Source organism: Corvus moneduloides, chromosome 10 (assembly GCF_009650955.1).
Source record: "Corvus moneduloides isolate bCorMon1 chromosome 10, bCorMon1.pri, whole genome shotgun sequence".
NCBI lineage: Eukaryota > Metazoa > Chordata > Aves > Passeriformes > Corvidae > Corvus > Corvus moneduloides.
In genome coordinates, this window is record NC_045485.1 from 25,727,090 (window position 1) to 25,799,178 (window position 72,089).

A 72,089-nucleotide genomic window follows, 5' to 3' on the forward strand; every position below is an offset into this window, starting at 1 on the left:
AAAGGGATGCAAATCCAGTGGTTGGAACCTGGCAGAGCTTCCCTGTCCACTCTTGTGCATTCCCACACCATCACTTCTCTTCCCATACACAATAAAACAGCCAGGATTTTAATAAAATGTCAGGCCAGTAATAAAAGACCATTTTTATTTGACCTTTCAGGAGAAGGTAACCGAGTTTGTAGTGAAATGAATCTGCAGGTTGAGTAGAGCTGGGCAAGAAATGGATTTATTGCAGTGATATTTGGGATATTTTTCCTCCCAAATTAGGATTAAAAGTAAAAGTTGTCCATTTCTCAAAAGGTGATTATCAATGAACAAATTTACAGCAGCTTGGTAAAATATTTTCTTCCTTTATCTCCAAAACCGATTCAGTGTTGAGCAGTCTGAAGGAAAGACTAAAGTTTGAAGGAAACTAACGTTTGAAGGAAAAACAAAAGTTTTCCTTTAAGACACATCAAAAGAATCCCAGGATCATTGAGGCTGGGAAAGCTCTCCAAGGTCACCGAGTCCAAGCAGTGCCCGATGCCCACCTTGTCCCCAGCCCAGAGCACTGAGTGCCACCTCCAGCCCTTCCTTGGACACCTCCAGGGATGGGCACTCCAAACCTCCCTGGGCAGCCCCTGCCAAGGCCTGAGCACCCTTCCCACAGGGAAATTCCTGCTGATGTCCACCCTGAGCCTCCCCTGGAATTACAAAGACCAAGTGACACTTTATTGTGCCATAAATCAAGTCTCTCCTGATGGGAGAAAATTTGCTGAAAGTCCTTGCAAGGCGTTTAAAAGACAAAACGAGACGTCTTCTGTAGTTTCAATGCTTCCAGATAGTTGTTTATTAAGTCTTATCAGAGGAACTGAGCCACTAGCGTGACCCAGGTACAGCATAGAAGGAGGAAAAGAAGGAGTGAGAGCCATTATCAAGATTTACACGGCCTTTTAAAAGCATTTTAACCAATAGTTACTAAAAACGTACATTATTTTCACTTTCTTACCAATTATTCAGTAACACGACCAGGAACTGCGGAATTTTCTATCCAATCAATCCAAACTACTTTTGCTGCAAAATATGGAGTGGTAGAAGAAGGAGAAGAATGTTTAGAGAACAACAATCCTCCATTTTGATATTTCTTACTCTTATCTATTTACTATAAAGAGAAGCCTAAAACCTCTAAATTTTTCACCCTGTGACAATCTTACCTAGTAGTCTATAACCTAATTCACACCACTGTATTTTCTAGCTGTTGTCTGACTGTTGGTAATTTTTTCCAAGGTTTAAAGCTATACCAGTGGTGTCCAGGGGGGTAAGAACCCTTAAAAACAGGCAGAGAAATATTCTCAGCACTCTGGGTTCCTACAACCAAGGCTACTTTTTTCCCTTGTGTTGTTGATAGATAAGGAAGAGCCGCCACTGTCATGGTAAGACCAAGAGCAGCCCAGGAGCTTGTTTGAACTTTTAAACCACAATTCCATGTTTTCCCATTGGATGAGGGCATTCATAGCCTTGGTGGGTCTGGATGCCAGAGGATCCATAGAGTGCAGCTCCTCCCAACAGCTGACAGATGTGACAAGAGGGCTCCCAAACACCACACAAAAGCCGCACGTGAGCTGGCTCTGATGCTTTGGCCTTCCAGATCTACAACCCTAAGCCAAGAAATGGGTAAAGGCCTCATTGGATCCTGAAATATTCCCCATTTTCATGGTAATTTCTGAGTCAGAGATTTGAAATGTTAACCAAGTCACAGTATTTATATAATTTCTAGCGGGCTGTAGCATTGTGTGCAACAGCAGCAGCGATTTGCAAGGTCACAATATGATTCTTTTAAATATTTCTAATTCCAAAACCTGTTTAAATTGTCTGCTTTAAAACTGTAATTAAAGCTTTCAGGGAAATCCTTTCTTACTCCTTTTATGTTACCCAAGTCCTCCTCTCACTCCTCAGTTGCCTACACCAGATCCCACATAGGAACCTGAAATATGGATTTGTCTCCTACACCTGCCATGGAATATGGGCCTGGTAATTGAATTAAAGTTCTCCAAAATAAATTGATTTAGTGCAGCAGATGGCCAGCGTGAATTTCAGCTTGCTGTGTGGCAGCCAAGTTGATTTAAATCAACTCGAGGAGAGGTAGGCTTTAATCAGGTCAGCTGACAGCTATTAGAGCAAACCTGATTGAAATTCAGAAATTTGGGGAAAATAAATTCACCACCAACCCGACACTGCCCTCCCACAGGGACCCAATGGATAAAACTTTTAAAACATTCAAATGATTCTGGTTTGGGTAATAAGATTTAGTAGAGCATGGCTGGCTTTTATTTTGCTGTTTAGCCTCCTCTGTGCCTTTTTAGTGGAAAAGGTGCCACATAAAACCAAGCACCATGGAACATGAGAAGAGGGAAAAGGTTCAATTCTTGGCCGCCTTCAATCAATTTTTAAAACCGTTCAAACGAGACATAAAATACTACGAAGTCAAAATAGCTGCATTTTATACTCAGCTTGCACAGTTGTAAACAAAAATAAAGCTGAAAGGGGAGAATTCGTGCAGCAAATATTTCCTTTTTCCCAGTCTTGACATTAACCATTCCTTCCATAACAAATCTCTTTGCTAAGCATAGAGATAAGATACAGGTGAGTTTTCTGTGCCACCTGGGATGCCTCATTAGTGGTTTTTGATAATTATATTCTCCATGGCTCTGGAACAGCTGGGCTTTATCTTCCAAGTAGGAATGAAATCTCCATCCTGCTTTCTCTCTTATTTTGAGCATCTTGTACACAAAGCTGGTTCAGAAATAGATTTTCCAGCTTGTTGGCCAGCTCCAAATCTTTATTATTTATTTTCACCTCAAAATCGTGATGAAAGGAGCACTTCAGAAGTATTTTGGGGAAATACATATTCAAGAATGAGACTGACTAGGAAATAATGGATTTTTTCAACCAAATGGGATGTTTAAACATTTTCCATATTAAAGAAGAACAGCCTGAGACACAACTCCACCTCCCCACCAGCCATTTCTCAATGTGGCAGGGAAGGTGTGCACAGATAAATGAAGCTGAAAACCAGGAATCATTAAAAGCCACCAGGAACTGACAAACTGTGGATCCAATTGAACCAACCTTGTTCTAGTCCCAAACAAGAAAGAAAACACCTTCAGCATTTCTTTAATCCAGTGGCAGGATTATTTTTAAAACTCTTTTTTTACCTGCCTTTCTGTTCCATAAATCACAGAACATCTCAGGTTGGAATGGACACGTGGGATCATCAAGTTCCACTTCCATGCATTTGTATATGGGATATTCTGTGTGGTTTTCCTGTAGGATGTCGTTAGAAAATCAAGTGAGGTTGGAATAGATTCCTTCATTAGTGCTGGAGGGGAGTCTGCCATTTCTCTGGAGGCAGATTAGGCTAAAAAAAAAGTTGCTTACATTTGATTTGGCTCATTCTTGCATGCCCTTATTAAAAATACCTTCCCAGGATCAGTTTCTGTTGCGGGCTGCCATCAAACCACGCTTCCCAACCTCCCTGTCTAGACAGAAAAGAGGAAAAAATATGAAATTGTGGGGTGTGGGATTGATCAGGAGGAGATTTTTCTCTTTTTTTTTATTATCAGCACCCAGCAAGGACCTGTGTGTGCTCCTTGTGCACTTCAAAGTCATCTCACCTCAATCTTTGCACAGATTGACATTGCTGGACTTGGATGAACCACAAAATTCGGGATGGAAGCAGAGGGTGCATCTGTGGATGCAGGTGCTGAGGTCAGACTCTGCACCAAACACCCAAAAAAACCCTGAGCATGGAGCATCCAAAACCCACGGCAGCAGCAGTTGGCAAATCTGAGTCATCCTACAAATGCACAACATCAAAAATGTCAGAGGCTCGTTGGAAACCCCAGCGCTTTTCCCTCACGTCCCTCGAGTCAAGAGTTGCTGTTGTGTGCCCAGAGTTGGGATGGAAGGAGAGAGAATCCAATACACTCTTTTATATTTCATCTCTTTACTTCTCTTTCCCCATTTAGCTGCTCTCCCACTCGTGATTCACAACATTCCAGCCACTTGGAAGTCAAAGGGAGCCGAAAGCCGCGGCACAAAACAACATCTTGCAGAATCAAATGTTTCAAGTGGGTCTTAATCATCAGCTTACATTGAACTTCAGACTATTCATATGCAGAAAAGATTGCAAAATCCGAGCTTTAGATGGCATTGCTTCATTAATGGCATGAGCAGCCACAATTATCGGGCTGTTGTTTCCAACAACGAGCTTAGAAATACAGGGAAATGGCCACAATATCTTTATTTATTGGGTTGGATCTTTGAAATGTCATCTCTGAGGCAACTTTTTTTTGAGGCAGCTCAAAAATCTGTTCTCGAGTTTTTGGGGAAGAAAAATAAAAGACACACCAGATAAATCGAGCTATTTTTGTACTGACATGGATGACAAATACGTATCCAGAAACATTCAGCAAGTGGGTTATTCTTATGTTTCCCTAATTCAATAAGGCTAAATAAGGTGAATAAGAATAAAGTGAGTGAAGAGATTATCTGTTACAATTGATATCTCTGTGTGAATGGGATTTCCAAGCCCTAGAAAGTCCAATTTCAGGTTGACAGTGCTGTAATAATGAGAAATTCCTTCTGGGATGTTTGTTCTGAACCATTTTCCGTCCTGGAATACAACAGGCAGCCACTCGTCCTGTCAAGGCTGCTAATTAAATCCAGTGATATCCATCCTCCATAATGCACCATTTCCATGGTGAGTTTACTTAGGAAAAGGTCCTGAGAACTGGCAGAGAATAAATCTGCTCAGACATAGCTGTGCTGAATAGTCCATGTGTGCCACCCCAAAATCACAGAATCACAGAATCATTCAGGTTGAAAAAGCTCTCTAAAGTCATCAAGTCCAACCATCGACCTTAGGTTTTCACATCAGAAGCTGAAAACTCTTAAAACAATCCCAAAACTCCAAACCAGGGGCCTCCTGCATGGGAGTCTCTGGTTCTGCAGAGTTTCTTTGGCAGCTCCAGGAATTCCTAGACCTCCTGAAAATTCCGTTGCTTACAGGGTGGTTTCGGTGTCGAGGATTTGCATACATCTGCAAATATAAATAAACCACTTATATAAAGAAACGAGCTTGGCAAGAGTGTATCAGCTGTTCTGTTCCACCCAAAATGGTTGCTCATTTTTCCGTGGCTTTTAAAAAAAACCCAGCCCTTCCATTTTTCCTGGAAAGTTGTCATTCCCACATATCCCCATGCAGGGAATCATCCTTCCTAATGGGCCTCTACTGTGAGGCCTTCCAGGTGCTTTACAAAGAACACAGGGGAAATATTTTGCCCCAGCTCTGGTTTTTCATATATTTAATATTCATACTGAAAGGGGGAAACTCATCTTTCTCATTTTTGCTTTTCAGGCCCTTCTTGTAAAAAAAGAAAGAAGATTTTAATTTATTAAATGGTTTAAAAATTAATTGTATCAAACAAATAAAGTATCATAGGATGGATTTCCCTGTCCCCACCACAAAAAGTTCCTCAAATGGATTTCTCTGTCCCCACCACTCTAAAAAGTTCCTCAGATGGATTTCTCTGTCCCCACCACCCTAAAAAAGTTCCTCAAATATTCTGTTTTGCCTATGATTAGGAACTTCTACATTTTACAAATATTTCTTTCTACTGAAGCAATTTTTTTCTCTTAATCAAAGCAATTTCAAGGTAGAAGTAAGAGGAAATCTCACCTTTGCATCGTGTTGTGAATCCATAAAATCATTCTTCTTATCCTTCAACTCCATCATCCACTGGCTGGAAAAAAAAAAATGAAAGTTAAGAGGGAAAGATTCTTCCACCACAAAATCCTTAAACAAAAAATCCTTAAAAATACACAAGTAATCCAACAAACTAAAGAAATCAATGGGATTTGGGGGTCTAGAAATGATCAAATAGAGGCAAAATTTAGTCAAGCAGAAACAAAAGCAAGCAGGAGGATATCAGTGCCCAAACTTAATTGCTTAAATTCCTTAAATTTCTGGAGTGAAAGGTAATATATTAAGGAAGCTAATTAGATATTGATTTAAATAAATGCAGACTCCTGGTGGCTAAGCAGTAGTCATTAAGGGTTCTTGTATAAATTAAAGGCTACGAGGAAAAAACCCAAATATTTTTGTAGCCCTGGTTGTAAGAAAGGCAAAAATTAAAATCTCATTCAGCCAGAAGTTGCATTATTTGAAAACACACTCCTGTTATTGCACCCAGACCCTCACGGAATTCAGTGGGAAAGAACTGGCTGAAAACACGGAGCATGGGGTTGTAAACATCCAGGCTGCAGTCTAATTATCAGTTACAGGATTTCATGGCATCAAATCCACCAAATTTAAGCATTTACGGTTCCCTGAAACAATAGCAACAGAATTAAAGAGCACTGAAAGAGTGAAGTTTCCTGGGAATGAGAGGAAAGATCGTGTATTTCTGTTTGCTGGAAAGCAGGAATATCACTGGCAGAGGGATCCAGCTCCTACCCATCCCTGGGAGTTAGCCCTGAGCTGGGTGGGACGTTGGGCTCCCCAGCCTGAACTTTTCTTGGGAAGGATCCTATCTTTCCAGAGGGAAAACTTTCCAAGAAACTCAATAAAAAAGGAGAGGTGAACCCCTACTATAAAAATAAGTAAACACACAAATAAATGAATATTTGATTATATAAATAAATATTCAATTACATAAATAAACACAAATTAAAATGAAGCTAACTACCATTTTAAAATTAAATAAAGAGATAATATAGAGCAAATATTTTGCAAACCCCTTTCTTTTCCCTCCTTCTCTGTCCTTTCTCAGTCCCCAGAGTCCAACACTCTCTCTGACAGCTCCACATCTTGTGCTTTCCCTCTAATGTGTGGTTTGACTGTGCCCTGTGTTTTGGATGCTCCCTTGATGGCAGGTTGCTTCAATATTCTAACAAGCCCACTGTAAAAAAGAAATAAAAATAAGCATTACACTTTCTTTGTCAAGGAATCATTTTAGGGATGTATTCAGTTGTGAAGGGGGAGTTATTGTAAATCACTATCACCAACCAAGAGGAATTGCTCCCAACAATTCCCAGTGACAGTCCCAAAGAGACAACTACTGCTCACGCCAATCATTTTTCTTTGCAGAATTTTCTGGACTAGAGCCTTGAAATTGTTGTTTCCATTACTGAGAGGTGTTTGGAACCTCCTCCTTGATTGAGTTTATTTTTTGTGCTGCCTGAACACAAAATATAGAAATTTAAATTGAGTTTATACAGAAATTGGACAACACCATCAGGCAGCAGGTGGTTTGGGTTGCTCCTTTCAGCTCTCCATAGCAATCTTCAATTTCATATTTTTGATTGATTGTTTCTAAAATCAATTCTAAATTTCCTATTGGTTTGAAAATTTGCAGATATTCCATTTTTTTCCCCTTTTTCAGTGCATGTGGGTCACCAAATTACATGGAATTGTAAATGTGGTGTAACACTAGAGAATCACAGGATGGTTTAGATTGGAAGGGACTTTTAAAGGTCATTTAGTGCCACAAGGAGGGACCAGGACCTGTCCTGCTAATTCCAGGCTCAGAGAAGCCTTTGGATTGACTTCCAGGAGTCATTAGTGGTGCTCTTCCCTGATTTAAGGCTCCCCACAGACCTTAGCCAATGTTTTGGTCCTTACTGACACCGCTCTGTGAACTACGACTCATTAAATTAGACGGGAGTTTGGGGGAGATTAATTACCTTGTGAGGTGCTTGACATTCCCCATCTGGAGCAGAGCTCCCGGCTGTCACCTGCTGGGGGAGGAACCATTCCATCCACGGAAAGGCACTTCATTCCATGAACACTTCATTCCCAGATTTAGTTGCTCCTCCAAGGGCTCAATGACGCCTCCTGGATTGCATCCTGTGCAGCCCCCTGAAGGACAAGGGGATGAACTATTCCATCCATGGAAAACCATTTCCAGAACACATCGTTCCCAGATTTAGCTGCTCCCACAAGGACTAAATGATGCCCCCGGATTGCATCCCATGCACGCCCACGTTTCACTGAAGGACAGGGAACGGCAGGACGGCCGTGACATGGAGCTGTGGCTGCATCTGAGCAGCATTTCAACTCTGTTGTTTCCTCTCTCAATGTTACAAATAAATCCTAAAAAACCCAATTAAAATGTTCTAGAACTCCCTACAAACACCTGGGAACGACAGCCAAGAACTCCTTGTTGATGTCATCAACGAGCATCGCATTAACACTGTGAAATCAGAAAATATAAAATACAGATTGATCCTTTTTGTCTATAATCTTTAAAAGAACAAATAAAATGTAACAAAGAGAAACCCACAACGCCAATATTATTCTCTGGTCTAGGCAATGTGTTAATAAATTGACCTGATTATACTCACATTCCACGTTAGAAGAACAATTGGATTTTCTCCTGCTGGATTTTTCCAGAAACAGATATTTCCGGGCCATCAGAAATGTTGTGAATGTTTCTCCTGTGCCACAGATTGGGATTTTATTTCTTGGTGCCTTCATCTAACCCAATAACTTGTGCTGAAATTAGATCAGGAATTTTAGGAAGAGATTCAATCTTATTTTAAGACTCCTCATTGATGCTGCATGAACCACATCCATTATTAATCTGTTCCAGTGCTTAATTACCCTTGTTAAGAATACAATTAAGAAATTGTCTGCTTTTTGGTTGACCTTTTTCTGTGTCCAATTTTTCTTCCATTTCTGTCAAAATTTTCTGATAATGTTTCTCCCAGATTGTCTCATACATAGCCCTGCTCACACAGAAATATATTTAAAATACAAGCTCTCCTCTACCTTGTCTAGAGTAAAAGTGGTCTATGTATAGAAGAAATAAAAAAATTAAAAAATTTAGAAAGGAAGAACAGAAAGGACAAAGAAACATAAAATAAATTATTCTTTAAAAGTGGGTGATTTATTTAAATGAAACTGAGTGGCTCATCTTGCACCAGGGCTATTTTTAGACAGAAGTTCAGCATTTAAGGTTCAAATCCAAGGTTTGCTGATGCCCAGAATTTATTGTTGCAGCTCTGCTGCTAAATCCATCATCCCTTGGATATGATGCTATGAATAAAGGGGCTGGAGTGTGTTCAGGGAAGGGAGTGGGGTTGGGAAGGCTCTGGAGCCCCAGGAGGGGCTGAGGGAGCTGGGGAAGGGGCTCAGCCTGGAGCAAAGGAGGCTCAGGGGGGACCTTGTGGCTCTGCACAAGTCCCTGACAGGAGGGGGCAGCCGGGGGGGTCGGGCTCTGCTCCCAGGGAACAGGGACAGGAGAGAGGGAACGGCCTCAGGCTGGGCCAGGGCAGGCTCAGGGTGGACATCAGCAGGAATTTCCCCATGGAAAGGGTGCTCACTCCAGGATGCTTGGCAGGAGCTGCCCAGGGAGGTTTGGAGTGCCCATCCCTGGAGGTGCCCAAGGAAGGGCTGGAGGTGGCACTCAGTGCTCTGGGCAGGGGACAAGGTGGGCATCAGTCATTCGATGACCTTGGAGATCTTTTCCACCCTCAGCGATCCTGGGATTCTCTGATCCCATCAGTGCCTGTGGGGCCATCCACAGCTCTTTGGGATCCCTCCAGCATCCCTTCAACCAGGAGCAGAGCCCTGAGGAACTGCTGCGGATTCAGGTGAGGGGTGGGCAGGGCTGCTCCTGCCGGGGCTGTGTCATTATTTGTGGGTTATTGATCCCTCCCCACACACACATTTACTCCAGCACAGATAAATACACACAAACAACCCCAAACCTTTCTGACACCACACGGGTGACAGCCAGAGCACAATTTGTTGTGTGTATTTGTATCTCCCTGACTCCCACACAGAGTTTCCATGGGAAAACTGCAGAATGCCTCCACATGAGAATTTTTTAGTGCAGCTCCTAAACCCATCATCTCCCCAAAATGTCCTTTTATAGCCTTGTCAATCAGTGTATAATTAGCTGCGTGTACATGCAGAACAGATGGGAATTTTGGAAATGTTGCTTTTACTAAATGCATGCGAGGAGTTAAAAAAAAAAAAAAGAAGAGGAACCATGACTTAGGGATTTAATATATTTGTATTCCTAATGTGAGGTTGAATTAAATTCAGTTCTATAAATACAGCCAGTAAAATGTGAGGCAAAAATGCCAAGAATTATTAATTACGAACAACAACAACAAAGTTCCCTGGTATTCAGAGGAGAAAGTAAGAAAATACCATATTTCACTGTGAAAAATAAACATCAGGTTTCTGCTGATGACTTCAGATGGCCTCTTTAAGGAGGATTTTCCCAAGTTTTAGGGACATGAAATTCTGTCATTTTGGGCTAAGAATTTCAGTATCCCCTTCATGATCTCACCACAGTTCACCAGCACTCAGCTACTTAAGATTTCTGATTGAATTTATAGAATATATATGTAATTCTAGACTTATGCACCAGAATATCTCGCTTAATAACTATTTACTCTTTTCTTTCTTTTCAAGTGTTGTTCTAGAAATGTATTTTCTCCCAGTTGAAGTCCTGGTTGAGACTGAGTCTCCTGGAAAATTAAGGACATAAAAGAACACAGAAATGTGACTTTTTTTTCCTTCTCCCTGCACACTTTCCAGACACTGCACTGGTTTTTGACAGCTCAGTTTAGAACAGGAAGAGAAAACAGAATGCCAAATTAAAAAGGAATAAAATGAATAAAAATCTTTGGATGAAAATGGGACCACTATTCACTATTTTTGAAAAACATCCTTTCAGTCCCTGTAAAATGAAAATTCCTTACAAACTTACCTGGAGTTGCTAAAATAGGGCAGACAATTACAACAAGAGTTGCTGGCAGTGGGATTTTTTGCTCTACCACTGCCTACAAAGGTTGACACTCCCAGATGAGGTGCTGAAATTCAGGTTCCCGAGCCTGTATGAAAGTGTGCCATGAGCTGGACCAAGAATTGTGCAGCTTTTCTTGCCCTGTGCAGGAACTCTGCGTCACGAAGCACTTTAAAACACAGTGGCTGGAACTCAAATTGGAGATTTTCTTTCACAACAGAGCCAATTTCTGGGCATGATGTTTTGGATTTTACTATTTCAGTGGATACCCACCTCCCTCCCAACCAACTGCAGTGGAAACACCAAAATCAGGCCCTTTTTAGTCTGAATTACCAAAATAATAAGTGGTTGTAATATGATTAGTGCCTGAATTAGGTTTATTACGTTCAAGAAGGAAATGAAGGGCAAAGAATCCAGGTTTTTTTGCCATGGGTATTGGAATAAACACAATAAGATCTCCCAAAATAATGCACTGAAGTGCTAGAATATCACACTGATGAGCACTCAACTTTTCCTCCTTGGGGTACAAACTATAAATTAATTATGCCTTGGAAGGCAGCTTGGCTGCAGGGGCTGGGGGGATGAGGGGAAATAGATGGAAAAGACTTTCTTGGCTGCTGGGAATATCCAAGGATGACAGAGGGATCGTTTTTACTTCCAATATAAACAAGTAGCCCAGAGTGAAAAAAACCCAAAAAGATAATTAAGACAAGTTATCAGGAAAACTGGACCTCCTGGCTTATCACATCTAATGATTTGTTATTCTGGGCATATTTCTCAGGTTTTTCCCTCAGAAAGGCATCAAGGCCCATCAGCCTAATTGTGAAAAATCGTTAGGCTTGGATTTTAGCACATTTAGGTAATTCCTAAAGATAGAGAGCAGAATCTGTTTCCTTCCAAGCAATATCTTGTTGTTGAAATAAATTGGATCAGATGCATACAATATAACCATGAACTTATCTGGGGAGTTGAACACAATGGAATGTGAAGGACACGGGAACTTTCCAAGTCAATAACGCTGCCAAAGCCTGCGTATCTCAAAACTTCAGGTAGTGCCATGACAAGCAGAATGGAGAGATAATATCCAATAAATAGAGGGAGAGAGAAAGGATCTGTCAATTGGAAACAACCAAAAATGCAACGTTAAAGCTCTTGAGTCTATTTTCAGAAATGACAGAAATTTATGCTTTAAATCCCAACTTTTGATTTATCGCTTTAGACGACAGCTCAACTTTTATCTCAGCGAATCACAGAATCCCAGAATGGTTTGGTTGGAAAGGACCTTAAAGATCATTTTGTTCCATCCCCTGCCGTGGGCAGGGACACCTCCCACTGTCCCAGGCTGCTCCAGCCCCAATGTCCAACCTGGCCTTGGGCACTGCCAGGGATCCAGGGGCAGCCCCAGCTGCTCTGGGCACCCTGTGCCAGGGCCTGCCCACCCTCCCAGGGAACAATTCCTTCCCAATATCCCATCCAGCCCTGCCCTCTGGCAGTGAGAAGCCATTCCCTGGGTCCTGTTGATCCGAGGCTTTGTATAAAATCCATGAGAAAGTAAAATCTGATGTTTCTACTCACAGGGACGCACCTTCAGAATAAAACTCAAGTTCCATTTCTGCACAAACTCAGCTGTGATTTCCTACATGGAAAAATGAGATCAGCAGGTAAATCCTGGTTGGAAAGCAAAGTCTATATTCCATCAGCAGACACCCTCATCAAATTCAATTGTATTTATATTTCTTTGAATTACTGAAACTCAACAACATGTGCTTTAAATAACAACTGAGAGATTAATCTTTGTAATATGTTAAACAAGAACTTTCAAATGAATCTAGCATTTGTTTTCCTGAAGAGATGGCAGCAATATGGAGCTTAAGATTTTGATTCATAAAATTATCATATCTTTATAGAGACGGAGGGAAAAAATTAAACTTTCTGTATGACTTTCTCTGTACATATTTAATTTGGCTAAGTCAACAGGCTTTCCTCTACTTGTTCACATTTTTTTGTATTTAAACAGAACAAAGCAAAGAAAAAAAAACCCCTATCCAAAGTGAGCAGAAATGTTATTTTGTGTCTAACGAAAAATATGGGATTATGAGGGAAATGCACTTGTGAAATGTAATTAAAGTTTACACCACTCATCTCCGGAATTCAGGTGCCTATTTAAAATGGAATATTTATGTCTGCATTACGGGCTGTTATTGTATCTGTAAGGACAAATGTTAATTATGGAGGCATTACCAAGACAGCCACAGAATTATTATCACGAGTTGCTTGGAGTTCTTTCCACTCTTGAATTCTGGGAAGGGATTGGAGTGAGACTGGAACAACAAAGCAGAGACGAACTAAGGCTCTTCACATCCCTGCAAAGCTTTGCTGAGGTGCTGGAGAAGCCTGGGAGGAAATACCCAACTCCAACGCTCCGCCTACGGCATCTGGTCCTGCCCTGCAGGGGCTTCACGTGGGGTCCTCATTTCAGTCCCATCGTCACACATCTCTCCCCTCCCACTGCTGGGATGCTGTGCCAGCTTGTCAGGCTGGGATCCCCTCAAGCCTGCAGTGGAGCAGGAGTGGGGACATTTCAGTGCTGTTAAAGAGCACTTGGCGTTCCAGATGAGATTGAACATTAACAGTGATCCAGCCTGGCACATCCCATATTGCACAGCCAGATCTGCCTAGTCCAAACAATAAGACCACGTGGCAATAATCTACTCCTGGAGTTTAACAAGCAGCCAGTTCTATGCAGTCAGCAGAAAAATTATCTCCACTCTTTCCCTCCTCCAACTTGTGAACGCAACTTCGGATTGAAAATCAATGGCAGCATCGTGCCCTTTGGCTTCTGAGGGTTAATAGTTGGCTTCTGATAATTAAACATTGTTTTCTGATGGTTAAAAGTTGTCTTCAGGTTGTACCCAACAGAATCCACGTCTCCTGCCTTTTTTTCCCAGGAACAGAATGTGTATCCAGTTCTGCTGCATGTCAGGCACACTGACAGCAGCTGAACACTCTTAAAAGCAGTGTTTTAGTGTAATTATGCTCATTTGTACCATGAAGAAATGCAGTTTTCTTGTTAGCATTAAGTTTTGTTTATAAAATTTGGCTTTTCACTCACCAGGTAAAATGACACTATAAAAACTGTGTACGTGCACATGAAATCAGATTTAAAAAACAACATGGCAGAAGAGTGAAAAAGAAATACTAAAGACTGTTTTGATACAAACACCCTTATTTTTACATGGAATATTTACTCATCCAAAACACACAGAGAGTGCTTTGCACAACTCAGTGGAGGATCAGCACCAAACATTATTTCAGCTCAGAGCACTCCTCCAAAATGAACAAAGTTCCTTTTAATCCGTCAGCTTTTATTTTTGTTAATGTGCTCTGGAAACACCTTTAACTGAATGGTTGAGCATGGAAAATTAAATGTTCTCCAGATACACAAGGTTTCTTGGTCTCCATCTGAAGTCTGCAACAGCTGTGGAAAGGCAGAGGCACCTCTGGCTTGGGCTCCTCGATGGACGCGGAGATTTTCTGTTGGTATCGGACCAAGCCCAGCAGGTACAGCGCTGCAAAGAGTTTCCTACACTTCTTTAAAAATAAAAAGGGGAAGCAAAGTGCCAAAATATTCCTGTCATATTTTTCTGGACATGACCCAGCACAGAAAGTGGAGTTCTCTGTTATACTCAGCACGTGCCATCTTCTACCAAGGAAAACTGATTTTTGTCCATGCCCTTCTTTTGGCTCTATGAACACCAACTCACACAGATGTTCAGAGAGGTTCCAGACCTGCAGGTATCCCTGCACAATGAGGCATTTAATCCTTTCAAACAGCACCCACAGTTTGAAAGAATCATTCCCCATTCATTTTGGGTCCTTTGTGTGCTGAAGTCCTACGAAGAGGTGCAGTAATTCCCGAGGAGGTGAGGAGGAGATGGGACGTTGTGTTTCTGATGGGAAACCTTCAGGCTATCAAAGTGCTCCATGAAATCACCAGGGATGAAATCCATATTTCCCCACTGAGTTAAACACGACTCGACAATGCCAATGAACTTTTAGAGAACTGACAGACAAATTACAGCGTGCGTGTGCTAAGCCACAGTGAAACCTTCACTCCTAAAGCCATCCTGTCAGGAGCTGTAAACACTGCGGAATAACACCGAGGATTTTCCTCCTCCCTCCCACAGCCCGTCCTTCCTGCACACAGACTGCTCCAAGACCCTGCAGATGATGCAGTGAACTGCAAATTAAAGTCGTTCTGACCTGGAAGAAAGTGAGGAATATCAAGGTGTTTCTGGTCACAGTCAAGAAAGGTTTGTTGTAGTCTCTGAAGATCTCCACTAAGAGTCTGTTCCCTCCCACGCTGTCCCAAGTTACGTCCTCCACGTGTTCTATGTGTGAGGATTTGGTTTGTAGAGTTCTGTGCATTTGATTATTTATTGCTTTTAGCGCTTGTTCCCTGAAAGTTCTGGAAATTCTCTAAATTCTTTGTTCTGGAAAACAAAGTTCTGGAAGCAAGGGCAGCCCACAATCTGCATAGTCATACACACATCAAGGGAATTTCTCCATGGAAAAAAAGTTGTCAGACATTGGAATGGGCTTTCCAAGGAGGTGTGGAGTGCCCATCCCTGGAGGTGTCCAAGGAAGGCCTGGACGTGGCACTCGGTGCTCTGGGCTGGTGACAAGGTGGGGATTGGTCACAGGCTGGACTCGATGAACTCAGAGGGCTTTTCCAACCTGAACAATTCTAGGATTTTGGATGAAGGACACTGGGATGGGATGCAGGACTACAACAGGATTTGGTTGTATCCCGCTGAAGCTTCAGGGCTGGGTTTTGCTGCTTCCTTCCACCCCTTTTACCACACAGTCCAACACTCTCCCTGTGGGAGGAGGAAATGAGGATCTCCAAAAAAATGACTGATCTCCAAAACACCTTTTAAGATCTGTATCACCCATTCTCCTGCTAAATTCATCCTCCCTGCCCAGTCCCTGTCCCCATTTGCCACCCTATCATTGCTCATTTCACCTCCTGCTGAAAACACCCTGATCTCGAGCAGGAACACTCGACAGGTTGGAATTCCCAGCTTGGAGCCAGCTCCAAGAGAACTCACTTCAGCCAACACTGCAAAATGAACATGAACAATACTTGCCCACTTTTTTTTCAAATATATTCCTACTTCAAACCAGCTACATGCAGAACATCTGATTCTGCAATCATTATTCATGTCGCAGAATGTTTTATTCGCATGCCGAGCTCCTGTCAGACCCAATAAGACAATTCCAAGGAAAAAAATGCCTTTTTGGGGGAACAAAGAGCAGGCAACTGGGCTCACAGTACCTCATGCAATGTTTGTCCTGGCTGGGTGACACAGCAACACTGGGATTTGGCTGGGAAAAATCAAAAATTGGTTTGGTTTTTTTTGGAAAAGTTTCACAGACTCATTGTTTCTCCAGGAAAGTGAGAAATCCTGCTGGGAAAAACAACAATCACCTAAAGTGCAAGGAAAATGTGATGATTTTCTGAACAAAAAAAGGGATTTATTTTCAGATCAAATTTTTTGCTGTTGTTGCTGTACTTTTGGTGGCAAGAAAGCTTTATTTAGTCACCAACCCAATTTCAAGGGTGTTTTTAAAAAGAGCTCTGGTTTGGCTTTCCCCATCTTGCCTTTTTCCTCCTTTCTCCATATGCTGATCTGACATTCCAATCCATCACGGAGCAGGGCTGTCAGATCCTCCCTCTGGAGTTCTTACTAAACACTCCTGAAAACCACTGTACAGCTCTATCGATCTTACAACAAATAATTTAAAAAAAAAAAAAGGAATTGCAACCAGGCCAACAAGATTCCAGGGGAGACCTTGCAAGCTTTTCTCTTTAATATTCCCATAATCCAGGTCATTAACAGCACTGATATCGATGTGAGGTCAGCTGAAATTTTGGCCTGACAGAGGAGAAGTGAAACATCTGCAGGGAAAACGTTGTGCTGGAGGTGGGAATGGATGGGTGCAATTCCACGGCCTGTGTTCTGCAGGAGATCAGACAAGATGATCACAGCAGTGCCATCTGGCCTTCAAAATCTACGAATCTGCACTGAAATTCTCACTTGAACTTAGGCGACCTCTCTCCAAGCCCATCTGTAGGTTGAATATTGCCATTAAAATGCAAGCCAAGCACACTTCACCAGCCACAGTCAGCTTCATTTTATGTAGCCACTCATGCTGGATTTTGGCAATGAAAAACCCAAGAAAACACTAGAAAAAAAATCCAAGAGTTTCTACCTATAAAGGCAAACAGCAGAAAAAGAACGAATTAACAGCCCCTAAAGCCACCAGAACATTTCAGGGACTGCCACCCTGAGGAAACACTGCCACTGAGTTCTGCAGAACAACCTGGATAAGCCAGTGCTGATGTTTGCATGGAAAATATCCCAGGAATTAGTGTGGCTGAGGTGGTAGAGGAAGACTTGCCCAGAAAGTGGTGGTTGGGACCACAGTGAGTTCAGGAGGGGAAATCACACAGGCTTTAAGCCAGAAAGGTGTAAAGGAACACACAAGGGTAAAAATCTTACACTTCAAGTTGCAGAGGTGTCTTCTTTTCTCTCACAACTGTTCACCCAAGGCCTGGCTTAAAATCAGGAATTGAAGAGCCAGCAGAATGGGGTTTTTCAAGAGCTGGAGTAGCAGTGTAAGATGGAAATCCTCCTCCAAAGCTGGGCAGCTTCCTGGTGTAGGCTCCACTGTCCTGGGGCCAACCAGACTTCCAAGAACTTCTTCTACCCTGTTTTATTCCTAATAACCCACAACTACCCTGCAAAAATTTTGGAACAAATATTCTTGCTGGTTCTACAGGAACAGCGGGAGCCTGATCCTGAATTTATTGTTGTTTATTTTTCATTTAGAAATAACTAAGAGAGAAGGGAAGGAAAAAAGGGAAAACAGAGTATCAGCAGGAACTTTTATTCCTGAGGGTCGGGTTTGTTGGGGGAAGGGTGGTTTTCAGTTTATTTGGTTTTTATAAATATATATTTTGGATCCAATGTTCTTCACTCAGCTGGATTTTGGTCCCCATGAAAACATTTAGTGTAGGATCAAATGTGGGCTATTTCTAGCGAGTTACTCGGGGAAATATATTCAGGAAGAGACTGGATCCTGCTGATGGAAAACAAATACAAACAAAGAGACAGGCCAGGAAGGAGATCTGAAGAGAAGGAAGTAATTAAAGGAGCATTTGGGGCACTGTTATTATTCCACTGTGTCCATACCCTTCTCCCTTACTCTCAGCACTGTGTGCTTTAATTGTCCCCTGAAGAAACAGTTCTGTGGATAAACCCACAGGGAGCAAAGGCTCTGTCAGGGACAACCAAATTAATTTCTCTGTTGGAAGCATGAATGTGACTTCAAACCCCAGAACAACATATTTTTAGCAGTTTGGACCATCTTTTTTTACAGCAACTCTTGTCCTTTTTCCTTTGGAGGCCAAGCCCTGGTAGCAAACACCTATTTAGAGACACCCCAGTAATAATGATTGGGAGAGCTGGCTGCAACATTCCCTCAGTTTTACCAAATCAGGATAAATCCCATTAGAACAATGCTTTGGAGGTGGTCTAACCAGCATGAAAAAGAGGAAATTTCTGCTTTAGGACTGCTCGTTCAAATCATTCCGTTCCGTTGTGCAAAGGGATAACGAGGCAGACTTTGCAGCAGGAAGGTCCACTGAGGGCTGTTAGAGGCTGTGATGTAGCTGCCACTTCCCAGAAAATCCCTGAACAGCAGATTATTGGAAGCTGGGAGAGGATATCCAGAGGAATTCTCCCTCAGTGTTTGCCCAGTTTTTATATCCTGGCCCTGGACATCTGCTCTTGGCCACTGCCAGAGGCAGGACATGATGGGCAGATGGTCTCAGGGCTGTTCTCCCACTGTGCTCTGAGTGCTGCAATGGGGCCCGAGAGGTCTCACTGCTGCTTTGGCTCATTTGGAGAAAAAAGCTTGGAAAACGCTGGGACAAACATTAAAATCCCCCCCAGTGTTGTATATAAATATGTGTTCAGCAAAGAAACCCGCTGCCAACTCCCTCCTCCCACAGCTGAATACAGAAAAGCAGCAAGGAGGCAAAGGAGCTCTCACATCTTCTGCCTCACTGCCCCAGAGCAAGGATGCTCTCCTTAAATCAGGCAAACTTGCTCTTTTTCCAAAAAAAATCCCTTGTAAACCCCTCACTTCTTACAGAAAGAGCTTTAATTCCCATGCAGAGGGCAAGGCCTGGCTCTGTCCTATGGAGAAGGGTCCCCATCCCAAACATTCCTGTGTCACACGCCAGCTGAGCTCCCCAGAGACGTTATAGATCCCTTTCCTACGACCTCAAAAGCCTCCAAGTTGGTAAATGTCTAAATATTCACTGGCAGGAAACACCAGGAAGAGATGTGAAGTATCCTTAGTGATACTGACATCAGAAAAGAGCTGAAACCACCTTTCTTGTCAGAAGAAATACCTGCACCTCCCTCTCTCTCTAGGATTCTCTCCCATAAAAGACCCTTTCCCAAAAATATTAGTGAGAAAACACAGCAAGGCAAGTCCAGCTGCCCTGGCATCTGAATCTATTTTCCTCTCAGTTCTATACATTTCTTAATTATGAAAACTACCTCTTTTGTCCTGGATATATGGGACTAATTAACATTTTCAGCAGCATTTTAGATGCATCACACTGATTCCCCAAAGACCCTACATTTGTACCACACATTTTTCACAAGCTGTTTTGTGCATGTTCTGTTTATTCTACTTTAAACTGTATTGTTCCAGAAAAAAAATTGTATATAATCCCTCAAAAAATGAGGGGAAAACTAATCCTTCACGCCCTCAGCTTCTGCTGAATTGTCCAGTGCAATTTGGGAAGTCAGAGAGCAAAGTTTGGCTCTGCCTGTCACCCCCATGTCTAAAAAAGCTCTTATGTTTAAAACAATATCAGCGACTTCAGGGCACTCAGGAAACTCACAATTCCTGACAAAAGTTTCAGTTTAGCTGGCACAAAGCTATTAACTGTGCTGAAAAGAGTGACAGTAATTGCAACTGGCTAAGGGTTGATAAGGAAACTCGGTCTGCTAATTTGAAAGAAAATTTACAGACTGGCAAAGCCGTGTCAGACAAGGGAACCAAAGATAGCTGCACTTGGTGGGTTTTAATTCAAGGCAAAAAAAAAAAAAAAAAGAAAGAATGAATTCATAATATCTGTACTCTAAAGAGACATTTTCAAAGTGATAACTTTGTCACCCTTTGTATCTTGGTCCATCGAGGTCTGCTCATGGAAAAACGGCCTTTGCCACACACCAAAACTGGCCCTTCCTGCTCAGTTATAAAATAAACATAAATAGAGGACAGATCTGACTTGGTAACACTGGCAGGGATTTGGTGTTGCAGGCCCTGAAGCCGTGGCTCGTAAAAGAATTGAGGTTTCTGGTTCAAGAGAGGGGAGAATTGAACTCTGCAAACAGAAAATAAAACTCTCCTCCTTGGCCTCAGGAGGTTCAAGCAGGAGAAGGTACCAAGTGTCCCTTCCCACCAGGGCTGGCAGAGCATCACTGTCCAAATCAGACAAAAATGAATAAAATCTCAAGTCTGTAAAGCTGCAGTTTCCTTTAGGTGAAGTTTTGGATCACCCCGGAATGGGATGCCCTTCCTCAGCATCTCCACGCCCACACAATTTCCCCACCATCACCATCCCATCCCTTTTCCCTGTGCCCAAGGGGGCAGCTCAAGGTGCCACCAGCACCTTCTCCTGCAGCACAAAAACTTCCTGAGAGCAGCAGGGACGTCTCCGTGTGGGCTCCCCTGGTTTGCAGGATTGAATTAAAGCATCTGTGGCTCCTCTGTAATGGGATTATCACTGTTCTTTTACCTGAGTTTCAAAGCAGCTCAGCACAGTGACCTTTCCTCAAGTATTTCGCTCTGATTCTTTCTGATTTGCATTTTTTTTTTTTAGAGGAAGAACTAGAAGAGGAAGGAATGTGCTTTCCTTTCCTTTCTGCACCGCGGGAATGGTGCAAGGGGCACCTGTTTGCTGAGGGTATGGGAAGTTCTGAGATTTGGGCATTTTCTGGGATAAAAATAATTGTATCAAAGATAAGAAGCCTTGTGCTTGGGTCAGGGGTCAGTGATAACTGAGGGAATTAGGAAAAAACATTCCCTGGTGAGAAAATCATTCCCCAGTTGTGTGTGATGAGCTCCTCACACCTTCGTAAAGAACGACTGCCAGAAGAGAGGTTAAAATAAGGAAATTCCCAGCCTGATCCTGCATGGAAATCCCTCTGTTTCAAAGGCAGAACGGGTTTTGGGTTTTTTTTCCTTTCAGCATTTAACCAGCCACAGCCCTCACCCAGAGCAGAAACTACCTCAATGTGCAAATCCTTCCTGAGTATGAGACAGCATCACGCTGTAAATCACATCCGAGGTGCTGAAATTAGCTCTGGTGGGGTTAAACCCAGCCTGGTTCGAGCTCCAGCACTCATCCCACATTCCCTGGGCACATCCCAAAAGAAACCCTCTGGCAGAGCAGCGCGGCTGCCACACCCAGGATTTAACCTTTAGTGCTCCAACACAAGCGATGGCAGCAATTTGCACATTTGGGGACAAATAAAGCCAAATCCACCTGCCCACCTCAAAACCCGGAGGGAAATCCCCAGGGAGCCCAGCTGAGAGCACAGGGCAGCAGTGTGAGCCCAGGGACTGTGAGTTCACTCCATGAGGAATTCATCCAGGGGATTGAGGCAGTTCCCTCCATGAGGAATTCATCCACGGTTTGCCCCAGCGCTCTCCCTGCTGCTCGAAGGTGTGAGGGGAGAGGTTCTCAGTGTTGAGAGTTCAGCTGTTGTGTCTCTTCTGGAAAGTTCTCTGCCAGGATCCTCCTGTCCTCGCTGTCATCCCTCACCTCTGACAGAGTAAAGAAACCAGCTTTGGATTGTGGAATTATTTAGGATGGGAAAGAGCTCTACGATCATCAAGTGAGGCCTCACCAATGCAAAGTACAGGAGGAGATCACTTCTTAATTTATAACAACCACAAACCCCAGCTGGAATTCATTGTCTTTGATTAAATCAGCAACAAACACCAATTCATATTCCCAGAAGGAGATAAGGAATTTGGGCATAATGCACAAGAGGTCCCTCTGGTGGGACACAGAGGGCAGAGGAGGCAGGAGAAGGGGTTAATCAAGGCCCTTCCACACAAGCAGCGCAGAGAGAAATAAAAAATCTGAACAAAACAGAAACAAACCTACCGACCCATCCTAATGGGTCCTTGGGCTGCCCAGAGAAGCTGTGGCTGCCCCTGGATCCCTGGCAGAGTCCAAGGCCAGGCTGGACAGGGCTTGGAGCAGCCTGGGACAGTGGGAGGTGTCCCTGCCCATGGCACGGGATGGAATGGGATGAGCTTCAAACTCTCTTCCAACCTAAAACATTTTGAGATTCTAATGCAGGTCCCTGTAGGTGACCCCAGCACAGGACAGCTGCAGCTCCTATAAAATCTTCTGGAAATTTCTGGGTGTTATCTTTCACATGAATATGAAACACAGCCTCTGCTTCTCCTTGACCAGACACAACTCTGCATTTTAATGCTCCCGAAGCATTCGATGGCTCGCAGAGAGGAGCACTTTTGTAATAAGGTTTGATAAAACATCACCCTTGGGAGAGCTTGTACATAAACACCTCCAAAGAGTTATGCAAGCCCAGCATGCTGCTCTCATGACAACAGATCCATCCAGCATCAACCCAGGGCTTAAAGAGGTTCTACCTCTGCATAGCAATGAGCCTTCCCTCAGAGTAATCCTCCTTCTCAACCAGGAATGCAAAGAAAAGCACAGAAAGACCCCTCCCTCTCCTAAATCTTGACTGAAATTATAGTTTTCGGGATGAGGATTAAAGCCAGGAGTTTTGCCAGCAATAGAAAACACGTTGTTTGCACAATAATCACCTCCCCCAAAAGCCAGCTCGGTGTCATCTCAGATTTTTATGATGCCAGCTGACAGCCAGGGTTTCTAAGGAAACACCGATATTGGGGGAGCTGCAAGGAGAGGAAGAAAAGGACAGAACCTAAAAATAAGTGTCACACGCCTCTTCCAGACATTAAAAGCCACCTGATGAAGAAATTGTAAACATCTCGGGGTGGTAACATTTCTGAGACACCCACAAGGCTCCACCCAAGCAGGATCATCTGGCACTGAACAATAGTTTGCTCAGAGGGAGTTCTGCTTCTGAAATCACCTTCTTTTAAAGGCTGTTTGCCAAAGAGATGCTGACTGGAGTATTCCTGAAATTATCCAGAATAAATGGAATCATTTTGTGCCACTGCAGCTCCCATTAGGACTCGAAGTCTTAAGTGGAGCATGAATAGGAATTTCACTGATTTCGAGTATTGACGGTTTTCATGCTGGAAGTGTAGGCTGGTTTTCTTTCATTAAACTGGAATGGGTTTGGGTAGAGAATATAAATCCCCCCTCCTGGAGCATTGGCAGGCCACGCTGGAATCACGTATCCAAAGTGCACTAAAAATTCCCGAAGAAATGACATTGCACCACAGCAAGTTAAGCACTTTTTAGGTCAAGCTGTGGTTGAGTTTGGAGGCAGCAAAAATATCCTCAAAATATTTTTGGAATGGCCAAATCCTCTAATTTTTCAAAATGTCACTGCTTGTCCAATTAACCCAGGAAAAGATCTCCTCTCAGAGGGGGATGATCAGAGAGATTTCCTCATCTCTGCTGAAACGAGGGCTGTGCTCTAAAAAGGGGCCCCAGCCGGGTCCGTAACAACACCAAAAACAAGTCCATGATGAAATAACTCTGACACAAAGCTCCCAAGAAGCACTTAAGTATTTTACCATCTCTCCCAATTACGTGGGCAAGCACAACCAGTGCACAGTTAAGAGATGATTTCACTGGATGTGACTCCGGGGCTTTAGGCTATGGATAAATATTCAGGGTTTTACTCCCAGACAGTCACTAATGAACTCCATGTCCACATCAGGAGAGAAATATTTGTGGAACTGAAGTCAGAGTGTTTCAGTGGGTTTTTAGAAATAGCAGCCAGACAGTTTTTTGGGGTATAACCTTGATGTTTTGTGCTGTTTGTGTTTAGACTGAGATGCAGAGGACATTGGTTTCTAAACCCCCCACTCTGAGCACCACGATTTAACCTGAAAACTCTCTCTGCATCAGGGTTCAAGCAGTTCTTATGCTGATATTTCAGGCTGCCCAGAGAAGCTGGGGCTGCCCCTGGATCTCTGGAAGTGTCCAAGGCCAGGTTGCACCGAGCTTGGAGCAGCCTGGGACAATGGAAGGTGTCCCTGCCCGTGGCAGGGGGTGGGACTGGATGAACTTTAAGTTCCCTTCCAACCCAAACCGTTCTAGGATTCTGTGATATCAGAGAGAAACAGTCAGGATTTGGAATCGCTGAATGTTATTCTCAAAGGAGTACAGGGATATAGCTATCCCAAGAAGAGAAGCAAAGCTGAGCTGATATTGGGAGGAAAGTGGTCCCTCCTTTTCCCAGAGCATTTCCCCAGCCCTGCCCACTTCAGAAAGCCTTTCCCCTTTCCTTTCCTTTCCTTTCCCTTTCCTTTCCCTTTCCTTTCCTTTCCTTTCCTTTCCTTTCCTTTCCTTTCCTTTCCTTTCCCCTTTCCTTTCCTTTCCCCTTTCCTTTCCCTTTTCCTTTCCCCTTTCCTTTCCCCTTTCCTTTCCCCTTTCCTCCCCTGGGCTTCCCAGATTCCTTTATCCAGGCTTTAGTCAGGCTCTCTCACCAGGCTGGAAGAGCGTTCTAACATGTGGCAATTCATTTGCAAGTGCTCCCGTGGATCATGTGCTCTGAAAGGACTCATCTGCTGTCTGAGGCAGGTTAAAGCTTTACAAACTCGAGCAGACATTACCTTGGCTCCCCCTGCTCCCGTCTGGAACAGCTCCAGCTGGAGCCCAGGAGAAGGGTTTCAATTAGCAGCACACACACAGCTGAAGTGGAAAGCAGAATAAAAAAAGCCCCCCTCGCTTTTTGTCTCTCTCATTACAGCCAGAACCACACAAATTGATTTGTGGCATTCCAGAGTTTGGTCTTTTCCAAGTTTGTTTCATGTTGATAAAAAAACAGAAAATAAATCTTTGTGCCTGATTTAGCAAGTGGGCAGGACAGCCCCCAGCCTGAGGAACCACACTAAACCTTTAAATGCTGGATTTCCATTGCCATTCCTGTCCTTCCAGGCTGCTGAGGCTGCAGAAGGGGAGACTCTCCAGTTAATCCCATCACAGAATGCTCCAAAGGTTGAGGAGATGGAGTGGTTGCCATTTGAGATGTGATTACAGGGGATTAAACTCTTCATTTATGTGACACAATCTTGATAAGGGCAGGAAATTACTCTGAGGAGAATAGGGAATATCTGCAATTGTTTAGGGATTCTTGGTGAATAAAAAGGGAAGGAGAAAACATGAGAGGATAAAAAAAAAGCAAAATTTCTACTCATTATAAAGCACTGACCAGATTTCCAAACCTTCTCCAGGCCACTCCTTCCAGGGACATTTTGGGACCTTGGATAACAAACAGGAAAACTTCCACAGCACTTCCTGCCATTTGCTCTTGGTTCCAGTAGCACCGGGGGATGTTCTTCTTCTTTCTCGTGGTGCTCCTCATTTCATAGAATCATTAACCCTAAGATCATCAATTCCAATCACTAATCATGGGAATCTTGCTAGGAACCCAGAATTTTACTCCTTTAAGAGTAAAATGTAGAACACAAATATGTATGAAACCCTGTTCAATTTCTAAATAACTGAATTTTTGTAATTGATGTACATATTTCACTTTAAATTCTAAATAATGTGAAATATCTTTAGACTGTTAACTGGGAAGTTTTAGAGCTGTAATACACATTCTCTTCTCCCTTCTCCTTTTCCTGGGAAATTTTTGCGTATCTCCCGCTCTCTAAAAATCCCTTCCGTGTTTCTCCACACAAAATAAGAAATATGACTCCTTTTATCTCTGAGCACATTTCCCAGGGGAGCAGTTTCAGCTCCAGCCTCAGCTCCCTGTCCACAGCACCTGCAAATTGATTTATCCCTCATAATGGTCAAACTTTGTCATCCAAATGCTGGGAAACGCCGTAATTCAATCTTTGCGTGTCCTTTAAACTTCTTTTATCTCTCTGGCTGCTTTAACAACTGCTAAAACGTTCAAGGCAAGCTTTTATGTATTTATGAAGCCATCAAAAGCAAGGCAAGAGGTTAGGAGGAAGCTGGGTGTGTTACTTAAAGCAGCAAATATGCAAGACAATATTTTCATTTGAGGTTTTCGGCCCAGATTGAAGATTAACAATGAGGCAGCAACAGAATCCAAGACAGCACTAAAAAAAACCTTTGGTTAAAATCATGGTCCAACTAAAGACTTTAAGAACCCCCAAAATTCAGTGTTGATTTCTTTTTTTCTGTCTAATAAGTTGAATTTGGGGGGGGTTTTGTCCATATACAAATGTATGTGTGTGATGGATGTAAAAAATACATCAATTTAGGGCCCACCTGCGCTGCAGATTCCAAACTGCTCAGGGCCAGACATCTCTGACCTGTACACGCTCAACAAAATCCCTCTTTTTAACTGTAAAATGCTGCTAAGCATTTGTTCATGTTTTATGGAACACACCAACTTGTCTTGCACTTTTTTCTATTCCCAGTTCTCCTCACTTATATTTATTTCATGTTCTGCTCTCAACTTGTGGCTTCATTTCTTCCGCTGAAAATCATATTCAGCAAAACCTGCTTTTCTTGAAGCTTTGGCATTATTTCCTGTATTTTAAGATCATTAATCAACCTCTCCACTTTGATATTGACTTTTAGACCTCAAGTTTTAACCTGTCATTCCCCTGCCTCATAGTGGTGATAATATCTGGTTTTATGGGGGTTTTTTTGTTATGCTGTCATGGAAAACCTAGTTTTTTGCTGAGATTTAAGGAGGGAATGGATTTGGTATTGCTGGCTTGAATAAAATATAAATTCCTAGTTTTGTTTTAATTTAATATAGTTTTACTGCCTGAATCACCCATAGGAATATCTATATTTTCCACACACAAGTAATTATATTATAATCTACTGCACATGACTTTACTAAGAAAGATCCTCTCCCAAAGAGTCCAAGTGTTATTTCTCTTGTTTATTTCCTTCCAAAAAATATCAAATTACCAAAAAGACCTTCTGCATTAATTCTGGGGGTTTATTATTTAATTATGCTTTCGTTTCAGGGATAGAGGTTTCAGAAGCACTTCAGGACAAATTGCATTTCATAAATGATTTCCCTGAATAAGGACTTTTAGTCTGAGTTTGAGACAGGGCCTAACCTAAGGGTATAAGCTCGGTTCTGATTCATTCAGTAGCACATCTGTGAGAGGAATATTAGAGCAGCCTTAAAACACTTGAGTGTTCTGGGCAGAGATGTTTATTAGGGATTTCATAGCCCATCCTTCAAACCAGACCTTAACCAAATTCCCCAAGCTGACAGAAATAATAAAGTTCCCAGGTTTCTTACTGAAATATTGTAATATCTAAAGATGAGCCTACCTCTCCTTCCTGAGATCATTTCAGTAAATTAGTATTGAGTTATACAACCTAATGAGGGAAATTAATTTCCTAAAATTACCTTCCATGAGTGAAAACAGGCATAAGGAATATAATCAGAATTTTTTTTTTAAGAGGAAAGAGAACCACAGTGAACGGAAGAAACTGGGATGTCTCGGATGGAAAAGCACTTCATTTTCCTTCCAAAACAATTTTACATAATAATTCTATTTTAATTCTCCCACTGACTTCTATCCAATCTCTCTTCACTTCAAAAAGATCTGATGATTGCACAGAAAAAGCTTTTTAGTTTCTTAGGTATCAATTCCTTACAATCGACAATAAATCTAAATATTACCTATATAGGATTTCTTCCAGGGTCTTTGAATCCCCTCAGAAATATTTCTTCAGATAGGAGCTCGCAATATGAACAGCTCAAGTGGGACACACTTTTCTCCTTCTGTATTATTAAAAACTCCTCCAGAGGTGCAGTTTTCTGGTTTTATTCTAGGAGGCATCTCCAAATCCAGGCATAAGCATTAACGGCCAGAACACGGCCCTGTTGCATTCAGTTCCCAAAGCATCTTTCTGTGAATTCATGAGAAGAGATTTTACAGTTTTGTGAGAAAAGAGACAGTTTGAAATTTTAAAAAAAGTAACACAATGACAACAACCCCCCAAAATCAAAATAGAACAACCCCAAAACCCAGCAGATTGTCTTTCCCACTGGACAAGTCTGTCCTGACAACTTCCTTCCTGACAAAGAATGGGAAGTGCTGCAGGACAGGACCTCCCTGCCCATCCTGGGCATTCCTTCATGGAGATGGATCAGCTCAGCTTCTCTGGACTTTCCTCTACACCAAAGGACATTCCAGGTTTCTTGGGTCATCATGGAATCACCTTCCATAGACCAGGTTGTTCCAAACCTCGTCCAGACTGGGATAGGGCAGGGATCCAGGGGCAGCCACAGCTTCTCTGGGCACTCTCTGCCAGGGCCCCACCACCCTCACAGGGAACAATTCCCTCCCAGCATCCCATCTAACCCTCCTCTCTATCAGCATGAGGCTACAAAGCTCCAGGGAGGGTGGAGAGGGGCACAGGCTCCCAGCGTTCCTGGAAGGACGCGGCAGTCCTGGTACCACGTTCCGTCGGTTTTAGCGCTTAATGAAAGACCTCAGGCAGTCCAATTCCTGCTCCTCCCTGGGAAAGTCTGCCAGGTGTATTCCCAGGCCAATTATTGCTTTCACAAAGTGCTCTAAATCTGTCAAGAAGCACAAGTGCGAAGTACAGAATAAAAACACCGTGAGGATTGTGAGCCACTTGTTACAAGAGGAGTTTCTCCTTGCAGAGGGAGCAGTGAGAGTTGGCTTCCCAACGGCAGCACTGCTGCCAAATTCAGGTGTTAAATACTATTAACACACACCAAAACATTTGTACTCTTTTTTTTTTTCCATTGGAAAATAAATGTTTATTCTCCAACACAGCTGTATGATAAATACTTTGCAAGCTGCTGCGGGAAGTCCAGGAAGGTTCCAAGAATTTCTCCCACTCCTGGGAGTACGAGCAAAGGGAGATAATGCATTTTATCTACAGGAGTTGCAGCATCTCAATGGATGTGGATGTATTTTCATAATAAAAATAAATAAAACAAATGAATTAAAGTGTTGCAATCATTTTCCCTAATGCACAAATCCCCACATCTTCTCACCTATTTGGCATTATGCTGGAAGTAGAATGATGTAATTATTTAGGTTGGAAAAGACCTCCAGGGTCATTGAGTCCAACCTGTGACTGATCCCAGAGCACTGAGTGCTACGTCCAGGCATTCCTTGGACACCTCCAGGGACTCCAACCCCCTTTGCAATGCCTGACTACCCTTTCCATGAACAAATTCTTCCTGATCTCCAGCCTGAACCTCCCTAGGCACAGCTTGGCGCCATTTTCTCTTATCTTGTCACTACTGAGTTGATTTCCTGAAAAGTGGGAAGGTTTTGTTATTTGGATTCAGCATTTGAGGAATCTCCCATCCATCTGACGTGAACGTGTCAAAGCTTCTCATCCAAGGTAATTTCTTCTCCTCAGACCTGTGATTAAAGGCTGTGTGATGTCCCCTCAGTCCCCCAGAGCTGCTGGCCTGTGCCCAACCAGGGCAGGTGTTTTGGCTGGGCTCAATTCAGATTTCCATCTGAAGCTTGCAGGTTTAACTCTCCTACCAAAATAGCCCTGATCCAGGCTGAAAGCTCTCCCAGACTGTCAATATTCTCAATATTCCCCACGTTTTGGCTCCAGGCTCAATCTCAGGGCTGGGTGCTCACCTCCAGTGGCTGGAGCTCTGTCATTGTCAAAGATTTGCTTGGAGAATCTTCAGAAACCTCCTGTTTCATGGAATGCAACTTGGGAAGATGTTAGGTGGGAAAAGGAGACAAGATTTTATAATAAGCTGAACAAAACTACAGGATTGATGGTGACTGTCAAGCTAATCATGGAATGAATAGTGTCTGGCTCTGCAGTTATTAGTCAAATTCATTATTTGCTTAAAAATAACATTAAAATTTAACCAATGAAACCATTTATTGATGGCTGGTCTGACTTTTTTTTTTCCTTTCCCTTGTCTAAATGTCACCCTGGTTAAGAAAACGTAAAAGAAAAAGTCATTAAATCATTTTAGTCATAAAACATCCACCTTTCATCATGTAAATAAATAGAAAAGTGAGATGTTATCTGACAGAGATTTAAGCTTATCAGCTATGCAATGAAATATTACAGACTTTCTGCAAGGGCCTTGCAATTAAATATAACACTATTTTCACTAAAAAATTGGCTTTATTTAACGGTAAATAACATAAATAAAGGTAAATAAATACCTGGAAGTGTGAACTCTTCCCATGTTTTTTCCATTTCCATACCTCAGCCTTCTCCCCATTCCAGTAACAATTTCTACCCAGGCAAAAGTTCCTTGATTTTTCTCCTGTTGAGCTTTGGTAATTTCTGCCTTGCCTGAAGAACTGAGCAGGATTCCAAGGTATCTGGCACTGAATACAGGAAGGTGACCCCATCTGCACACCCGATCCCCCAAAATTTGCACCTTTTGCTTTGTCTCACCTTGGTTTCTCCTCAGCAAATCTGCCAGAATTCCTGAACAAAACATCTGGATCTGGAGCAGGGTGGAGAAAATAACAGAAGGGGAAACCAGAACAATTGGAAAGGCAATCAGAAAGTTTGGCATTCCTTCCAACCCGGATCCATCGGGATTTGTGGTGCAGGATTGAAACACAGGATCAGGAAGAGATGGGCTTTTTCTCTCCAGTTAAACTGGGAAAATAGAGCTGAAGAGAAGGAAAAGGAGGGAAAATCCAGGCAGATGCATGGTAGCCCGAAACATTCCAGTTGCAGGGCAGGAGCTCGGCGTAGTTGGATGGATTTTGGCTCGGTTTTCACTTGTCCGTCTGACGCCTTTACTCAGGAACAAGCAGAGCTCTTCGACTGCTCCTCAGAAAATAAATAGACTCTGCCTCCAAATGAGTTAAATGGCTCAAAAACCGAACTCCTCAGATTTTATTAGGGATTGAACAGCTCCAGGTGTTCCTAAGCAAAAATCAATAGGAAGATTAGCTGCAGGAGTCTGCCGAGAGATTACGGACAAGGCGGCCATCGAACGGGAGCCGATGGATCCGGAGGCTGAGCACTGTCCCTTGGGATGGGCATGATCTGCACAGGAGCTCATTCCCACCTTCTACTCAGCTGGAATTCCACACTGAGCACCATGAGTCACCCACGGCAGAGGGTTGGAATGAGATGAGCTTTGAGGTCTCTTCAAACCCAAATTTTTCCACAATTCTGTAAGAGAAATTCATTAATCTAAGGCTTTTGCATCAGAGATCCCTTTGTCACAATCCAGATCATTTAAACCTGATCAATTTCCTAAGAACTTCATAAAATCTTATCATAAATCCCAGAATGGTTTGGGTTTGAGGGAACTTAAAGCCCACTGAGTCCTGTCCCTGCCATGGGACCTTCCACATACCAGGTTACTCCAAGCCCTGTCCAACCTGGCCTCAAACACTTCCAGCAATATTTCCAAAAATATAATTCCCTGACAAAATCCATTGAGGAATACATTTGCCAAGGCTGCATTGTCACCCTTGCTGTAGCTTTGGGCATGAGCAGCCCTGCAGCCTCTGTACCTCTGTCTCCCTAAGGGGATTTTTGTGCACTTCCATTGAAATACTTGTACAATTCCCACATGAAATGTTCCCACGGATGGGAGAAGTTACAGCCTGCCATTCCATTTGATTTAATATTGATATTTTTCCTTCACTTGCGTGTCAGTCAATGCCCTACATTAGGATGCAAAACTCCCTGAGCATTTTTAGCTATGTAACAGCTTTTTGATGTATTTTTCAGCATTTTACAAGTCTCGCATTTTCAGATGGAATTGAATTTTTGCCTGTTTTTAATGATCTCATTAATGGCTTGTCAGGTATCTGTGTTTCCACCAGCAGTTTTCCACCTCTGCAGTCCCATCATTCCAGACATTTCCTGTTGATATTGTTTTGTGAAGGCTAATGAGGCTTCACCTCAGAGCAGGAACGATCTGATTCTACACCAGCTGAGAATAGGTTGATCTGACAGATTTGGATGTAGCAGGAAGATGCTGAAAATAATTATTTGCAAATGTGCCTGAACTTGTGGAAGGAGTTAAAGCTTCTGTGCTGATTTTTTCCCTCTCTTTCAGAGTCACCTCTGCTGTGTCACTGTTGTCCTGGACCTTGGCCTCTCCAGCAGAGATTTAATTCAAATGTTCATAGAGCAACAGTTAAACTCCAGGAGTTAAAAACATCATTTTAAAGCCAGTTCCACATGAAAACGAATCTTTTAAACTTAATATTAATTTCGACAATATAAAGAAAAAGGTGTCAGTCTGTTCTCTTATTTCTCCTCATAATTAGACGTATTTAAAGTTAAATACAAGAAATTCATTAATCATTTTTTATTCTCGTAAAGCATTTCTCTGCTTGTTAAATGTAACAGAACCACACCTTTATTTTGTCTTTGCCAGGAGCTACTTCACACAAGAAATTTCTAGGATTATTTCAAAAAGTACTTTGCATTAGATAAAAGGAAATAAATAGAGAAGCCAAACTTCTTGCTGTCAATGAAATTAGTTTGTGTTTATAGTAACTATTAACATTACTATAAAAAATTCTAGGTAAAGTCAAGATATCAAATTCAATTCCAGAGATGGCACACCCAGACCTATGTAAGGCACCTGGATGAGTATCCTTGCATTATCCACAGGTTATTTCATCAACATCCTCATGTTCAGTCTATGATCAGACTATAATTTAATCATGATTCAAAGATACAACATTTGAAAAAACCTCAAACTTCTTACAATGACAGATTCCCTGTGCACAAAAAAAAGCATTTTGGAGCCGCTTCACCTGTGGGCACTCACAGCTTCCCTGCTTTTATCAACCATCTGTGACAAGAATCCTCCTCTGGTAGGGCTATAAAAAAGTGGAGAATCTCCACAGTAAAATTCTAAGGAAGGATTTCTGTTCAGCCACCAAGGATCTGAGAACTCCCCAAATTAACTCTACAAAGCAATGTGCCCTATCAGGGCTCTGCTTTGCTTTCCGCATTTAAAACAATGTCCTGAGGTTTTGTTTGATGGATTCAGACTTCCAAAGGGAGCAGCTCTGCTCGGCTGTCTCACCTGCTCCTGTTTTCCCCGACTCCTGCAGACATCAAAGGCAAGGTGGCTTTGTTCAGAGTGGAGGTGTTTTCACAGGGTTAAAGAGTGATAACAAATTCCTCTGTGTGATAATCCTCTCCAGGAGTTTTCATCCACTCTGAAGATAACAAATACTTAAAAGGGAAGGAATAACAAGAAGGAAAATGACCATTCAGCACTGTTCTCCAGTGCCTTCTCCGAAACCTTATGGTGGCCATAATCCATAGATCCATATGGAAGTTCAAACATTCCAATCCTAAAAATCTCTTTTCTAAGGTGGAGGATTTCACAGATTTCAAACATCTACAAACATTAAATGATACCAATGTCCTGCCTAAGACCAGCCTGACCTTCCCTGGTCACCGTGGTTCTGGATGAGGCTGAGTTCCCAAGGGGTGACACGGTGCCTTGAGCAGCAGGTCCTGGGGGTGGGTAACCGTTCTTCAGAGCTGTGGAATTGCACTGCTCGTGCAGAGCCAGCTCTGAGAGCGCGATGTGACACTGCCCCTGACACGGCTCCATCCCTGTCAGTCACACCTCGATCCCTGTCATGGCTGGATCTCTGTCACGGCTCCATCCCTGTCACAGCTCCATCCCCAACACGGCTCCATCCCTGTCATGGCTCCATCCCTAACACAGCTCCATCCCCATCATGGCTCCATCCCCAACACAGCTCCATCCCTGTCATGGCTCCATCCCCAACACAGCTCCATCCCCAACACAGCTCCATCCCTGTCACAGCTCCATCCCCAGCACGGCTCCATCCCCAACACAGCTCCATCCCTGTCATGGCTCCATCCCCAACACAGCTCCATCCCCAACACAGCTCCATCCCTGTCACAGCTCCATCCCCAACACGGCTCCATCCCCAGCACGGCTCCATCCCCAGCACGGCTCCATCCCCAGCACGGCTCCATCTCCAGCACGGCTCCATCCCCAGCACGGCTCCATCCCCAGCACGGCTCCATCCCCAATATGGCTCCATCCCCAACACAGATCCATCCCCAGCACGGCTCCATCCCCATCATGGCTCAATCCCCAACACAGCTCCATCTCCAACACAGCTCAATCCCCAGCACAGCTCCATCCCCGTCACGGCGCAATCCCCGTCACAGCTCCATCCCTGTCACAGCTCCATCCCCAACACAGCTCCATCCCCATCACAGCTCCATCCCCATCATGGCTCAATCCCCAACACAGCTCCATCTCCAACACAGCTCCATCCCCATCACAGCTCCATCCCCAACACAGCTCCATCCCCAGCACGGCTCCATCCCCAACACAGCTCCATCCCCAACACAGCTCCATCCCCATCACGGCTCAATCCCCCACACAGCTCCATCTCCAACACAGCTCCATCCCCGTCACAGCTCCATCCCCAACACAGCTCCATCCCCAACACAGCTCCATCCCCAGCACGGCTCCATCCCCAGCACGGCTCCATCCCCAACACAGCTCCATCCCCAGCACGGCTCCATCCCCAACACAGCTCCATCCCCGTCACAGCTCCATCCCCAACACAGCTCCATCCCCAACACAGCTCCATCCCCATCACGGCTCAATCCCCAACACAGCTCCATCTCCAACACAGCTCCATCCCCGTCACAGCTCCATCCCCAACACAGCTCCATCCCCAGCATGGCTCCATCCCCAACACAGCTCCATCCCCAACACAGCTCCATCTCCAACACAGCTCCATCCCCGTCACAGCTCCATCCCCATCATGGCTCCATCCCCATCATGGCTCCATCCCCCACACAGCTCCATCCCCAACACAGCTCCATCCCCAACACAGCTCCATCCCCCAGCACAGCTCCATCCCCATCATGGCTCAATCCCCAACACAGCTCCATCTCCAACACAGCTCCATCCCCGTCACAGCTCCATCCCCATCATGGCTCCATCCCCATCATGGCTCCATCCCCATCATGGCTCCATCCCCCACACATCTCCATCCCCAACACAGCTCCATCCCCATCACAGCTCCATCCCCAGCACGGCTCCATCCCCATCATGGCTCAATCCCCAACACAGCTCCATCTCCAACACAGCTCCATTCCTGTCACAGCTCCATCCCCAACACAGCTCCATCCCCAACACAGCTCCATCCCCAACACAGCTCCATCCCCATCACGGCTCAATCCCCAACACAGCTCCATCCCCAACACAGCTCCATCCCCGTCACAGCTCCATCCCCAACACAGCTCCATCCCCAACACAGCTCCATCCCCAGCACGGCTCCATCCCCATCATGGCTCAATCCCCAACACAGCTCCATCTCCAACACAGCTCCATCCCCGTCACAGCTCCATCCCCAACACAGCTCCATCCCCAGCACGGCTCCATCCCCAGCACGGCTCCATCCCCAGCACGGCTCCATCCCCATCATGGCTCCATCCCCATCATGGCTCAATCCCCAACACAGCTCCATCCCCAACACGGCTCCATCCCCAACACGGCTCCATCCCCAACACGGCTCCATCCCCAACACGGCTCCATCCCCAGCACGGCTCCATCCCCAGCACGGCTCCATCCCCAGCACGGCTCCATCCCCAACACAGCTCCATCCCCAACACAGCTCCATCTCCAACACAGCTCCATCCCCGTCACAGCTCCATCCCCAACACAGCTCCATCCCCAGCACGGCTCCATCCCCAGCACGGCTCCATCCCTGTCATGGCTCCATCTCCAACACAGCTCCATCTCCAACACAGCTCCATCCCCAACACAGCTCCATCCCTGTCATGGCTCCATCCCTGTCATGGCTCCATCCCCAACACAGCTCCATCCCCAACACAGCTCCATCCCCAACACAGCTCCATCTCCAACACAGCTCCATCCCTGTCACAGCTCCATCCCCAGCACGGCTCCATCCCCAGCACGGCTCCATCCCCAACACAGCTCCATCCCCAACACAGCTCCATCTCCAACACAGCTCCATCCCCGTCACAGCTCCATCCCCGTCACAGCTCCATCCCCAGCACGGCTCCATCCCCAACACGGCTCCATCCCCATCACGGCTCAATCCCCAACACAGCTCCATCCCCAACACAGCTCCATCCCCAGCACGGCTCCATCCCCAACACAGCTCCATCCCCAACACAGCTCCATCTCCAACACAGCTCCATCCCCGTCACAGCTCCATCCCCATCATGGCTCCATCCCCATCATGGCTCCATCCCCATCATGGCTCCATCCCCAACACAGCTCCATCCCCAACACAGCTCCATCCCCAGCACGGCTCCATCCCCATCACGGCTCAATCCCCAACACGGCTCCATCTCCAACACAGCTCAATCCCCAGCACAGCTCAATCCCCAACACAGCTCCATCCCCGTCACAGCTCCATCCCCAACACAGCTCCATCCCCGTCACAGCTCCATCCCCAACACAGCTCCATCCCCATCACAGCTCCATCCCCATCACAGCTCCATCCCCATCACGGCTCAATCCCCAACACGGCTCCATCTCCAACACAGCTCCATCCCCAACACAGCTCCATCCCCAACACAGCTCCATCCCCAGCACGGCTCCATCCCCAACACAGCTCCATCCCCAACACAGCTCCATCCCCATCACGGCTCCATCCCCAACACAGCTCCATCTCCAACACAGCTCCATCCCCGTCACAGCTCCATCCCCAACACAGCTCCATCCCCAGCACGGCTCCATCCCCAGCACGGCTCCATCCCCAACACAGCTCCATCCCCAACACAGCTCCATCTCCAACACAGCTCCATCCCCGTCACAGCTCCATCCCCAGCACGGCTCCATCCCCAACACAGCTCCATCCCCAACACAGCTCCATCTCCAACACAGCTCCATCCCCAACACAGCTCCATCCCCATCATGGCTCCATCCCCAGCACGGCTCCATCCCCAGCACGGCTCCATCCCCAACACAGCTCCATCCCCAACACAGCTCCATCCCCAACACAGCTCCATCCCCATCACGGCTCAATCCCCAACACAGCTCCATCTCCAACACAGCTCCATCCCCGTCACAGCTCCATCCCCAACACAGCTCCATCCCCAGCACGGCTCCATCCCCAACACAGCTCCATCTCCAACACAGCTCCATCTCCAACACAGCTCCATCCTCGTCACAGCTCCATCCCCGTCACGGCTCCATCCCCATCATGGCTCCATCCCCATCATGGCTCCATCCCCATCATGGCTCCATCCCCCACACAGCTCCATCCCCAACACAGCTCCATCCCCAATATGGCTCCATCCCCAATATGGCTCCATCCCCAACACGGCTCCATCCCCATCATGGCTCCATCCCCATCATGGCTCCATCCCCAGCACGGCTCCATCCCCAACACAGCTCCATCCCCAATATGGCTCCATCCCCAACACAGCTCCATCCCCCACACAGCTCCATCCCCATCATGGCTCCATCCCCATCATGGCTCCATCCCCATCATGGCTCCATCCCCAACACAGCTCCATCCCCAACACAGCTCCATCCCCATCATGGCTCCATCCCCAACACAGCTCCATCCCCAACACAGCTCCATCCCCAACACAGCTCCATCCCCAACACAGCTCCATCCCCATCATGGCTCCATCCCCATCATGGCTCCATCCCCATCATGGCTCCATCCCCAACACAGCTCCATCCCCAACACAGCTCCATCCCCAACACAGCTCCATCCCCCAGCACAGCTCCATCCCCATCATGGCTCCATCCCCAACACAGCTCCATCCCCAACACGGCTCCATCCCTGTCACAGCTCCATCCCCATCATGGCTCCATCCCCAACACAGCTCCATCCCCAACACAGCTCCATCCCCAACACGGCTCCATCCCCATCACGGTTCCATCCCCAACATGGCTCCATCCCCAACACTGCTCCATCCCCAATATGGCTCCATCCCTGCCATGGCCCCATTCCTGTCACAGCTCCATCCCCGCCATGGCTGCATCCCTGTCACAGCCCCACACCCATCATGGCCCCATCCCTGTCATGGCCCCATCCCCACAGGCTGGGGGTTGTTTTCTGCTCTCTGAGGCCCTCACTCTGCTGCAGTGCCCTACTTTCCTCTTCTGCTTTGCTAAAGTTGAAGTAAAAAAACCCACCCAATCAAAACTCCCAAGTGACTCAACAGCAAACCCACGAACAAAGAAACTAGCGACTACTTTTTAGCATGGGATTGAACATTCTTAAACAGTTCTGGAAAATAAATAAGACTCAAATCCTGTAATTCATTCTTCTATACCTGAGGCAATACAATGTGCATTTTTGTAGGTTGGCTTTTTGCTTCCAATAGCTTTGTAATAGTCTTATCCAAAAGATGAACTGCAAATTAATTTTCCTTTTTTCCTTTTTTTTTTTTTTGGCATAAGGTTCTTTCCTCTCTTGCAAACAAAGATTTAAAGAACAGAGATTTTGTTTTAAGATCTACAGCAAATAGGCCTTAGATTTGATTATTTACATTTGAATATTAGAAGACTTTAAATAATCTGCCTGTGAAAGACAAATAAACTAAGCCTTCAGAACTGAGAGAACAGAGTTTTAATCATGTTTTCTGAGAGGAAAAGGATAAACTCTAAAATGTAGGTTATTACTGCTCTCTGAAATATCGTTGCAGTAGCAGAGTGAGAAGATAGAATGATCTGAAAACTGTCTGGGCATTTGAAGAAAAAGTTTAAAATATTCAAAGTAGCAGAGAAACTGAAGGTTTGTAATAAACACAACATCTTCTAGGGAAGAAGGGATGATATAACTGTTGGGATGAGTCCCATAATTATAAGACACGGCCATGACAGGCAGCAGAGGGAGTAAACTCAGTTTAACACAGATTATTTGGTTTACACTAGTTTAATATACACAGATATACTGGTTTTATACATAGTTCTGAGCTACTAAGAAACTGTAGACCAAAAAGCAGTTCATCCTTTGAATTCAAAATTCAATCCTGACTATCGAAGCAGTTGGTTTAACTCACTGGTTATGGATATTGCTCTACCATGGGTCTAATTCCCACATCCCACATGGAGATCTTCCCCAGTTTTTAGTGGCTTTGCATCAGTGTAGGACTAAAATCCACCCACAGAACAGCACAGTGGGAAAAGTTCCAATCGCAGGACATCTGGATCATCTTTCCATTATAACATTTCCCACTGTCTTAGTGCTGGCCAGCTCCACAGAGGTGCTTTTGGGAATGTCAGTGCTCCAGGATTCACTTCTGCTCTCACTCTCACTTCTGTGCTTCATCAGCCTGGCTAGGATTTAATGGGAGTTCTTATTGCAGCACCAGAGAACTCAATTATGCAAAATGAGGCTGGTGATAACTGGGCCATTCCTCCATGGGAAGTCTCAGTTTTATAGACTGGAAATGGAGATGCAGGAATGGTAAAATCTTATTTACAGAGCAGATCCCTCCGTAGGCACTTAGAGCAGCACAGCCTTCATAGAGTAGCTGCAAACTGATGATATCAATAGTTTTCCAAGGATTTATTAATTATTTTAAACAGAGAGTCCAATATTCTGTTAAAAAACTTTTTGCTGTTGCGTTGGGATGTCTGAAATCTTGATCATCATGGCTGTGCTTTAAATGTCATTTTTTCTCTTGAAATAACTGCCAAAACTACTCGTGGTTAGAACAGCCTGAGATATCCAAGATTACAGTGCACCCAAGGCTTCAAAATTAGTTATCTTCTATCCCAGCCTGCTTAACAAAACCTCCCTGAGTTCGTTAATAAGGAGAGATTTCAGGACAAAGTATCCAAAAATCCAAACCCTTGTAATACTCTCAGTCATGACCAGAAAAGGAGATGTAAAAACTTGACAAATCCTACCTTAGAGGAGTCCCTCATGCTCCAGGAGAAACAATACCCAGGAATGAGAAAAGTTTCTTGACATTATTCCGTGAAGAAAAGGACATTTGTAAAGGGATTCGTGGGAATTAGAACTGAAATCTGAAAGACAAATAGGATTTGATGATGAAGCTCTGATACAAAAGTTGCAAAATGCTCTCCCAGTTTAAATCTGTTAGAATGCATTATAGAAGGACATATAAAATCAGTTATAATCTGTACAAATACAGTGCCTGCAGCTTTCTTCATGGAGTAGGGACACGAGGAATTACATCTCTTCCTAGAGAAGCTCCCCAGCCAGGAATTTGCCTCCAAATTTAAGGATAATAGAACATAGGAGTACACCAAAACAAGAAAATAAAGGCCAGAAAGATAAGAGAGAGTGCTCAGAGTGCACCATCAGCACCCTGACTCCTCTTTTGCTTATAAATATTATAATAAATATAGTAAAAACAGGTTTTAAGAGTTTGGTGAGAAGTTAAAGAAGTAGATTTGTACATGGGCAAAGAACTGCAAGACTGATCTCAGGACTAAATATTTTTTAGCTGTACATGGGATCTGTTGTCCCAGTGTGATCCTGGTAGGAGTCAGACCTGCAAGAAAAAAATGAGATTTCAGAGAGGTACAAGCTGTTAATAGCACTAGAAACAAATCAACCTATAGCTGAAACAATTTAAAATAGAAAACCTGGCTGAGAAATTCATAGGACTAAATTCCATGCTGCAAAAAATGGACTGGGAAAGGCATTATCTGCAGGTTTTTCAGTGGGCAAGATAGCCCTTATCACAAAAGATGTGATATGGACAAGACTTACGTGTGGAAGGAGATATTGGAAACCTACTACGGAAAACTGCAAGTGAAGCCTGAATATCAGAAAAGTTTTGATTAATGTCTCTTTTTACTCTTCTTCCATCTTTGCATTCAATTTCTGAATTAAAACATTTTGATTTCTGCCACTCACCAGCACAGACATCGTGCTGAACTTTACCTTGCAAGAAATCTCTGCCACTGGAACGTGTCCCAACATCCTTTTAATACATTTCCTCTTTCCCTGAAAACACCGAGAATTGTTCCATTGATTCCGAGAGCGCTCGGATCAGCCCCGTGGGACTGGGAGATAAATGTGTTACACATTCCAGAGTGAATCCTTAAAAAGAGGCTGCAGGAAGATTAATGCCTTTGCAGCCATTGTTTCCACAGTGCCAATAAAGAATAGGAAGGAGAACGGATTACGACTCCGGACAATCTATCCCTAAAAAAATCACTGGGAAAGCGCTACACTTTTCTTAATGGCACAAATATTTTTCCCACTCAAGGAAGTGTGCACAGATCAGGGAGGTTGTTGTTGTCCCATCCCTGGAAGTGTCCAAGGCCAGGTTGGAGCAATCTGGTTTTTGGAAAGATTCCATGGAGTTCCACCATGACAGGGGTGGGAACTGGATGGGATTTAACGTCCCCCCCAACCCAAAGCAATCTGGAATTCTATTTTTTTAAGGCTTTTTCTTCAAGGATTTGCTGCTCTGATCCAAACAGGTAGCACAAGGTGACTCAGAGCTGGCAGGTCACAAAGAAGTAGCACAGCACAAATAGCGAGCGCTTATTTCAAATTAGTTCTGGTCAATATAAGGACTTAAAAATTTACCCAAGGCAATTGTCAGATAATTTCAAATAATGGGGGTATCTGAGAAAATTGGTCTCTGCTGGTGGATGTTCTCTGAAATCACATTGATCAAACGACTTATGAATTATTTATTCAGCTGTGCCCTTAACCTGAAAAGTGAGAGTTATTGATTTTGCTTCATATATCATACTGTGGACTCAAAATAGTGGGGAAAAACACCATGAGAATGTGGCAGGGAAACAGCCCCTCAGCCTGTGTTTATCTGTCCTGGACCACAGATAGGAGTGTGTTAGTTAGGAGTGATTCTGGCTTCAGTGGCATCTGCAAAACACCATAAAGAGGATTTTTCCTTAGCAGCATGGAGGGGTTTGAATAGCAGAACAATACTTTTGGTTTAGATTTAAAATAGAAGTATTTGATTTCAAACAGAACCGATGTTTCAAGCTTAAACTTCAATATCCAAGGAGAACAGTGAAGTGTTCGTGCCACCGGATTAACAAGCACGGTCTGGGGAAGAGCACTCAAACTTTAAAGAGAATTTCTGAGGAAAAACTGCAAATGTTTGCTTGTTTTTAGCACTGACTTACACAGAGAACAGTAGAAAAGGAAGGGAAGAAGCAACAATATCATAAGTTACAGTCAAAAGAAGTAATAAGTATTAATTCCTTCTCATTAATACATAATTACAAAGAAAACACCACGGACTGGTGGACACCACCTTTGTGAGGAGGTACAAAATGAGCATTAAGGCCTTGGAATAAAACAGCCAGAGATTTCCCATGGGATTCCTGGTCCGTTAATCTCCCTCTCATCCCTATCCAGCTTTTTTGTATCTTCTTTGGACTCAGTGACAGGGGGAGGCTCATGAGGTTCCAAAGTATTATTGTTAAAATAATGGATTACAAGGACAAAGTTCGGCACCACTGTGCCCTGAACAACTTCAGATCACAACAGTTTCCCAAAAAATTCAGGCTTGGAAACTGTATTCCCATGTCCCACGAAGGAAAATACTCACTCTTAGTTATGTGACTTCTTTTGACTCCAGTGGGAATCAAGAAACCTGTAACAGACGCTTGGTCTTTTTATTTTTTGTGGCTTCACACAGCAAACTTTGGGAATCACGACTCCAAAAGTGTGCCCATCTCCAACTGTTGGAAAATACAGGAATAAGATATTAAGGAAAAGCATCATTCCATGTTTTGTGGGGTTTTTTGTCAAGTATTTTCATTGTGTTGTAAATTAATACCTTTATTAATTCAAATGAAGTCTCAAAGTCGTGAAGGGAGGAGTCAGATTTGAGGACACTCTGCCAAAATTTGTTAAATTCCCCTTAAATTTAGTGTTTGTTAGAAGATAGTTCATAACCTACAATATGATACAGGGCTTAAAAATGAACCATTTGGGGATGTGTGGGGTTGTCACATCTATGGAATGGAACATCTCTTCCTACAGGGAATTTTGATGAACTATGGGAGAAGAATTGAGTATTTTATTCCCTGTCCCCCTCCCTGTTCTGGAGTAAAATCCATCCTGTGAGGGCAAAAAAAAAAAATACAGAAAAAAATCAATATATATATATTTCTCCTTCCAAATCACAGTTGGCAAATTAGATCCACATTTCTTTGGGAAAAATTGCTTTAACGCAAATCATCTCTATCAAATGAGATTTCAAATATCTTGTGTTTCCAAGGTTTTCATGGCTGCTGATATAATACAGTTACTATATAGGAAGAGTTATCCTCTGTCCTGGATTTGTTGACATAATCTTAGCATCATATTTCACATTTTGGGAGATATTTTGGCTACATGTGCTTAGCTGGTGCACTTTGGGGACTTCAGAGGTTGGCTTTGCCATGGAAACAGCGTTGACTGATGGCCAAATTTTCAAAAGAGGGGTACAAGGATAATTCTATTTTCCACAGCTGATGGACAGCGGAATAGGAGGAATTGCAACTGATCTCACTGTGGAGCTGGACACGTCAGGAAACTACTGGAAAAATGCTGATTGTTTCACCTGTTGAGTGAAACTGCCTCCCAGAGAACATTTGGGACACATGGGAAGTGTCGCAGTGACAGAGCAGGGAGGCAGCACAAAGGAGGAGCCAAAGTCACACTGAGCTCACTGACAATGGGAACAGCCAGGAGAGGATGAATAATTTAATGTCAGGTATTATTTGGAATGTATTGTCCTGTGCTGTGAGATCATTTTCAGCAGGATTGGGAGCACACAGCATTTTATGGGTTTACATCTCAAACCCACGTCCTTTTGCCAAGTGGGCAGGAAGGCACCACCCAGGACAATCAAACTTCAAAATGCTTTTGATAAAATTTCATAATTGATTTTTGAGGCCCCCACCAGCAGTGCTCTGGATTTGCAGCACAGGAGGGGTGAGGAGCTGCTGGAGCAAGTCCAGAGGAGGCACCAGGATGATCACAGGGATGGAGCAGCTCTGCTGGGAGCAAAGGCTGGGAGAGCTGGGATTGTTCAGCCTGGAGAGGAGAAGCTTTGGGGTGACCTCAGTGTGGCCTTGCAGGGCCTGAAGGAGCTGCAGGAAAGATGGAGAGAGACTCATTACAAGGGATGGAGGAACAGGTCAGGGAATGGCTCCCCACTGCCAGAGGGCAGGGAGAGATGGGATATTAGAAACTAATTCCTCCCTGTGAGGGTGGGCAGGCCCTGGCACAGGGTGCCCAGAGCAGCTGTGGCTGCCCCTGGATCCCTGGCAGTGCCCAAGGCCAGGTTGGACATTGGGGCTTGGAGCAGCCTGGGACAGTGGAAGGTGTCCCTGCCCATGGCAGGGGTGGCACTGGATGGGCTTTAAGGTCCCTTCCAACCCAAACCATTTATGATTCTATGAAGAAAAACACGAACTCTGCAGTTTTAGTCCCACTCCAGAGTTTGTGGATTCCTCTGGGCTCTGCCAGAGTCGCTCACTCCCAGTTTTTCCCTCAAAGACCTGGAACATCCGTGTGCCAGCTGAAGGCTCCACAACCGTGTGCTGTTGGGACAAAGCAGCAGGGGAGGCACTGAAATTTCAAATTTTAATATTTTACCATTTATTTTCTTTTTGTGAAGAAAAGAAATTTCACAGAATTGCAAATGAGCGGAATTTTGCGTGCAAAAAGACAGTAGGACTTGATATTTTTTTTTTCCAGATTGTCAGAAATATAAAAGAAAGCCTTTGTCCCCTAAAACAGGAATTATCACTAAGTAGAAATAAACACATTTTACAATTTATGATGCACCAGTGGTTAAGCTTGTGAATCAAAACATTGCTGTTTGGAGCTGTGCCTTCCTTCACCTCCTTTTAAATCTCTTTGTCTCTGTAGTACAAATTCCTTCCTTTTCTCTCTTACAGGAGAAACAGGGGCTGATAGCAAAAAATTAATCTATTCAACAGCAGCAGAATTTGTCAAAGCTTGATCTATGGCTCACTCTGCCTCTGAAAAACAGATTTCATAGAAAGTTGATGTGTTTTTTTCATTACTGAGGCAGCTCTCTATTTAATAACAGCGTTCCAACGTGCTGTTGATCCATGTATTGGAACAACTCTTACAGTTCGGGCTGGCCTGTGGATTTATTAAACATTTACTGGCATTTTCTCTAAGGTCAAGGCCATGCACGTGCATGGATAAAGCCAATGAAATGGAAGGGGCATGTTCTGTATGGTTCCACATTATTTAAAACTGAGAAATATTTAAACCACAAAAAACCCCAGATTTACCCAGTAAATGGATTCATTTAAATCACATTTCATTTGGGCAGTGTTTATGCAATGAATCTGAACTTAAATTCAGATGTAGGATTTTAAGAGCAAATAAATCTGAAATACCTTATTGGCTTCAGCCTGGCTACTCCAGATACACCCACGCTGCTGCGAAGAGAATCTCCCCAGCTGGAGACAATTCCTCGCCCAGTGAAAGATTCGAGTGTCTTCATTTTGAACAAATTGACACTAAATGTGATGGGAGCTCTGGGAAACAAAGCTGCTCCCTGAAGGACAGATGCTTCTGTAGGGAGAAGAGAATCACAAAATCACAGAAAGGTTTGGGTTGGAAGGGACCTTAAAATCATCCCATCCCACCCCTGCCATGGCAGGGACACCTTCCACTATCCCAGGCTGCTCCAAGCCCCAATGTCCAGCCTGGCCTTGGGCACTGCCAGGGATCCAGGGGCAGCCCCAGCTGCTCTGGGCACCTGTGCCAGGGCCTCTCCACCTTCACAGGAAAGAATTTTTTCCTAATCTCTAATCAAAATCTCCCCTCCTAAATCTTAACGCTATTGCCCCTTGTCCTATCACCCTTTGGAGCACCTCCTGTGTCCTCTGCTGTGTTCCTGGGTTTATTTGTGGTGGTCTCATTCCATGTTGAGCATTCCAGTCCTTTCCTGGGCTCTGCAGTCCGTCCATAAATCCGGTCTGGTTTTATTGACAGGACCTGCAAAGCAGGAGCACAGAGATTGTTCCACCCACCCCATCCTGAATATGGAATGATTTTTATAGGAAAAAAATCCTCGGGATTTCACAGATCAGCCTGGCAGAGGTTTCTTGTTCTTGTAAACAATTTTTGAGGCATGTAAAGAGCTGCAAATGGCTCTGCTGTGAATCGATGCCTCTCAGGTATAAAAGGATGTATTGTCACAGGATAATATCTCTGCTTTCTCCCTGGTTTTTTTCAATACTGTCAAAACAAATGCTTGGCTTGAAAATAATTCTCGCAATATTTTGGATTCCTACTTGCTCGACAAATACGAGCAAGTCAAAATTAGAGGGATTTGTCATGGCAGAACCAACTCCAGAACTAAACACAAGCTACATCCATCCCAGTGCTCTGTGTGCTGGGGAATCAGCTCCTAATCAGGGACAAATTGCCCACTTGGGGATGATCCAGGTGCCACACTGGGCATAAACGTTCGGGCTGGAGACAATGGCAGAATCCCTGCTCAGTGTGGAAACATTTGTGATGTTCATAGAAGGCAAAAGGAATCAATATCCCAAAGCTTTGTTACAGGATTGCATTTCCTGGAATGATTCAAAGTCCCTCCCACCGATGTCCCAGGCAGTCATGAGCCTGTTGTCCCCTAAAAAGAGGGGATTTACAGGCTCTGCTTCTCGCACCGCCTTTTTCCCCAAGATTTATGTTTAATTTGGGATTATCAGTTTTCCTTGTCCCATAATTCCTTCCAAGAGGGAACAGATTATTTCAAAATCAAAGTGCAATCTAAGAGTTTAGTTTGGTGCATTAAATGACATTTCCCATAAGGAAGGTTGATGGCCTTTCATGATTAATAAATTAATTGGGAAAACAAACCAAAAAAAGCCAAGGAAAATGGACACAAATGTCAGATTTTAGAAGATTTAACCATGAGGGGTAACAAGGAATCAAAGCTGGAACCACAAGCATGGAGAAAAATAGAAATGATATTGCTGTGAGAAGTCTCAGATATTAAAAGATGTAAAAATTGTCCTTTATTGCAAAAGCAGCCTAAAGAAAATGCTTAACCAAATTCATCTGCACAGGGTCATTTTTAAAAATGGTTTTAAAATGTTATTAAACCAGACAAACCCTGGCACAAAAGAACTTCTGTAATTTTAGCAGATGATTACTAACTGCACTAATTAAGTAGCTTTAATTGACTCAATCCAAGTCAAGAGACAATTCACGTGGATATTGCTGCAAGACTCAGCAATCATCATCTCCACAAAGTAACTTCTAAATGAGTTATCCCGCAGCTTTATTATCCCAATATCTGCTCTCAGTCTGTGATTTACAGATCCCCAGGGCCATGATCACTAATGAGGCACTGGAGGTAACCAGGAAAAGTTTGGTCACTGTCCCTACACCTTCCCTGGACACTTTGGAGGGTCCCAAAATTGAGGAAGATAAAGAAAAGAAAGGGGACAGAGGGAATATAATTTTCTAGTTGATTACTAAATTAAGCTTTCTAAATTTCTGAGCACTTTTAAAATATCAAATGGTGTCTTCTTGCTTTCCCCTGAAGAATTCCTATTTTTCTGCCCTTCTTAATTAAAGAGATGGAATATAAAAATTCTTTTAAATGCAAAAAACCAAAACATTCTAACATTGGCAGACATTGCTTCTAAAAAATAATTTTTATGCCTTGAAATGTGACTTGATCTTATTGCTGAAAGTGGGCAGTTTAAAATCCTGGAATGGTTTGGGTTCAAAGGGACATTAAGGATCACCCAGTCCCACGGGCAGGGACACCTTCCACTATCCCAGATTGCTCCAAGCCCCAGTGTCCAGCCTGGCCTTGGGCACTGCCAGGGATCCAGGGGCAGCCCCAGCTGCTCTGGGCACCCTGTGCCAGGGCCTGCCCACCCTCCCAGGGTACAATTCCTTCCCAATATCCCATCCAGCCCTGCCCTCTGGCAGTGGGAAGCCATTCCCTGAGTCCTATCACTCCATGAACAGCACAACTCCATCAAAAAATCAATTAACCAATGGCGTCACCATCCAGCAAAACTTTGGATAACTGAAGACACAGTCCTAGCACAGGAAGCACCAAGATCTCCCATTTTCTGCTGTCTCATGATCTAGTGGAAGGTTCCCTGGGATATTGGGAAGGAATTGTTCCCTGGGAGGGTGGGCAGGCCCTGGCACAGGGTGCCCAGAGCAGCTGGGGCTGCCCCTGGATCCCTGGCAGTGCCCAAGGCCAGGCTGGACATTGGGGCTTGGAGCAGCCTGGGGCAGTGGGAGGTGTCCCTGCCATGGCAGGGGGTGGAACTGGATGGACTTTAAGGTCCCCCCACCTCAAACCAGTCTGGGATTCATCCCCACCACACCTTCATTTCCCTTTGAAGCCTGACAAGAACAATTAGTCCCTCTACTTCCCATGAAATCACTTTATGGATTTGCAGCCTGGTGTTTTATTGTCGTTCCTTCCCTCCAACCTGAATGCATTCAGCATTCCTGGCATTCAGCAGCATAAACCTCTCACTCTTTTATTTGCACTCCCCAGCTCTCTTATTTATCTTTCTTTTCAGAAATTTCAGGCTCAGAAGTTTCATGGAGCATTGGAAATGTTCCCTTCCCAGGTCACCATTGAAAGGACCATATTTTTTCATTTATAGCTGGTGTTTTATAAGGGATCAAAACCTCCAAATTGAGAAGATAAAGATCTTACCTAAAGAGATACAAAAAGCTTTGTAGTAAAGCAACAACTTTAAGGCTATTTTAACTGAAACAAATGAAAAATCTGAACTAAAAGTGCAAATATGTAAAAGTAGCTCAGTTATTTCTGAATCTTTGAACTTTTACTCTGAGTACCTTAGAATTTATTTAAATGCATTTATTTATGGTGCAGTCTAAAAAGTAGAAAAACTCAACCATAGCTATCATTTGGTCTCACTTACTTTTTAAATTCATTTTTTTTCCTAAAGGTATCCCAGAAAAATGTTTGTAGCAAACATCCCATGGAATGTTTAGTTCATACTCTTCTACATAAATTGAGGAAATAATTTAGTCTGAAATCTACTTGTCCATCCCTAGAAAATGTTCTCCCATTCAACCTCACGACGTTCTTCCTCTTCAATAACTTTTTTCTGTGGGGGAAAACAAAAACATCAAATTAAACTCACCATTTTTAACATAAAGGTCTGCATCCCTCTCTGTTTTTTCCTTAAATATGGTGTTTAAATTTTTATGGGACAAGACTGGCAATGCTGACACCACATTCTCCTTTTTATTTACTGGTTTTGGGAAGGGAAAGTCACAGTTTTAGTCAGCTGGGAGCTTGGCAGGGCAGCTTCTGGTTTGAAATTAAACACATAAACAAGTAAATAAATCAAAGCACTGTCCAGATTTGAAATCCAGCTGTCAGGAATGATAGTTTTGAACCACACCTGTGAAGTTTTACAACCTTTCCCTTTCTTTAACCTTATTTCTTCCCATTCAGCCCAGGTGAGTGAGCACAGAGCAGCAGGTGACACTTTTTTCAGCACAAGGAACTGCACAGGAAAGAGAAAAAACCCTAAAACCACAGGGAGCAACTGCAACACAGAACTGAAACAAGGCAGAGCCAGCTGGGAAAAGCACTGAAGCAACGAGGACTTGGAAGGAGGAATAAAGAGGGATAAATAAATGTAGGTGACACGTTGCCTGAGCTTTAGAGTTCTAATGAGAACTGTCATTTAAAATTGATTTTACTCTCCGTGGGTTTTTTTTATGCTGAACTCCAGCCATTTGTTCCCTCGGTTGTTTATGGAAGGAAATCATTATATTTGAGAGAAGGTCAGTGCCTTTGCTTGGAGGGGTGAGCTCTGGATGGGTTTGGCACTTTGGGGACTGTGACAAACTCCAAAGACTCAGGCTGCTGCAGCGTTTGGAAGGTGCCAGCAGGGGCTGGAGGCTCCAGGACCTGCTGGATTCTGGCAGAGGTAAAAAATGTGGAATAACACACGTGGGAAGGGAAGCCCAGCAAAGAGACAACACCTGTGGGGGACAACATCTCCCTTTGCCTGGAAAATTAAGATGTTTTATGGCCCCATCATGCACATTCCAGTTCTTCTGATGAGATATTCTTGGAGAAATATTAAAATTGCCTCATGCCTGAAAAAAAAAGATTTAAAATCAGAAAGAACTGACAGAAGTTCCCTCCCTTCATCCCCAGAGACTCAGGCTGGGGTTTCAGCAACACATCCAACGCTGGCAGATGGCCCACACACCACTCCCCCCAAACACTTGTTCCCAGCCAGGAATAAAGATTTGCAGAGTTCCAAAGAAATCACATTTTAACTTCCCCGAGCACACCCCAGACCACCAGACCCGAGGATTGGACATTCCTCCTTCAGCAGACGGCTGCACAAGGTCCCCCAGTTCAAGAGCATGAGTAATATCGATCAACTGGGCTGCTCAGCACGGCCCTGTGGCAGCTCACACACTGCTGGCATCAATAACAAAGATTTCCTCTAAAGGGCTTGGGATAGGGCAGGAGCAGAGACCCCATGCCAGCTCAGAGCAGAGGATTCACATCAACAGAGCACTTTGAGCAGCTCTACAGAAGCAAAATGATGCAGAACAGGTGTATTTTCCCAAGCAAAGCAAAAGGAACCCAGCAATATGAATGCAAAGATGATAAAAACACTGATTATTGCTATTTTCTGGTTGTGCTTGACTCATTCTCTCAGAGCAGCACTGCTTCTCTTTACCATCCTCATGCCCACATATACCTGTCCTCAGAAATCCATATTTATGAACTTTTTGGGTTCTGCCCCACAGACCAAAGGTGTTCCTCTGCCTCTCCAACAGCCAGAGTACAAAGAAGGAGCCGGGATTTTGCCAAGGCACAGCAATTCTGGCTCACTGCTCTTTGCTGTTTTTCAGTTGGATGTCATGTCAGATCACCAACTTCTGCCCAAAGTGCAACACGAGCCCAACAGACCCATTTCTGTACTTTTTTCACAATTCTCCATGCACTGGCACTGTGTAAATAAGACAGGTAATGTTCTAATATATTTAAGGTGACACAAATTAGAAAAAAATTATCTTTCTTCTTCACAAGCAATCAAATCCCATCCTGAGCTGCAATAAACTTTTGGGGTAAATGCTTGAAGACTGAAGGATGAGTTAAGTGTGTAAAATGTGGTTAAGTAATGAGTAAATAGGTGCATAAGCTGCATATAAATGTTTGATGAATGAGCTGAAGTAGGGAAAAAATGATGTAGGGTAACCTAAGGGAGCACAGCTTAAAGGGAAATCTCTCCTTGGCAGTGACATATTAGATTGTGAAAATAGATTATAAAATCAGATTGTCTCTCAAAGGAAGAAAAAAAAACATTATCATTTAGAGAACTTGATATGATTGGAGAAAATACCCCAAAAGCTCAAACATGCAGCAAATATCCCAGGATCTGAGGGGACAATCTGGAAAATAAATGGTGGTAGAGTCCTGTCTCTAGACTCACAGTTTTCCTACCACGGAGACCAAAGGGATGATACAAATAGATGACACATCCACATTTAAAAGATATAATTTATATAATAATCTATATATTCAAATGGTATAAATAACTGTGTGCAGAGGAGAGGCTCCTCAAGCCAAGCTTATTGAGATTCCGAGTACACCAGACCCCGTTCTCCTCACAGGAACGAGAATATTTCAAGGCCAATTTGCATTTTCTAGCCAGGGGCATCATTTGCAGGTGACTGAACAATCAATTAAAACAGCTCGAGTAGGTTTTTCTGGACGTTTTTTTTCCAGAGAACCAGGTCACTGCTGCTCATTCACATGGTTTGGGGCATTTTAGGCATTAATAGCACCAAGTTCTCCTCAAGGTTTCTGGTGCTGTCGTATGGATTTACATTTTATTTTCCCCAAGCTGGTGGAGGACTGAGCCCACCCCTTCCACCAGCCCTGGGCATTGATCAGCCTGAGCAGGGTTATGGATCTGTGCTGCTGCAACTGCTCTTAACTTGACTGATTAAAATTTATAAATTCAGTGCAGAATTTATATTTTTTGTGACCAGAAGGTTGTCACAAAAAGCACCAATGGTGACTCCGTAGCCTTGACTTCGGATGAAGTAAAAACCAAGCCTTTGAGAGTGAGGGAAAGCTGGAATGGGTTGCCCAGAAAGGGCAGGGATGCCCCATTCCTGGAAATATTCAAGGCCAGGCTGGACATTGGGGCTTGGAGCAGCCTGGGATAGCAGAAGGTGTCCCTGCCCGTGGCAGGGGATGGGATGGGACAGGCTTTAATATTCCTTTCCAACCCAAACCATTCCAGGACTCTGAGGCAGCAGAACTGAATGAATCTGGGAGTCTGTACGGATTTTGGAATAACCCTGTTTACCTTGCACTGGTTCAAAAGCAATCAGCTCTTGGTCCACATGTTTTTTATAATTTTTTTTACAGTTTCTCTCCATTTTATGTTTTGAGCAAGTCCAGCCTCATTCCAGGAACATTGTCAGCCTCCAGAATTTTGTAATGCAGATGCTCTGCTTTATTGATTTGAATTTAGTAATTAAAGCCTTGTCCTTGCATTAACAATATATAAACATTTAAAGCCTCATGATTTAATTATGTCATCTATTGCTCTAGTAAAGCAATCAAGGCAATCATTGGCCACTCAGATATGTCAGGATATGTCTGAAACTACTCCTTTTACAGTTCATGAGGGAAAAAAAAGCTGGAATTGAGAACATTTTTGCAAATCAAACATCTCAGTTAAAAATGTCACTCCGTATCAACTGATACATTTTATTCTGGATCTGACAAGTTTAAGTAAGATTTGTATGTCTGTTGAGTCATGTTTGAAACCCAAATCAATTTGGAAGCAGCAAAAAATCCAATTGCTGTCCTTTGCAGAATGTCAGAGTATCACCCTTCTGCAGCCGTACTGCCAAAAAAAATAAAGCAGAAAAGGTAAAGAAATGGAAATTTCAAATGGTCCATAGATTTTTTTTTCTTTTTTTTTTTTTACATGACAGGATAAGTGAGAATGGCTTCGAACCGAAAGAGAGCAGGGTTAGATGAGATATTGGGAAGGAATTGTTCCCTGGGAGGATGGGAGGGACTGGCACAGGGTGCCCATCCCCAGAAGAGTCCAAGGCCAGGTTGGAGGGGCTTGGAGCACCCTGGGATGGTGGAAGGTGTCCCTGTCCATGGCAGGGGGTGGGATGAGACCTTTAATATCTGTTCCAACCCAAACCATTCCATCATTCTATGATTTGAATCTTTAAATGAAAAGAGGGACTATTTGACATGTTTCTCCAGATCCATGGTATTGCTTATAAAGGTTCCAAGTGCTGCTGCTTCCCTGCGTGTTGTGGAGTCCCCTCAGGTGCCCAGCTCAAAGAAAGCCTCACCTCTCCACATTTTCTGTGCTCAGAGCACTGTGTGGAGCTCCACAGAGTGAGAACCAACCGTGCTCTGAGCTGTCCCAGGCAGCTCCACCTCAGCCTTTCCCAGGCTGGAGGAGGAAGGAAGGAGGAAATCTTTGAGGTGAAGTTGCTATAATTAATTTTCTCTGTGTGCACTTTAGTCACACAGTCAATTTGTCATTGAAGGGGATAATTTACTCTCCTCTCCACAGACTTCTGAGCAGCCAAGTAAAAGACCGGAGATATTGCAGAGTGTGCAATCCTGATGAGAAGGCAGAAAAATCAGTGCCGCTGCTGCAAACCCTCCCCTCACTCCGAGCCCTTTCTTCCAGCTGGGCTCGAAAAGAACTTTCCATCAAAGCCAGGAGAAAACTATACACAATTTGAAACCTTGATCTGACCTCTTGTTTCCAAAGGGTTGTGGCTTAAACCTCTGGGTCCTTCCAGCTTCCTTTGTTCCCGTCAGAAGTTCCCTTTCAGGCGGCCTCCGTCGCTCCGGCCACACTCTCGCGGCAGCTCCCTCCTGCTCTGCTGGGACACCAGCGGCTCCCTGACCTTCCCTTCAAACAAAAACAGACAAAAGGGAAAGGATGAAACCAACTCAAGCAAGAGAAAGGGTCGGAGAAGGCAGCGAACATTTCGGAGTTACAGCAAAACTCCCTGACTGGAAGCATTTTAACCCTCTCCCTGCAGCACGAGGCAGAGATTTTGTCCTTGCTGTGCCTTAGAATAGATTTCCTATCCTCAGGTGGATAAACCCAGGCAAAACCATCCTGGAACAAAGAAAAGCAACCAAAATCTCACATGGCGGGCTGATGAGAGCAGCTTCGCAAAGTTTGGGTCTAAATAAGGAGGGAACTGACCTTGAAAAGGAAGATTGCTACAAGCACTGCTGGAAAAAAGGATCAGGAGGAGCATTTTCATATCTATTCAGCTTTATTGCATCTGCCAAGTGACAAAATTTTGAGCTGTTCTTTAAAAGACAAAGATTGGAGAAAAAGACAAAACATAAATATCAACTACGATGTTAAAAGTGAGATAATTCTTAGCATAGAAGCATCTCAGAAAATACAGGGGAAATAAAAGTGTTATGAATGAAACTCTTAATAACAACCTTTAAGCATAATAAGAGGGTTAGTGAGTCATTGTGGGGATACAGACATCGGAGTGTCTCCTAAAATGAATCCATTTTAAAAGCACAGGCTTGTGGAGATGTTTAGAAATCACATTTTGCTTCTCACGCCTTGATAATGTTCAAATCTGAGCATAATAACCCGGCTCCCAGCGCTGCGTTCTCCTGCTGCTGCCTTTTCATTTTACAGCCCCAGTTAAGCACCGTTCCTCGGAGCTGAATGGAGCTTGATGTCTCCTCTGCAGAGATTATTTTCACAGCAATAATCCAAGTTTTTCATTTGCAACATCAGCCCATTGCTGGTGAGGGAATATAACCAAAAAATAGCATGTGTGAGGGGGCATTTTAGTTTTCCATCTATTTGTTTGCTTTTAATTTCTCAGACATTTGTCAGGAGAGAAGATGGCTGAGGGGGAACACGTTTTTTCCCATCGTGTAGCGGTTTTGGATGGGGTTGAGTTCTGCAATTTTCTCCCCATCCTTTGAATCATCACAGCCATAATTTGATGTCCAGAGTCACTCTGCTCTATTTTTACCTCATATGAGCAGAACTGGAGGTACTACACAGCAAACAGGTTGAATGCTGCCAGAAGAACAAACATTGGCATCATGAGGAGCCCCAAGAAGGGTGAAAGGTCCCTTTAAACCAACAGCAGTCTTGTTTTGAACTAATATTAGGACTTAAAACTAAATCTTGTCCTTTTAGGGCTTTTATTGGAAAGTAGGAGAGCATTCAGAAAGAAAACGAGCTTAAGATCAACCAAATAAATTTATCAGAAAGAGAAGTTACTGAGGTTGTGGAGCGTGTAAATATTCAGCGAAAGTTTTCCAACCTCCTTAAATGCCGACCTTGGAAATTCCACGGAACCATCTGCTCCTGGAATCTGTATAATCTCAGGATCAGGGAATATGAATTTCCTAAGGGCTGGATTCTTGAGGGAAGCAGAGGCAGAGAAGCATGACCAACAATTTCCCAGCCTGGAAATCTCTGGAGTTATCAGCACAGATAGCGAGGGGAGGCTTTATGATGTGCAGGGCAGAGCTGATTAGAAAATTCACTTTAAATGGATGCTAAAACAGGGAGAGACGGAGCTTGGCTGGCACTCAAAATTTAAATAGAGCATAAAAAGCTGTTACTTTATTATTTCATGAGGAACTAAAGGAAAATAATCAAGAATACTTGTATACAACTTATTGTAGTAAAAAAAAAGAGAGGGACAGTAATTCAGATTTTGGGATCCAGCAGCTTTATGAACTAAAGCAGCAATAAATCCAAAAATAACAAAACGAAATAGAATTTAGAAAGCTATTTAAGGACAATTTGAATTACACAGTGTATTAGTGGATCCATGTATTTTTATTCTGCTCCAGCTCTTGGTTGGGTATAAACAGCAGGATAAAATAGGAAAGTTAAACTCCTAGAAATCACAATTACTGCATTTTATAATGGCCATTTATATTTACAGTGTTCACTGCTCAAAGCTGAAGTTGTGGCAGCTTTGTCTCTTTGAAACCTGTTTACTACAAGACACATTTCCTCAAGGTTTGCACTGAGTCTCCCATAAACAAATCCCACATGGATGGCCCCAAGGCTTCATCAGGACACAGTTTTCTCCAGACACAGGAGGATGTTTTACATCCCTGCTGCAGGTTAAATTCAAAGCAGAAATATTTCGTATATGAGCATCGTGTTATTATTTATGATTTCACAGAAGAGCAGAGAGGTGTAGAGGGGTTCAATGAAAGGTCCCTCCTGGAGGAATGTATGAGATGGAATCTCAGGGTTCCTGGACTTGCTGATCTTTAATCCCCACAAACAGGTGGATGAGAAAGTCTCCATGGAAATGGGGTGCTGATCACACATTAGAGAGAGAGCAGGGGGAAGAAATGTAGGGAAGGAAAAAGCAGAGGGAGAGGGAATTTCAGTGTGCTCTGAACACCAGGATCATTAGTTCTCAAAAGAAACAGATCACAGAATCACAGAATTAAATGAAATTAAAGTCAGAAAAGACCTCCAAGACCTCCAGTCTAACCTTTGACCAATCACCACCCTGCCCTAAACCAGACTGCAAACTGCCACCTCTACTCACTTGAACATTTCCAGGGATGGGGACTCCACTGCTTTCCTGGGCAGCCTGCTCCAAAGCTTAACCACCCTTCCAGTGAAAAAAATCTTCCTAATATCCAGCCTGAACTTCCCCTGCTACAGCTTGAGGCCATTTCCCATTGTCCAGTCACTGGTTTACTGGGAGAAGAGGCTGAGCCCCTCCTCACCACGATCTCCTTTCAGGGAGATCATTGCAGAAGTTTTATAGAAAATGATATTTATTTAATTAGTGAAAAAAATGACGAAGTTTACCTTAAGCATCAAGATTTTGTCTTCCACGAGAATAAAAGGGTTTATCAGAGCTGTTATTGAACTAAGATTGCCAAGTGCCTTGAAGTAAAGGCTGTGTGTGCATCTGACCTCACGTCAGAGGTGAATTGGAACAGCAATGGCTCATCAACCATAAAAACTTTATAAAAGCAGCACATCAAAAGCAAGGAGGGTATCACCAGCGCCCTGGTTCACTCCCGTATTTTAATTGGAAAGCTTTCCAGAGATAAACAGGCAGCAAGAGAGTGATGTATTAGGATGTCTTGCACCTCTGGCAGCGACTTCAGTCAGCGGAGGGAAGGTGTGAGACATCAAAGCAAACTCCCCTGTGATGTTGGTGGTGGCAGTCCACACCTCATTTGACATCTGTAATTAGTGTCTGGAGGTGCCAGGGAGGGAGGACTCTCAGCTGCAGCCTTTGTAAGAGACAACAAAGCGCTGCAGAGATGCTTCTATTTAGCCTTGATGTACTTGGGGTTTTTAAAGCAAACGCGAGTGTTAAATACAGGCTATGAATAGACTGGGAAAAGGGAAAAGGGAAAAGGGGGAGGCCAAGCAGAGCTAACCTGGAGCCAGAGGACTGCAAGAGACACTGAGAAATTTCCTTTATGCTCTGATTTCTTCCCCCTCCCTCTCTCAGTGTTTATTAATCTGTTCCTGCCTTGCAGAGCAGCCACATTTCCGCAGTCCTGGTGGCATCCCACATCCATCACCTGCCTGAGGCAGCTCTGCTCCTTCCCAAAGCCACTCAGCTGAAGGCTCATGGCCAGGGGCCTTTCCTACAACTCCCTGTTCCAGAAAGATCCGTGTTGATCCCTCTCAGCATGGCCAGGACCTGTCTCTGTGGGTTTGACAGCTGCCAGCCCTGTGAGTGACATTGAAAGGAGCCAGCAGAATTGCCCAAAACGCTTCTCCACTTCTGGCTTTTACATCATCTCATGGAACTTACTGCAACTACAGTGACAGCAAATGTTTGTCACAACCGAAAAAAGAGCCCTCCAAAACCCACGGAGAAGCCAACAGTTGTCAGATTAATTTCTCTCCCATTCCTCAGCCAGGGACTGTCTTACAGCAATTTAAGGGACACCAGGAGCCTCAGCCTGCTCTTTTCTCCAGTAATCTTTATGTTTCATACCCAGGTTTATCTTGTCTAAAGATTTAGGAGTGAAACTTTACATGAGGCTTCCCCAATTTGTTATTTTCCCAGAAAGTTTCTTCCCTGTGAGTATTAAAGGTGTGTCGCTCTCTACTTTCGAGCTGCAAGAAAATAGAAATGGGAGGAGAGGAAAAAAAATGAAATAAGGACAACAGAAATTTAGGCTGAATAACAGGAGAAACTTCTGTTTCCTGAAAGAGAGATACAATAAACTTTGAAATAACAAATTGGTCAAAACAGCAGAAATAAACTACAGAGAACAACTCCTGCCCTGGCAGGAGATGAACTTGCAGCACAGCAGCTTTTATCCATCCCCAGCTTTAGATTGCACCAATGGAAGGAGAAGAGGGTATGGATATCAAAGGAAATTGCTTTCGGGAATTGAGGCTCGCTGTTGGCTCTGTGTCCTCAGGGATGTGGTTATGAAATGAAAAACACCTCCTCAAGCTGCCATAATGGCAAAAGGAAAGAGAAATTCCTGTTTGGGAGATAATGTTTATGAGAGACAGGGAGACAATCACAGAATAAAGTCAGATTTTCCCAGCTGGAAATGGCTCTGGTGTGACTGGGCCAGCAGGAACCTCTGACAAGAAATAAATCTTTGTTTAAGGATTAATTGCCACCTTTCAGCAGCACAGGGCTCCCATTGGTGGGAACCCTGAAAAGAGAGATTTCTTTAAAGGCAGCTTTACCCTCGTGGTGTCCCAGTGGCTTCAGAATGGGAATCGAGGCTTCTTAAAAGAGAAGGATCCTCTCTAAGTGCCACTGTACCACCACATTTATCCATTTATCCATTTCTGAGCAAGGGTTCTCGTTAGAATACAGGGATATTTATCATGTACAGGAAATCAAAACAAGGAGACTTCTCAGAGCTTACCTTGGTGGGGGGGAAGAGCTCAGGTTTTCTGGAGGATAAAAGCGTGTTAAAGTGCATCCTAAAACCTGCTGGTGCTTGGAGAAATGCAGGAAATCGCTGAGGAGATATTCTGGACATCTTTGGGGTGCTCTGTTTTCTCTCTCTGTCTCAGAGTTGGCTTGTACCCCCTGGGGACAGATCTTTGTCAGGGATGACACGAATTTTCCCAGATTTCCAATAAAGTCTCACAACACCGACACCTTGGCAACAGCAGTCAGGTCTCCTTGCAGAGCTGTGTCAGTGTATTTTTCCATGTCTGTGTTCCTGAGGGAAGAGATCTTGAAGTGGCAGAACAGCAGGAACAACCTGTCCTGCAAAATGGAAAACCAAGAAAAGTATTGCTTTCCCTCATAACGCCCCGTTTTTAAGAAGCAACCTCCCATAGAGGCAGTGCAGACAACAGGAGCTTCAAACATAATTTCCCAAAGCCAGAAAGCTCAAAGTTAAAGAGCTCACCTGAGAGAAAATCTATTTTACCACTTTGCAGATAAAACATTTCATTTAGAATATCCCCTCCTGAAACATTGCTGAGATTTCTCCTAAGTGAAGTCACTCGGGCATCCAGGGAATTTCACATCAATAAAACAAGTCATGCTTCTCCTGCAACTTTTATGACTACAACCATCTCCTTTCCCCCTTCTTCTTTATTCCTTTCTGCTCCTCCAGAGACCTCAGCTCTGTAATCACTTAAGGAAGAAGGAAAAAAAGAAGATTATCGAGGTCTGAGCGCCACAAACTGCTCCTCCTCCTCCTGCTCTCCCAATATTCTCCATTCCTCAGAATATTCTTTGGATGGGATCTAAGGGTCAACAGTGTCAACTTCCCAGGCTTCTAACCAAAAGAAGGCAGGGCTGGATGGGAGATTGGGAAGGAATTGTTCCTTGGGAGGGTGGGCAGGCCCTGGCACAGGGTGCCCAGAGCAGCTGTGGCTGCCCCTGGATCCCTGGCAGTGCCCAGGGCCAGGTTGGATGAGGCTTGGAGCAGCCTGGGACAGTGGGAGGTGTCCCTGTCCTTGGTAGGGGGTGGGACTGGATGATTTTAAGGTCTCTCCAACCCACACCATTCCATGAGATCGTGTGTGTTGGGCTGGGATCAATCTTGCAGCGGATCCCATCTCACCACTTCCCATTTAATCACCTCAACTCCCTCTCCACACACTTCGTTCCCTGCTGGAATGAAAGAGAGGATGAAAGGCATGGAGCTGCTGTGTGGTTTGGGAACTCCTACAAGAGCTGAGAGCTGCTCCAGGACCACAAGCCCCTCCTGCACCCCCACCTGAGCAGGGGTCACCTCACAACGACAGCAGAGCTGCTGAAAGCCCCGGCCTTCAGGTGATTTATTGAATTTTAGACCCTCCTAAGCAGATCCAGAATCAATTTTTAAGTTCAGAATTCAATATCTCCTGACACTAAATTTCCTGTTTTCCAAGCCCACGAGGATCAAATCTGCAGCTCATATTCCAGGTGCTCATTCTGTGATCCAGTTTTATGAGTTTTACACTTTCCTAAATTGAACCAAAGGCTGAAACCGGATGAATTTTTCCATCCTGTTGCCTGTGAAGCTGAACTTTCCCATTAATGTAATCCTGAATGGAAATCCCAAGTTTTAAGGTGATATACATTGATATAAATAGGGAAATATTAAAAGCAAATTTGTTCAGCACGTTAAAATCCTGCTCTTAGCAGTCAGAGGTAATCAGTTTGTCATTCCACAAAAAGCCAATTTGCCTGGAATGAAGCAGCTATTCAATTCCTTACTTTTCCCATATAAAAAGCCATTCTGGAATCATGCATGAAGGCTCCTGGTATAAGTGATGGGATTCTTCCAGGCATTACACAGCATTTCAAGAAGCATTAAACTCTTACCCTCCCATTTTTAGTTCTTACATGTTTCATCAAAATCCCGATTTAGAGCAAAGCAGCGAACAACAGGGTTCTAACAAAGAAAGTTTTCAAAAATAGGCGGTGAAAACCCCAAAGTATGAGATACAAACCACTAAAACTGGGAAATATTGATTGGATTTTAAAAATTCGGAGCAATGAGGCAGTAATTTACAATTAAATACCACATTTAGCACACTGTGTGTATAGAATACAACTCAATAATATAATGCATTAATAACTCAATAATATAATATCCAATATTCCAGGAGAATTCATGTTAATATTTAGCCTGTTTATTAATGGCTCCAAATGAAGCTGCTATAAATTTGCACAGGGGTAGTCAGTAATGATGCATTACTCTTATTATTTCCCATTTAAAAATTAATTTTTTTGTGTATTGTACCTGAAGTTCCCAGGGGTAGAGTTTTGTCCTCAAATGAATGGATAGAAATTTCTGGAAAAATAAACCAAACTAAACAAATGACCAAGGAAAGGCAGCAACCTTTGCTGTGTTCTGTAGTCACACTCTGCACTGATTTGTTTCAGGAAGAAATTATTCCCAGAGCTGTTCATCATTTCCATGTGAACCAATTGTTCAAAATAATTCTGTTTGCTTCTGTTTCTGCTCCCACCTCCCAAAGCCTCACTGGGCCCAAACTGGGGATGAAACATCCAAAAGGTCCTTTAGAAAGCATTTTATTAAAGGGCTTAAATTTCTGTTCCTGTTTTATATCCTCACAACTGTCAAAAAGAGATTTTACCCGTGGCTGGAATCTGTCCAGGGCCATTTTACATCATGGAATGGGAATCATTAGGGTTGGAAAAGCCCCCTAGGACCATCAAGTGAACCAGCACTGCCAAGGCCACCCCCGCCTCATGTCCCCAAGTGCCACATCTCCATGGTTTTTAAATCCCTCCAGGGATGGGGAATCCATCCCTGCCCTGGGCAGCTGTGCCAGGGCTCAAGAGCCCTTTCAATGCAGGAATTTTTTCCTGATATTCAATCTAAACCTCTCCACGTGGGAATTGTTGTTTCCACAGCTTGTGGCAGCTGTGATATTTCAAAGTTTAGTGTGGAATCCGTGTTTTGGTCTGAGAGGAGCAACTGTTGAGTTTTGCAGTCGTTTCCCAGCCCTGTTTCTTCATGTGGATGTTTCACATCCCATTTCCTGCAGGTCTGCCAGCCCACGCCCATCCAACTGCAAACACATTGACTCATTCATCCCAGTGGAGGGCTGAGAGAAATCCTATAAAAGATCCTACTGATGTAAAGGCTGCAACTGGGAGAAAATTCACACTCAAAAGACTTTTCCGACCATGGAATAAAAATTATTTAAAAGGTACAATTACACTCTCGTTAATACTGAAATTATTCTCAAGGCAAACAAGGTTTTCCTAGTCTGGTTTTTGTCTGTTGGAAAGTAAGGGATATTTTGAGGGGGCAGAGAGGGATAATTTGGATTTAGTTTTTCTACACCTGATGTTTTCATCTTTGCTAAATTATGAAGTTCTCATGGTTTATTCTCTTCTAATTTTTCCCCTAAATTTTGGAGATGAATTGTCCTCTTAAACTCCTGAAAGGTACAGTGGGAATTAAAAGCACAGGTGCAGAAATGAAGGAAATATTCTATGGCACCAGCAAGGGATCCACTGTAAATTTCAATATATCCTTTGTTTGTGTCCATTTAATAAATGGGAATTTCAGGAAAACCTCCTGTTTGAACCAAGCAGGGTGATCACCTTTCCTCCCATTCCTTGTCTCCATCAATTAGAGACTGCCACAAACAATTTTGAATAAAAAAGTAGTTTGAATGTTACACCCTGGGCATTTTGGAATAGAAAGGATCCAAGTGCTCATTCCCTGAGTTACCCCTGCTTCGGGTTTGCTCCAGACTGCCTTGTGCCCTTCAGCTGAGACACGTGAAAATCAGGCCTGAGGCTGCCCTGCCACATTTCTTCCAGCTCCTGGGAATTAAAGCCTTTTCTATCGCATTTTTGGTTTACATTTTGTGCAGCTGTGAATTTCCTCCTTAGGCAGGAACTGGAATGGAAGCTGAAAGCAGCATTTTTGGCCTTTAGACTGATTTATCCCATCAAAACATAAAAACCATGGGCTGGAGTTAACAAGGGAAATACTTGTATTACCAAAATGAGACCTTTTCTAAAAGATGAGATTCTGGGTGCAAAATGCTCAAAGTGGAGTAAATCCTAAATTGAATTTAGTACAGAGACATTAAGTTCAATAAAAGCTGCCAGTAAGAGCACTTTTTCCATTACTATGTTGTGTCCTGAAATTACATGAAATGAATAAATACAAGGACATCAAGAAATACAATTTAAAAGATAATATCAACTGCTAAGCTGGGTTATTTTACTTGATCCAAAATGAAATTTGAAGAGCTGATGGTAAAGATAAACACAATTAATTCTTTCAGCCACTAGGAATTAAACCCTTACCTTTGCTTGCAATCCAAGCTTCCTCCTGCCCCAACCCTCTCCCCTCCATTCTTTTCTTCCCAAGTCAAGATGAAAGAGGTTTTCATGGATATCCAGTTATTCCCAGAGCCAGGTCTTGTGGGACAGAGGCCTTGTGGCCAGGACTGAGCAGAACAAAGGCATATGGAACAAAGGAACACAAAATATGGGGAAGTTCGGGATCGTGGCTGATGCAACAAATGCAGGGAAGAGAAACTTCCAAGGAATCTTTTTTAGGTGTATGTGGGGGTCACAGCAACCTCAAAACATAGACCTACAAACAGAACAGGAAACCAAAGGACCTTGCTTGACATATGGCAGCTCTTGTTTTGTCACAGCACAATAATTTCTTGCCTCTTACTGAAAAATGGCTCCAGAGAGAGAAAAATGCATGCAATAACTGTCCTGAAAAGAAAGATTTATTCATTTTAATGCAAGTTTCTCAGAGCTCCAAACTATTGGCCTCACTCAGACCATAATCACTGACCTACAAGTGATTCCCTTGCCTTGGCCGTGGCACCTCGAGCTCCCGCCATGGGTGCTGCAGCTTCACCTCCCTGCCAGTGTCACCCCCAAGAAGGCCCCATCCACCCTCTCCTTCACCAACAAAGTGCTGCATTTGATATTTCTGCAAGCACCTCGGCTGAACCACCACATTTTCCACAAGTTTCTGCAGCAGAAATCCTGATTTCCGTGAGCCCGTTCAAATTCCGCTTTTACATCCTCTGCTCGAATAAACCCCTCGGATTATTCCACTGCACCAGCCTCGCCCTTTCCACTCCATCCCTCATCTCCCTGCTGCACAGAGGCAAGCAGCTAGAATCCAATCTTCCCATTTTTATTGCCACAAACACTTTTTCCTTTGCTGAGAGCGTGTCATCCCAGTGCTCCCAGCTCCCTGCAGTTGGCAATATCCATGTTTTTCAATAAGGGCACAGCTCCTGTGCAAATAACCAAGCACAGCTCCAAAGATAATGATGTTTTCCTCCTGCCATTTCTCACCTGGGGTGAAGGTGAGCATGTAAACCAGATGTTTTGGGCAAAAAAAAGCACATTCCTAAACTCATGACCCAGCAAAAGCCTCTTGTGGGTGTTTCAGGAGCTGGAGGAACATCCTGCATGATTTATAGCAGCAGGTACAGCACAACAAACAGAACATTAGACAAGAAATCAGGGTACAGCTCATTGAATATTATTATTTATTAATACCTACGCAAGATTCACAAGTGTTTCTCCATCTACTCAAAATAAGAACTCTGACTGCTCCATAATTTTTTTTTTTTTTTTTTTCAAATTCGGGCACGCATTAAAATGCAGTTTGGTTTTGTGACTCCAGGAGGGGAGAAGGCAAATGGATAAACAGTCATTTTTTACGTGTTATTTATGCAAATACATCGGGCTGAGCAGTAGATCCACTGTTCACAGACAACCCCTGGTCCTTGCTGTAAGAATGGAGGGGAAATGCTTGTTTATCCCTCTCTCACCTGTGAGTCAGAGCAAAGCATCAGCTGTTTTCATCCTTAAGAGGCCTCCTAGAAACAGAGACTAGACAGCAGTAAGGGAATAAAGGGAGGTATTTTTTTGAAAGGCCTTCAAAGGTACCCCTGGGGGGCAGAGGCTGTTCTCAAAATGGACCCCAAGATGGACAACAGGTCACGAGTTCCTCACCTTTTTATAGGTTTGGTTCATTTGCACAGCAGGGTTAATTCTCCAATTAAAGCTTCAGTTAATGATGTAATTTCCCCAAGCTTGGCCCCCCTTTAGAAGCTCTTTAGTGTATACTTTTGGGCCTAGGATGGTCTGGGTGTCCTTGGAGAGCAGACCCAGAGAGGCTTTGTTATGTCTGCTTGGCACAAGAGAGCAGAAATTAAGGGGGTACAAGAAGCTTCAGAGTTACACACTGGGTAGTGCAGGACTTGAAAAATATGAAAGTCCAAACCCAAGGCATCAGTTTGAAGCAGCTGACTTTGCTCCACGAAAGGAATGATCTGAGGTGGTCCCGAGCCCTGCTAAAATAGAATGGATTTTTATGTGGAAGGGTTTAGGGAACACATTTCAGTGCAAGGAAAACACTGTGCTTTCAAGGGTTGGGGTAATCTCCTCCAGTGTGCCCTGGGATCACAAGGGAAAGGATTAGAATACTCTCAGTCCTCCCTTTCCCACAGAGAAAAGTAGGGAAGCATCATTGTCAGGGACAGCGAGTCCAACATGAGCCCTGCAGGCTCTGATTTGTGCTTGGCCAAGGATTTTTGCCTCTCTTTTTTTTTTTTTTCCAGCACAGTTCTGTCTCTTGTTTAGGACACTTACAGAATTAGAGTCTATTTTTTTTCCATTTTAAAGGATGGAAGCAGTTTTCAGCAATAATATTAAATTGAACTCAGGATTTGAATAGTTTATCATTTCAAGTCTTAAGCATATGAGACTAAACATAAATAGGTTGTGTTTTAAATCACTGGAGACCACCAGGTGAGAAATTAGTTTGTAGGCTAAAAGTTTTGAGAAGTTACAGTGGCCACCATCCAATGTGTTCAGGAAAATTCATGGATTTACAGGAGCTAAAGCAAAAGTTGGCCTTGAAGATTGTGATTGTCATCATTTAGCTACAGAATAATTGTTTAGGGGATGTTTTTTGAAGATATTTGTAGTCAAAATGGGAGGTGGCCATGAAGGAAATCTGTGGAAATAACGATAGATGCAATTGATAATCAATAATAAATATTATTTATCCTTCCTACAAAAAACAACTCCACCCCAGCAGCAGATATAACCCAACTAAGAGAGAAACGGAGCTGAAAGAAATTTGTCAAGCAAAATAAAAGGTTTCATGTGATAAGCAGCTCTTACTTAATAAAAATCTGAGTCTTGCATGATGGAGGGAAGGCAAAGACTTTGTTGGTGGTGCCAGAGGACAACCAGAGGTTGTCACTGATTTCCTCCTCCATCCCCATTACAGAAATTGCACCCCCAGGTAGAGCTCGTCCATCCTGACCTCCTCTGGCAATTGAAGGGGCTCCTGAAAGGATTAATAAACCTTGATCTAATTCTCATGATGTGTTCTAATACTCACAAAGGTCCAATTCTTGCCTGAAACATCAAACCCACCAAGGAGAAGCGACCTCAAAGTTGTGCAGGCCAGGACATAAATAATTTTTTTAATTTCAGAAAATAATCAGAGTACCAAATGTCAAAAGAAAGCCTGGATGGAAATGAGGGGAGGAATAATTTTTACCCATCAATTTAATACAATTCTTTTTTTTTTTTGCGTGAAACTTAACTGTATTCAAAATACTTTTGTTCTTTTAGGGCTTCAGGACAGTTCTGCCCACAGAAGACAAGAAATGCACCTTAATCTTCAAGAAACTCAAGGCTACAGAGGAGATGATATCCCTTATTTTCTAGAATGCTGTCTCCATTCCAGAAGAGATCCAGCCCTGCAGGGTTTAGCAAATATTCCAGAAATTCTGTCCCCTTTTCTCTATTTCTGGTTTTATACAAATGGGGCAGGGAACAGCTCCCCAGTAATTAAACCACGCCAGACTTCGAAGCTTTAAGTTCTGTTTTCCACCCTTCAGCGAAGATGAAGTGTTGCCTCACTTTCCTGGCTCCAGAGAAGGGATGATGAACTGAATCAAAACATCTTTTATCAGCTGAGTCCTGGCAGCTGCAACAACAGAGGTTATTTAGGAGCATCTGACAGCACCCAGAACAATAAAATCCAGCCTTTTGTCAGGTGTGTTGCTTCACTGTGGACAGGATGAATGACTGACACATGAAAAGGTCAAAACACTTCTTTTTATGCAGCTGAATATTTGCCTTCACCCTTTAGGCTCCTCTCCCTCAGCCTGCTGATGTCCCAGATACAAGAGACGAGCCCTCAGAGTCGCTGTTTCCTGTCATGTTTGAGGATTGCAGGAATACGATGAGTAACCCATATTTTAAAGGAGCCTTTCAAAGACAATGTGCACGGAACTGTAAAATCCAGAGGAGAGGTTTATGCTTTCCTCTGGTTATGCTGCATTGTGCCTGACTGTATTTATAGTGATATTCAAGAGTTTATGAAGCCAGAGAGCACAAAACCAAACAAATTGCATTCAGGGCATCGGTTTCCATCATTCCCAAGCCACCCTGAAAGCCCAGACAGATTTGTTTCTGAGTTCAGGAGCATCACACTCTGCTGAATACAACTTGGTGAGTGGATTTAGCTGGGAGGAGACACCACAATGAAATTTCTTCCACAATTTTACATCCCTCCCAAAACACAGGATGCCTTTGAATGGAAACTCAGAGACTCAGTGGAATAAATCCAATTAATCCCTTTGGAAAGGCAGCTCAAGGGCAAAGACTCTCAGTTCTTTATGTCATGGATATCTTAGAGATTGGCTGGACAAGGGGCAGGTGAGACTTGACTTGTCATTATTTCATTGTTTATATTAAGTTTTCAAGTCCTCCAAGGTGATAAAAGATCAGATTTGCTACATTGGACAACATAAATCCTCTGATTCCATCCCCACATTCAGAGCCCTCCAGGTGGATTCATATTCCCAAGGTATCTGCTGGCATACAGGACAATGCCACCCAAATTTCCATGGATTTAATGCATTGATTGAAAGGCCTTGGAATTTGATTGGTAAAGAATAGGACAACAAGAGGCCAAGGAGAGCATAATCAGTGGCAGAAGTTTTAGTTTACATCCATTTCCTTTTTCTTGTTCTAAAATCAGGTGATTCTGAAAAATGAAACAAAGCCACCAACAGAAAACTCCACATAACAATCAAGTTTTATAACAGCTGATCCCTTAGGAAAAATGCCGGGGATGTGTAAAACAACGCAAAATTTCACCAAAATTTAAGAATATTCACTCAATCCAGTCAAAGTTAAACAAAATGATCTGAGCAGGAGCTGTCACTGAGAAACAAATCATAGCCAGTGCATTAAACGCAGCTTTTCCTGATGCTGACAGATAAACTTTGGGGTCTGAAACACTTCTAGCTACATTTACAAAGAGCACAGTGGCATTTTCCATATTTGCTTTACCAAATCTCCAGGGAAGTTTCAGGATGAAGCACAAAATCTTTGAGAAGAGACTGAAAACAGCAGCTGAAGGCCCTCTCAGATCTCAGCTTGCTGTGTCTCAGCAAAGCATTTTTCACTTCGAGTTTCAACCTGATTTCTTTCAAGGGCTGATCTTAAACAGCAACGTTCAACCCCAACCACTCCAAGAAATGGCTTCTGAAAAAGCCAATTTTAAAATGGGCTGTGAGAAATTACAGCTCTGAAAGAGCAGAAAATACCTGGACATCAGTCAGAACTTATTGATTGTTAAGTCTGGAAACCAGGTAAGCAAAAGCACACGGAATTGTCCACAAGAGCTGTTAGGGAGCCTTCAGAAATCGTGGAATCTCCTTTTCCATCCTTGCCAGCTCACCAGAGGAGCAATCCCACCACAGGATCAACTCCCATCCCTGGATTAAAGAGCAGGGATAGATAGAACAGCTCAAGAAACGTGATCTCTTTGCTTTCCCATCAAAATAAACATTACTTTAAAACAAAGGGATAAATTGGGTAAGAAATAGCCACACCTGCATCAGATACAACCACGTGACTTCACGGAGAAGCTTGATCCAGTGGGGATCCCTCCCAAATGTTCCTCAAGGCTGAGCTGGAGAGTTTAGATTAAATATCAGGAAAACTTTCTCCACTGCAAGGTTTGTCAGGGATGTGAAACCCCCATCCCTGGAATTGTTCAGGATATGGCTCCTGGGGACAGGGTTTGGTGGTGAACAGGGCCAATGGTTGGGCTTGGTTTTAGGGCCCTTTTCCAATCTTTATGAACTGTATTCCAAAACACCTGGTGCAGGCAGGAGTTGTGGGTCAGGATGTTGAGGCAGCTCCTGAAAGAGATGGTTGAGACCTGAAAATGAGGAAAAAGGAGCCTTCCCCTGACTTTTTGTGAGCCCAAGAATGTTCGCTGCTTCTAGAGTCAAGGGTGGGTTTTAGACACTGGGATTCCAGCTCTGTTTCCAACCTAAACCTGGGAAATTTCCCGCTGCTGTAGCACAGGGATATCCTTGAATCAATTCTACTTTCGCTGCCCTTCAGCTCAGGTTTCCCTTGATTCCTGAAGTACGGAACACAACAAGTACGAGAAACTTCCCCTCTTTGTACCACAGACACCACTAAAATCACCTGGTTTCATTGTTTCGGATTTCAGCAGCTCCTCTCATGGATTCCCAAGTTCTCCTATAATGAGTGAGGTATTATTTCCTTTCTCTAATTTAAAACCACTTAATCCATAGGTAGTTTTTTCCAAGCAGCACCCAAAGAGGCAAAAATCCTTCTTTGGTTTTGTACCCAGCACTTTCAAATCGGTTTTTTTCTTTCCAAATCCATTAACTCTTTGTCAACCTTAATAATTCTGCAGGTTTTAACTTGGATTTTCCTACCATTTCATAGAATTCCTGTGGATCAATCCAACAACTTTTCCTGTTCAGCCAACAAAATCTGAATTAATTTATAATATCTGCCATTTTGCACCTGAATAATTATATAAGACCTGCCTCTTTTTGCTCCTAAATGTTATAAAATGTGATTTTTTTTTTTTTTTTTTTTTTGCTCCTATTGCTCAGCACTTCCCTTTACTCATGAAAAACCCATTTCAACCCAGTCACCCTAGAATAACACTGGAGGCTGGGAAACCTTCACAGTGCAGAAGAATGATCCCTTCATCCCAAACTTGTTATGTCTTTCAGCAGTTTTGGAATCAATAATGTTCTTTAACTACCTCTGACACATTGCAGTGCACAGCTGAAAGCTTGGCTGAATACAACAAATAAATGAGGCAGAACAAAAAGAAAAACAGATTTTCAATTGTTCCAAACACGCTTTTGTTGCATAAAAACTGTTCAAAAAACTCGGGTTTTGTTTTTTATCATCAACCCAAATGGATATTTAAGGAGAGTTGAATCACATCTTAATATTTTCTGGGAGTAATTTGAAATAAATGGCTTTTAACATGAAAAATACAAAACATTTAAAGAAAAATAATGGGTTAGTGTTCCTATGAAATAAAACAGATCCTCTGCCATTGTGAGATGTATCCCAAAGGATGTTTTTGAGGATAAAAAGCATATTTTCCTTCCAATTCCTATGACTTTGCATTATATTTTGAATAATTTTTCATTAATTTTTGAAAGCCATAATTTCCTCCTTTTGCAGTTTTAAAATATTTACATAAAGTTCTTCTTTGTCCTGTTCTCAGGATTATCATTCCTGTTATTGTAACAATTGTTCCAAATTCAGAATCCTCCTTTTCTCTACTTCACACTGCAAATTGTCCCTAAAGATTACCCAGAACTGATTGAATTTATTTAGTGGTGGTGTTTTTCTTCTTTAATTCCTTTTAAGTATTCCAATATTTAGGGGTTTTTTAACCTTTCCTTCATTATGGTCAATGAAAAAGACATTAATTACCTGTCCAGGTCAAGATTTAATTTACTTTAATGTGGCTCTACCTCAGTGGCTTTAGGCTGACACCACAATCCTCATGAATATTCCATGTTTTACCTGGAGTTGGCTTGAAAACTTGGAGCTGGAAACGAAAAATTTTCAGCAGGGAAAAGTATTGTACAAAGAAAGTAATCCTGATCTGGTGAATGGAGCAGAATCTCTGCTCAGAATTCATAATAACGAGAATAACTCTAATAATGATGGTATAATAATAGTAAAATAACAGTGAAAAGTAATGATTAATAATGAAATAATGAAATAATAATAATAATAATAATAAAGAAAACCAGCATTGGGTCCAAATAAAACCCACCAGCACGGTTTTTTTTTACAGAGATTTGTACCACTCACCAAATTAATCCCGTTTTCTCTGCTCTCTTGTGGTACATCCCAAGGTTGGAGCCTCAAAACCTGTAGGAAAAGCTGGAACACTTTAAAACCAGCCCAAACCTGCCATTTAGGGTGCAAAAATCCCTATAATTTATTCAGCCATTATTTATTTATGGGAACGTACCCATAAAATAAACATTAAATGGAGGAGAAGACAATTTTCCTGCTATTCCTCCATGGCTTCTTGTGGCCTTTTCAACTTTCAGTGTTTTAAAAGAGGCATTTTTCCATCTCAGAGTAGCCAGAAGTTTGGATAAATCCCTTCTGTTTGTTCCTTCTTCCCCAGCTGCTCTAAGGCTAAGACTGAGCTTAATTATCTCTCGAAACACAGGTCAGAGTTTGGGGTGGAAATCTGAAATATCCTATAAAAACTTACATGCTGTGATTAGAAAGTACTTCTGAAATTAGGATTTTGACTGAGAACCTTTTCCTCTGAGCCAGCAGATGCTGGAAGCCCTCGAGAGCAGAATTTGATGAAGAAAAGCAACTTAATTGAAAAGCTGCCTTTGCAAAATGAGCATCACTTCCCAGGCCACGGATATTGCCAAAAGCTTCCAGAGGTAAAATAAAAAACCAGGCTGGAGGCAAACAAAACTCTCTATAATTTTTTACTTAATAGTTGTAAGTTTTTTACCACGTTTCTCACACAGAGGGAAGTGAAATTACTTTCCAGAGGAGAGAAAGGAGTTTACAGCACAATAAAATCAGATTAAAAAAGCTAAACTAGCACTGGTAGCTGCAAAAAGAAGTTTAACACAGGCACACACACTCACAAATCCAAGTTGGACAGACAAGGCAAAGCCTTCCAGGAATATTATGGAGTAAGTTCAGCACTTCTGTGCCACAGACCCAGCCCTGTAAATC

General features: G+C 43.4%; 3 long non-coding RNA genes across 7 annotated transcripts; all 3 read right to left on the reverse strand.

Moving 5' to 3' along the window:
- Window positions 1-2,279: 2,279 nt before the first annotated feature.
- On the reverse strand, window positions 2,280-8,235 carry LOC116449019. 3 transcript variants are annotated; one of them, XR_004242195.1, is made up of 6 exons: window positions 8,178-8,235; window positions 7,726-7,900; window positions 6,778-6,941; window positions 5,720-5,783; window positions 3,654-5,080; window positions 2,280-3,518 (listed from the first exon to the last, which is right to left on the reverse strand). It is a non-coding gene; the product is annotated as an uncharacterized LOC116449019 (long non-coding RNA). The 3 variants fall into 3 exon arrangements; XR_004242196.1 differs by having other exon boundaries at window positions 2,280-3,303; window positions 3,418-5,080; XR_004242194.1 differs by having other exon boundaries at window positions 2,280-5,080.
- A 150-nt stretch (window positions 8,236-8,385) lies between these two features.
- LOC116449020 lies at window positions 8,386-25,528 on the reverse strand. Its single transcript, XR_004242197.1, has 4 exons — window positions 25,304-25,528; window positions 12,388-12,438; window positions 10,767-11,914; window positions 8,386-8,536 (listed from the first exon to the last, which is right to left on the reverse strand). It is a non-coding gene; the product is annotated as an uncharacterized LOC116449020 (long non-coding RNA).
- A 2,088-nt stretch (window positions 25,529-27,616) lies between these two features.
- On the reverse strand, window positions 27,617-59,276 carry LOC116449033. Of its 3 annotated transcripts, XR_004242207.1 has the most exons (10): window positions 58,933-59,276; window positions 53,792-53,950; window positions 50,004-50,120; window positions 48,926-49,114; window positions 45,863-45,986; window positions 45,383-45,560; window positions 39,911-40,030; window positions 30,231-31,203; window positions 29,682-29,759; window positions 27,617-27,954 (listed from the first exon to the last, which is right to left on the reverse strand). It is a non-coding gene; the product is annotated as an uncharacterized LOC116449033 (long non-coding RNA). The 3 variants fall into 3 exon arrangements; XR_004242205.1 differs by having other exon boundaries at window positions 29,682-31,203; XR_004242206.1 differs by lacking the exon at window positions 50,004-50,120 and having other exon boundaries at window positions 29,682-31,203.
- Window positions 59,277-72,089: the final 12,813 nt, after the last annotated feature.